General features: G+C 40.4%; 2 protein-coding genes across 2 annotated transcripts; one reads left to right on the forward strand and one right to left on the reverse strand.

Annotated features, from left to right (window-relative positions):
- Positions 1-2317: 2317 nt before the first annotated feature.
- DECR1 (2,4-dienoyl-CoA reductase 1) lies at positions 2318-17046 on the forward strand. The gene is made up of 10 exons (XM_068396296.1): positions 2318-2425; positions 5692-5894; positions 6845-6902; positions 7049-7135; positions 9539-9686; positions 12548-12647; positions 13959-14031; positions 16235-16381; positions 16693-16755; positions 16853-17046. The coding sequence occupies exons 1-10, from the start codon at positions 2351-2353 to the stop codon at positions 16910-16912; spliced, it is 1014 nt and encodes a 337-aa protein (XP_068252397.1). The 5' UTR covers positions 2318-2350; the 3' UTR covers positions 16913-17046.
- Positions 17047-25976: 8930 nt separating this feature from the next.
- On the reverse strand, positions 25977-42439 carry CALB1 (calbindin 1). The gene is made up of 11 exons (XM_068396883.1): positions 42358-42439; positions 41992-42068; positions 37350-37424; positions 32706-32789; positions 32561-32617; positions 29460-29537; positions 26986-27041; positions 26850-26889; positions 26709-26762; positions 26505-26576; positions 25977-26090 (listed from the first exon to the last, which is right to left on the reverse strand). The coding sequence occupies exons 1-11, from the start codon at positions 42437-42439 to the stop codon at positions 25977-25979; spliced, it is 789 nt and encodes a 262-aa protein (XP_068252984.1).
- Between the last annotated feature and the right edge of the window lie 29457 nt (positions 42440-71896).

The raw sequence follows: 71896 nt of genomic DNA on the forward strand, positions 1-71896 counted from the left end.
AATTTTATTTTATTTTCTGGTACTGTGTTTTCCCATCCATTTACCTTCTAGACTTCTTGAGTTCTTGCTGTCTCTGATCGTGATTGACCTAACTGTCTGTCCTCTAATATTTGTTGGGTTTCTATTTGTTCCTTTTTTCAGTTCATAAATAAATGATTCAGCAGAGTCTCAAACTCAGCGACTATCAGAGCAGAAAGAGACATTTCAGATAGTCATATGGACTACAGGCTTAACTTGCATATAACCGGTGAAATAGTACCACAGTTGACTAACCCCTGCGAAACAGTATCTGAATGGAATGTTGAGGTGATCTATCATTAAACTTTTGCCCTTAACGGAAATGTAGGTCTGTGTTACGTCCACGTTGATATTTTATCCCTGACCGAGGATTTTTTTTTCTCTTAGTAGCCTTTTGCATCAAAAGTCTCTTGGACTATTTTTAAACTTTATCATCAGGTGCTATGCCTTGCTTTTGACAAGGTAGTTTGAGTGGCAGAAACAGCACAGGCATGCAAGTTTACAGTGAGGACTCAGGCTTCTGCTGAGCTCTATGTTACGCCACTCGGCCAAACCCTTAAAAGTCTAAGTCATGCCTGACAGCTCTTACATATTCATTACCTCTTAGATATTTCTGCAAGAGATTATTGAGACATAATTATCTTCACAGAAGACTTTCAGATCTTTTTAATTACTTTTTCCCCTACAGATATTAGATTTACAGTCTAATAATTTCTCATGTTACCCTACAAGATTTTTATAAAAACACATTTTCTACACTGTAAACCTTCTGACTTACTTTAAACCAGAGACTGGATGGTTTATTATTTCAGTTAAGCAATTCTTAAACTCTTTCTAAACTTGTAAATAAGCGTCACCCAAACTCAAGTAAGACTTTATAAAGTGGAGTAATAGCCTATTAGGCTAATTTATTTTCCTTGCAAAATGCAGGCAGTCTGCCTTCAATTATATTTTTAGATTGTGAGACATTAAAGTGTTTTTGCAATTAAAAATTTGTCTGCTTCCTAGTCTTGGAGACCACATTCTTCTTATTACCAAAAAATAACAAGTCTGGTATAGGAATTGCAAGTCATCAATGCAAGTTGCTGAAAAACATTTTCTTAAATTTGGTTTGGTCTTTATCTTCTTGCTCGCTTTTATCATGACAATACGGTGATTCTTTTGAACTACATTCAAGAGAGAATCCTTTTTTCCAACTTTCCTTGTTTTGAGAATCAGTGTGTTTTGAATTAACCGATTTGAATGAATTACTATCTAAACCTTACAGTGACTCTTTGACCCAGATATTTGACATATGGCTTTAATGATACTGAGGCAACTACTGCGTAGTGGTGTGGCACTATTGCTTCAGTGGCTGCCAGATGGTATGCAGGACCAGTAATTATCTTACATGTTCTAGAACTTACTGTACCAACAAACAGGAGCATCTACAATATTTCTCTAAAATTTGAACATTGAGCTGTTTGACCATTTTTGTACAGGATGCTGATGACTAAGCCTTAGGATTGTACTTTTGATGCCTCTCAACTCCCGTAACTGTGTGTATTCAGTTTGCCCTAAATTCTTAATTCAAAAGTTGATAGTATTGACCCACTGATAGGTTTGCTGTCTTTCATGTCGAGTTTTGTAAGTGTGTAGATTGGTTGGTGTGGTGTGGTCTCTTCTCAGAATTTGTAGTTTTCTTGAATCCGTAGGTTCTCATAGCTACCGTGCTACCCCCACTCCCTTACCCTCCCATTCCTTATGGCCAGATACAACTCTGCAGGCTTCTCAGCTTTATTACCCAGGCTGTGCAAAAGGGTGGGTATCAGTCAGTCTCGTATTTCCCCCAAAAACACATGCCAAGAACTGGCAAGACCCCTCGAGGGGAGCCGTGCTAAGGGTACAGAGGGCAGGTCAATTCCTGGTGTTAGATCCCACACGACCAAAAAAAAAAAGATACTGTTATTTAGTGTCCTTCAAATAGCACCGAGTAAATAATTTGCAATAAAAAAACCCAACACAGGGAAGCATATGAACTGAACCGAGCACAATCTGCCCCTCGCCGCTGGAACTCCAGGCCCCGGGGCGGGCGAGACGCCCCTGGGGCGGGGGCGGCCGGCGTGGCCCCGATTTCGTGGATGCAGCGACGGCCTCGCTGGTTTTCCGACCTCAGTAGCTCAAGCAGGAGCAGCAGCAGCTTAGGGCGACCGACAGCTCCCCGCTGCCTGCCCGGGACCGCGGGGAGGCCGGGCTGTCGGACCGCCTCCCGCCCCGGGGCGGGCGCTGGCCCCCGGCACGGAGCAGGCGCACAGCTCCGCCGCCCGCCACCCCCGACCCTCGGCAAGGAAAGATGGCGGCGGTGGTGGGGCTGTGGCGGCGCGGTGTCCGCGGCAGTGCCGCGGCCTGCTTCTCTGGCACCGGGCGGGTAAGGCGCTCACTGCTCTGGTGGGGCCGAGGGCAGTCGGCCGGTGCCTCGGGGGTGCTCCGCGACCGTCTCCCCCGGGGCTGCCCGGGTGCCCTTGTCCTCTCAGAGGGCACGGCGGGTCTCTGCGGACGGTGCTGCCCGCCGGACCGACGCCGCCCGGCCGCCTCACGGGCTCCCCTCCGCAGCCGCGGGGAAAACCCCTCTCGCCGTTGCCGAGGTTGTATCGAGGGGTGGCCCACGCGTGAGTGGAGCTCCGGCTGCTGGGGTTTGGGGAAGCAGCCGAGAAATCCCCCGAGGGTTGGGACACGCCCCCGCCCCCCGGTTCTGGTTCTCCTCAGCGCCCGGCGCAACCCGCGCCAGCCCCGTGCGCCATGGAGCCTTCGCAGAGGTGCGCCCGGCGCTGCCCGGGACATGGCCCCTGCCCCACTGCAGGGCAACACCCGTTTCTCTCCCGTTTCAGTACAGGCTGTGGGGGCGTTGGTATCGCCCTGTGATCCCAATAGCAAAGTTACTCATTGCGATTTAGGTAAAGTGGTTTGAATGTTGACGTCAGAGCAGTGACGTAGCTGATCTGTGTGGGTGTCGCTGGAGGCCATTTCTGGTGAGTTCTGCCCAGGCACATGCAGCCTACCAGTGCCTGCCGGTGTGCTTCCAGGAGGGCCTCCTGCAGTCACTGCGTGATTCACTTCCACCCCCCGGATGGGGGCTGGTTTTTAGTCTGTTCATGGTTTGCCCTTTTTTTTTTTTTTCTTAGTGCCGTTTCCTGGCTTCTTTGTATCTCTCTTTACACCTGAGGTTTAATTTAAAACCTTGACCGTAAATAGTGGAATGATTTAAATTGAGTGAATCCTGTCACGGAAGCCTCTTGTGCAAGCTAGTAATGAGACAATAGCAGTCTCAGGAAAAGATTCCTGAGTTATACCAAGTTTACGGGCTGCTTGATATCGTTACAGTAGTTTGTTAGTCTTGGTGCAGTCTTGCTGCCTGCCCCTGCTGTGGCCTGCTTCCTCATCTTCCTCCCCCGAGCAGGAGGAAAGCTGCTTGCATGGTTTCTGTAGTGGTGATCGAGAGGAGGGGGCTGTGTCTGTCACTAGCAGAGCACCTGATGAGGGAGACTCAGTACTGGGTGGGGGCTACCTCCAGTTACCTCCTCATACTGGAGGAAGAGGGAGTCCAAGTGCCGTCTTTATTTGCAGTCTCTGCTGTGAGGTGAGGTTCTCCAGAGGGAGCCCTTCTCTCTCCCTACATACCTGAAGAGAGAAGAGATGAGTAGGGGACTACTAAGAAAGACCCAAAAGAGAATATTCACACACTCCTTTCCTAAAGGCTTAATAGAATTTTGGTACTCTGTAAAAATATGCAAACTTTATTTTCATTGGGAGAATTAAAAAAAAAAAATCAGTATTTTACAGACATTTGGTGGCAGAATTCTGTAGAATTTTGTTATTTCAGAAAAATATTGTGACATGCTTTGGATTTTCCATTTGAGCTGCTTGTATTCCTTAGAACCACCTTTGATTTATTTTTTTCTTTGTGAGAAGCCGTAGCTGAAGAGTCCAAGTTCTACAAAGAATCCCTAAAGTACACATTTAATATAAATGCTGTAGGACTTGCTCCATTGCTTTACTTTTGTGATAATTCTAGCTTTAGTTTGAGCTTTGCTTTCTTAATTTTCTTCTACATAGTGCCCACAACATTTCTTCACTCTTAGTTTTTGTTTTGTCATTTCTTTGGAAGCATGAGCTCTGTTAAATTGGCAGTGTAATCCCATGATTACTCTCTGTTTTCACCAGTGTTACTCATAGGGAAATGTATTACCACACAGAAAGATTCACATACATACTTTCTCAGGCCAACTTTAAGCTCTGTGAAACCCCCATCGCTGTGCGTTATAGCTGTGGCATGTACAGATTATTCAGCTACCACTAAAAATGTTGTCTCTTAATTTTAGTGTTGAAAATGTGAGTTAGTAAATAGAACAATAAGTTGTAATATTTTTACCATTTTGAAATAACCTTTCTTCTTCATGTCAACCTATTGAACAATCGTATTTTTTTTTATTAGCAACACATACAAGAGTAACCATTCGGTCTTCTTTCCTAAAATTACACTAGAATTTTTTGTATTCAAATAAACACATTAAAGGCTCAAGTACAAATTAGTGTTAGAGAAAATAAATATAACTTGTATTCTTCTATTTTTTTTCACATAAAAAATAAAAATAGTCCAGTTTCGTCATACTTTGAAGTGTTTGAAGCTTCAGGTTAAGGTAACTTTTGTATTCTAAATAATTTAGGGAATTCTGAATTGTTACTGTAATGCTGCTGTCCCAAAGCATTTAATTCAGTATTTAGTTTAGGGCTTGAGTTAGTCTAGTGTTTTAGGGTGCTAGAAATATCCTCTTGGCTGTTTTTGCTGTGGCTTTCTTGGTGACATTACAAATTTCTTATTGCATTAATGGGATGTTTTCTTATTAATGTGGATCACTAGATGTAATACTGAATTTTCTTCTCTTTTCCTGTATGTTTTTAAACACGTATCAGCCATGTGTCTTTTTACAAGGACCAGTTCATCGAGGGCTAATTTTCTGTAAATGGTGTTTCTGCTGGGACAGAGTGTAAATGCTGATAACCAAACCTTGCACAGTTTTGTCTGGAAGATGGCACTGATTTCCTTAGCAGCTCCCGTAATGACTGGGACAGGTCTCATGGAGTTTGATTCTGCCCCATCCTCCAGAAAAGAAGAATGTTTCATTGACTACAGTAGCAAAGGATCAAACGCTTGAAGCTACTACTGAAGCTTTTGAGTTTGTAAATATATACACATGCAGTCTCAAAATCATATGGATTTGTTAGGGCTAACCTCCTTATGCATAAAGTACCGTACATATATGAATCTGAAACCCAGATCCTGCTGGGAGTCTGTAATTAGTTGGCAGGGGTTTTCCACACACTTTAGTAAAAGTGACAGACATAAGAATAACTACCATTAAAAATAACAAAAGTCATAATTAAAGTATTTTTTCAGTATTTTTTTAGTGGGAATGGAACGTCAAAAAATAGCTCAGGTGCTTTCCTAGCCTAGTATTAGCATTTATGTGAAGGTCCATGTGTTTTAGTGTAATGCAATCTGACAATTCTTACATTAAGTTTATAATAAGGTAGTTGTGGTTGTTACCTCCACTGTCATAAGAAAATCTAATCTTGCATAACAGTCCTGTAGACAGAAATGAGAGAAAATTAACTTTCCTCTTTTTTTTCTTTCAGTTTTTCAGCCGTGGGCCAAATGTGCTGCGTCAAGATAGCAATGCCCTGCGAGCTGCATTCTTCTCACCTGTTCAAAAAGTGATGTTGCCACCAAATACCTTTCAAGGGAAAGTGGCCTTTATAACTGGTGGAGGTACTGGGATTGGCAAAGGGATGACAACAACTTTGTCCAGTTTAGGTGCCAAGTGTGTTATAGCAAGTCGGTAAATATTAATGAAAACATTTTATAGCTTTCATTTAGTACTGAATGCTGAATGTATCTGTTTTCTTCTTCATAATGTATCTTGCTTTCTCCTTCATAAACTGGATAAATTTATTCTATTTACTCTATTTCAGTACACTTTTAAATTGTAATGTCATATTTTAAGTACCAGAAATTTGCAGATCCATCTACAAATATCTAATGGTGTAACCAGCAGTAGGAAGAAATAAACTAAATGCATTTCCATGAAATGCAGCAGCAAAATAAACAACCTAAATATTAGACATAAATTCAACTAAACCCTAAAAGAGAACAAAAAATTGAAGTGGCCATTGTTGAACATTTTGAATGGATTATTGCAGGTGTTTTGATACAGATATGAATTGTGATAAAGAATTAAAGGCATTTCTCTTAATTCTTATGAGTTTAAAAACAACCCTGATTTTCCCTTAATGACAATGATGTTTCTACAGTTCTTTTAAGTAGCACTAAAGACTAGAAAAACAATCTAATTTTTAATCACAGTAAACAAGTGTTGTGACATTAGTCCAAACAGTGGTTTAGATATTTAGTCTCAATATGCATGTCCCTTCTAAAATATTAGTAGAGTAGCTAAAACCGTTTGCTATGATTATGTACTCAGAATGAAAATATTTTTTCTAGCTTATCACATTTGATTAGCTTAAAATAATCTCTTACTGTAGTCAGTTCTGTGTTGCTTTGAATTAGCACTAACCAGAAGTTACTTAGATTTAAAGTTTTCTTTCAGAAAGTTAGTGACTACACATAGTTTTTATTTTAAACCTCAGTTTTAACGGAAATCAGCAACACATACGTGTGCATACACATATTTTAAGTTTTAGTTCATATTTGCTCAGAAAAATAGATTTTATTGATCTGAATTGTAATTGCATTTAGTTGAAATATAGTGATGTTGTATACTTATTTCAGGAAGCTTGATGTTTTGAAAGGAGCAGCAGAAGAAATTTCTTCTAAAACAGGGAATAAGGTAAATTTTTACAGAATTGTGAATATGTTTATTATTATACTTTAAATGGTTATAGGATTTTTATGCATTTATATGCTTCTGTGGGGTTGTTTAATTTGAGTGATACAGTTTTGAAGTCTTACAGCCGCCTTTTCATTACTACATAGGTTCATGCCATCCAGTGTGATGTGAGAGATCCAGTTTCAGTTAAGAATGCTGTTGCCGAAGTAATCCAAGTGGAAGGGCATCCTGATGTAAGTGTTCTAGTGAAGCAAAGAACTTCAGTCTTCGTTACTGAAAATACTCTGCATAGTAGGTATGAAGAAAATGACTATGATGGAAAGTTAATGGAATATAGAGAGACGCTAGACAAAAAGTGGCAGTACTTCAAGATAAAGCTAACATTCACAGTTGGACTGGTTACTCTGTTCCTGTGGTTCTTAAAATACTTAGTGTCCAAATAGACAAAATGTTGTTGTCCTTACTCTAAGGGCTGACATTTTCTTTGTAAACAGTGGGACAGTTATGATGGGATTCTTTGAATTAATTAAGTGAACAGAATATTGCCCCAAAATCCTCCTGAAAAGGTGACTTACCTGTCTTGATACTGAATTATACCTGTTGCTTATTAACAGAATGTCTCACAAATTAGAAATGGAAGTAACCATAAATGTTGTCTTTGGTCCTTGCGTAGCTTATTAAAGTAGACAAAGAAGGTTCCAACTTAAAACTAAGTTCTCATAAAATCAAAAAAGAAATCTTCAGTCAAGCTAAGCATCTATTTTTTAATAGTTTGGCACAAAGCACAGAGCCCTTAACATCAGACTGTTGCTTTGAGAAGGGTGGTCTGGTGGAATCTGAGCAATGATAGGCACCCAACCCTGGTTTGATTATAAGAGAAACAGCTCAGGTTCTGCTAGCTGATTGTGAGGAGGATGTGAACATTGATATAAAAGGATAGCCAGTGAGATTTAAAACTGTCACCTGTGTGTATTGTAGACACTTTGCATTCACCAATAGCTTCCTATAGACATGAAAGAGAACGTACTGAGTTCTAAATGTGGTAAGAAGTGGAGAAACTATTTCTCACAGCTGTATGCTATAGCAGTGCTATAAAATAAGGCAGCTCACTGTCCTGATTTGTAGACAAGATACTCTCATACTATTTTGACTACTAGTTACTGCAGTTTTTGGCCAAAGCACATCACGATCTCCAGGTTTTACGTGTGTGCAGAGAGGGAAGAGACTTCTTCCTACACATTACATTTTTAGTACACCAGTAATTTTCTGAATAAATATTTCCTGTGACTTGTTCTTTACAAGCATTTATTTTCTCTTAACTTTACATATTCTGTGTGTTTAAGAAAGACTGCAGAGTAAATTGAATATTCAGTTCTTTTTGGCTAGTTTTTATCTTAGTGACAGACGTGACACATATGTTTATGAACACTGCAAGCCTGGGTGTTGCTGCCACTGTGCCTGTGAGGTGAAATCTGAAAGACAGAAGTTAATGGCAGTATGATATTCCTTCTAGCTTTATTTTGTTCATTCCATCCCCAAGACTGTTAATTCCTATTAGAAAGCAATCATTCTTTTGTCATATGGATTGTTTTGGCAGTCATATATATCTACATACCTCAAAGATCTTATGCAGTCCTTAGTTCACTAGTTTTATTATTGGGTCTTTGCTATATTTATTCAGTGATTCAAGTGACTTCCTCAGTATCTTGAGGTGTTTGGATTTTTTTTTTTTTCCAGGCTGTAGAGAGGCCTTTAAATTGTATTTTCCATCTGTATATATAATTTATGGCTGTTGTATTTTATTTGTTCTACATTCATGCAGTATGTGCTGTGCTCTGTTTTGTTATTGAAAATTCTAATGTCTTAATTTAGCCCAGAAGTTCTTCAGGACAAAGACTTTGTTTTATGTGCAAACTGACATGAATCTAGGTGCCATTCCATAAGTAATACACCATTTTATTGCTTCAGCACATTAGATTATTATTAAATATACAAGATCTGGCCACATAAGTTTTGATTTTAAAACTGCTTATGTGATGCTTAGTCCCCTAAAAAATATGTCTAACTTGCTAGCTTGAAGGGTTAAGCAGATGATACATTGAAAGTATCCTCTGCCTAATTATTGTTTGTAGAAGGGCAACAAGTGACAGATACATGTCTGTTAGAAAAAATTTTTGTAGCAGTTGCTTGCAGTTCACTAAATCGTAATATTCTCTTTGTCACGACTGATTAAACTTCCTGTTATGCAACAGTCAGCTAACCCAGACTTCAGTCATCAGGTTACCTGAACTTCTGGTTTTATTCTTGTGCATCCATTACATTAAATACAACATGTGACTTTGGAACGTGGTGGAGACAAACTTTTCTGTTAGAATGCACTTGAGACACTATGGAAAACAGCAGCTTAAGTTGCCCTCTACATTTTACAGTTCCTCAGTATTAGACTAGTAACTGCAGCAGTTTGGAAATACAGCTCATTTTCTATTACTGATACATATCTATACTGCAGGTGTTAAAATTTCTGCTGGATTTCTCCTCCCTCCCTTCCCCCATTCGATGAGGATACTTCTACTTTTCTACCTGGAAACACTAAGAAGTTCCTTGTACATTCTTAGGTTTTTCTTCATGTGTTTCAGGTTGTGATAAATAACGCAGCTGGAAACTTTATTGCCCCTTCTGAACGACTTTCTGCTAATGCATGGAAAACGATAACTGATATTGTGCTTAATGGTACTGCTTTTGTAACTCTGGAAATAGGAAAGGAGCTCATTAAAGTACAAAAAGGTATCTAAGTTTAAGATAAATGGTAACTAAGCATTGTGACATAATACTATTATTTGCTTTCCTTGCCTTACTATTATAGCCAGTTTTGAGACTTTGAAAAGAAACACAATTTTTAACATTCTACATCTTTTCTAGAAGAAAGAAACTTCGAGTAAAGCCATACTTAAATATTACTTTTGAGATAATTTGAAAAGGAAATTCAAAATTGAAATCAGTATTAGGTTTTATTTTCCCAGGTGTAATTTTTCATTACAGACTACATAGGATTTTAATCCAGTATTTTGGCTTTACCTTGAAAATACAATAGTTCTTTGATATACTATTTAGCCAAAGATTTATTTAGCCAGTTTATTGTGTTTAAAGGAAAGATAATGTATGCCCTTCTATGTTATATCATAGATTGTATACAAAGAACTGCTTTCACTTTATATTATCTTCTAGTTATGAATTGAAAAACATTGAGTTTATTTTTGATCAGAATGATATAATATCAAATAGTATTTAAAAGCAGTGAGGTATATAATGTTTTCCACGTGCCCTCACTTCTGAATCTTATTTTCTAGGTACAGCCACTGTGTTGAAATAATCCTTTTGTATTTGCACTGTATTTCTCTTAACTCCTGAATTACTTGAATTTCCTCAAAACTTCTCTCCAAAAAGTACTCAGTGGCTTTGTACTATTTAATGATAACAATATAAAGTTAATGTTGTTTCACAAAGTCTGTAACAGTTTTGGTCAGTTGACAAAGTCTTTCCTATGTATATTTTAGCAGCACATGAAAAAATCATTTCCACCATTCTAGTGCTAATATTCCCACATAAAAAGCCCATCCTCAACTCTGACTTACTATGTCATTATAGTAAACTATTGTAATAGTTTGCTTTATGGCCTTCCAGATGCGTGTGGTGTCTCCCTATAGTAATGTGAAATATGGCTTTAAAAATGCCTTTGTCTCTGCTGATGTTGAATGGAAAACTACTTTGCTTGCTTCCACTTTCAAATTTGGCAAAATCCAGAAGTCATTCACCTTCATGTTGTCTCTCTTCCTTTCACTTCTAAGCTTCCAAGACACACGAACTTCTTTTGCTATTACTTGCATGCCTTCTTTCTAGGCAATTCTGTATGTAACACTTGTTATTTAAGGCTTTCTTTAAGACATGTTTTTGCAAGTAAATCGAGTGTATCTGTTTGTCCTCTCATTCTCCACGTTTGTTTTCTTTTTAACTTGATGTTTTTTTAAGTTTGAGCAGAGACCTTAGTTTCTGAAGTGATGGACTTGCGACGCAAAGGAAATATTTTAGAATAGTCTGTGAGGTTGTTATACATCTGGCAGTTACTAGAACACTGGCACATCCTTTAGGTCTGCAACGTGACCTATGTTAAACCTAATTTAGTAAATAATAAAAGTGCTCTGCTTTTCAAGTTTGTACTGGTATTTAAAAGGTATCTGTAATCTGCTAGTGTGTTATTTATTATGCACTAAAGTTTTACAAAATGAGAGGAGTTAATTGGTTAGATATTGTCCATTTTATGAATATAGGCTTTAGAAATAAAAATTGTGTATGAACTGAAGTGTATTTTAAACTTCAGAGCTGTAAATTTATCAGTCATTCTTGCTTCTGTGTTAGGTTCACCCAACTCACCTCTATTTAACCTGTATTTTAAAAGTTCTATGGCTTAATTTGGCAAAATGTATAATTAACAATCAACTCTACGTAACTTCAAAGTTGTTCTGTATTTTTTGTCTGTGTAAATTCTTCTTTTCAAAGTCCGTCAATGTAGAATACTTCTTTATAAATAGGGTTCATGGTTTCTGGATATCTGCTGGCATTTCTGTCAGTGCTCGTTCATGCTTCTCTTTAGTTTCTCTTGTGTAATATTACCGTAATTTTTTAACTGAGTGTCTACCTCATCATCACTTCCATTCTATCAGTAACATCTGTTGTTTTAGAAGCATCCCTTGGGTAGCTATTCTAATTAAATTATTTTTAAAATACAGTAAGTAGAACAGTTATTTTAGTTACTGTGGCGTAAGTAGTGAACTGTTATCCCTTGTCCTCCATTTCCCAGTTGCAGTAAGTTCATGCTAGTCATTGATCAGACAATGAGAATTTGCAGGCTTCTATAAAAGAAAGATTAAATAAACAGTTACGGTTTCCATTATTTTCCATAATGTTTTTGCTAAATCTGTTATAAAGTATAACACATAAAAGAAAGTGGTCTTTTTATAATACAGATTGTTGTGATAATAATGGGAAAAAGTTATGCAGGTTAACTTTGTCATAAGCTCTACTGCAGAAAAGCTTCTGAAAATTTCTTTAAAACTTTTTTTTTTTGTGCATAAAGTTTAACTCACGCCCTAAACTGTATCATTTTAAGATTGTGCCAAACCTAATTGTTAATGCTGATTTTTTTAAATTTTTTTTTTTTCAGCCAGGAATTGATGAAATTAGGGCAAGTCACCTGTTTAGTAACTACTAGGCTAGGGCAGCTTCTAAGACGACACTAAGATCGTAGGCCTTCACTCCAGTTAGACTGATTTGCACATGTAGATTCATTATCAGTAGAAGTCTGAGGGTTTAGACCTTGGAGCCTGATCAATACCTATTTACACTTACATGGAACATTCATGGAAAAGAAGGAACTGAAATAAAAAGTATTGAAAGCAAAGCTTCCGAGATTAGATTTTTAAAATATCTTTTTACAACCCAGAGTGAAATGGCATCCCTAACACTTGGGCTGCAAACTTCTGTACCATTGAGGTTGCTTTTTACCTTAAGTTCAGAGTTTGATCTTTATGCATGTCTTGTTTATTTGTTGTGTTTTTTTTTTTAAAAAAAAACGTTTTTGTAACTTCCAGGAGCAGCGTTCCTGGCTGTTACAACAGTTTACGCAGAGAGTGGTTCAGGATTTGTGTTGCCGAGCGCCTCTGCCAAAGCTGGTGTAGAAGCAATGAGCAAGTGAGTAATATAGTAAAATGTGTGTTCTGCATTTCACATCCTTGAGATAGGGTAATTGGTCTATAAAAATGGAGCTAGTTGGTATAGTCCTCCTATTCCATTGTATCATAAGAGAACCTTCCAGCCTCCAGTATCCTAGCAAGAAAATAGCATGCTGACAGCTTCTTACAAAGGAAGTATTAACTGCTCTTATTGTGATGATTTTTATCACAAGGACAAGTGGATGATTTTTATTACAAGGACAAGATAAGGACAAGTGGAACTGCTTCTTTTGGCAACAGCAAGTTCTAAGTTTCAATTACAGAGTTTCGATAATCAGATCCTATTGCATTCTCGTAGGCGAACCAGCACTTAAAGACAGTTATTAGGGGAACTCTTTGAGGTCTATAGTGCCTTCCATGGTCTTTTGTCTCGGGAAAAGATGTGCTTGCATTTGGGTGGAGTATACTGTTACTTCACCTATCTAATTTCATAAAGAAATGTATTTCTATCACTATTTTAAATTAAGGTCTGCAGTTACACTTAATTCAGAACAGTATAATGTGACATATCCATGTTACTCAGAAAACAAAAGGATTTCTATTGTTATTAACTATAGGGCAGTCGTTCATAGCAAATAGATCCTCCTCTGCACTTCAGCAGAAGGAATTGAATAGCTTGGTAGGCTTTTAGTAACTAGAATTCTTTATCCAGAAAAAAATGAGGGAACGAGCGATGGTCTTGATTTCTGTTCTGTAGAGCTGTAACTGAAGCGTGTACTTTTCAGAGACTTTATGACCCAGCTAATTCATTCACCGTAGCAGATCATCTGTCTGAAGTACTGCTTATGCAGAGAAAATGTTGCCATAAAGCAAAATGATTCTGCTGGTGCCATTTTAGAATGTAACCTCTGTTTTGTGTTATTTAAAAACATCTAATGGGAGGGCTATGTTGAAAATGTTAGAAATTTATACCTGTGGCATAGTCTAAATTACCAAAGAAAGATGGTACCCTAACAGTTGTTTATCAAGGAGTTTAGGTGCCAAAATCATCTGTATGATTTGTGAAGGAGAAGAAAATACTCCTTAATGTTGCTTTATCTATTATGCATCTATTAAATCAGTATTCCTGTTTGTGAATGTGATTTTTTTTTTCTTCTCTGAAAAGTTTTTGTTAAGAACAAAAAAAACCATTAAGCAGAAATGCCTGTTTTAGGAAAATTCTAGTATTTATACACATTTGCTTCAGTTTTAAATATTTTTTTTTTTTCTGAATAGCATTATTAAAATATTGTGTTTAAAGTATTGATGCATTCTGTTAATGAATTTTTAGGTCTCTTGCGGCTGAATGGGGTAAATATGGCATGAGATTCAATGTGATTCAACCAGGTCCAATAAAAACAAAGGTACATAGCATGAAGTGAAACACAGCCTTGAATATGCTTTGTAGTACAGACTTAACTTTAAGATAGTCTAACCTTTTCTGTAACTGTTAAAGTAAAGTATGATTTCCTTGGTAGTCAGTACTGTGCTGGAATATTGAACATGCTACCTCTCAGTAATTCTTTTGTAAAATAGAATTTCTTGAACTTCTGAAACCTGCCACTGCCCCTTTTGCTGCACTAATATAAATGAAACCTTTTTGTAGTGTTTCAAAGGAATGATATATCAAAATATTTAGTCTTGATTTTTATCAACTCTACATACCTAGTTTGTCAAGTGAAGTGAATTCTTACACTTGGTGGAGTAAAAGTGCCTAGTTGTGCCTGAACTCCTAATTTTTAAACAAAACATCTCATCAGTTCCAAAATTTCAGAATCTCCTTTAGGTATATGAAAACAGAATCTCACTAGTTTTGTTGAAAAATCACAAAACGAGAAAGAGAAAAACTAAGTCAGCAAGGAAATGTGAAGCTTTGATATGAGTGAAAAGGAGGACTGGAGGGTTTGAAGGAAGTAATCCAGACCAGCTGGAACAGGAAGAAAAAAAAAAGCAGTCCTGCAAGAGGAGAGAGAAGGATCCATTTCACACTGAATCAGAATATTAGAGTTATGAGCCGTAACAGATAATAATGGTATTACTACTACCTGTAAAAAGTTTCACAGCTGGTTTTGCTGTTGTTTTAGGGGTAGGGGTGCAGGATTGCTTCTTTTTTTCTTTTAGTTTTTTTTTTTTCCCCCCTTTTTCCTATGGTCAGTATTAGATGCTATATTGGGCAACTCAGTTTTACCTTTTTTGATTGTAAAGAAAGATAAGTGGCAGTGTCAACAGGGTTATAAGAATATTGAAATGACATTACAGGATCAGACCAAAAATCCTCCAGGCCTTGTATCTGGTGGATTTTTGGGCAAGAGTAGCAGAAAAACATTTAATGGCATTTCTTCTTTATGTCTCCAGCCTCTGGCAGTCTATGGCCCAGGGAGTTTGATACAATTGATCTCTCTTCATATTGCAATTGTCTTGATGGATTTTTTTCTTTCATTAGTTTGTCCTGTTCCTTTTTGAATCCGTATAAACTCTTGGCATCCACTGTATCATGTAGCCATAACACTTTGATTTATAGATTCTCATAATTTTTGGCAATTTAACTGCTTTAAAATGTCAGTATTGCTACCTCACGTTAATGTTTCTGATTTCAGCTAATAGCACATATCCCACTTGAGATACTGTGTGTTCCTAATATGAGTACTACGTTAGTCATACTAGTCCCAAGTTAAAATTTCCCTGAAAGCATAAAAAGGCAGACTAGCTTTACTTAAAACATCACATTGCAAAATCGTGGCTTTCTGTCCTAGGGGCTACATCCATGCCTTTAAGAAACACTGTTGCAAGTCATTATAGGAAGAGGAAAAAGCGTACAAGCACAATACTGTTAAGCTTATAAACTGGTATTTAAAAACATTCCAATAGAAGACTTAAATGGCGTGAGTACAGCCATGATTAAATAAATTACAGTGTGTTTTAAGTCACATAACTTCAGTAACTTAACATAAATGTTACAAATACATTTCTGATTTTGCCTGAGGAGGTTGTTTCCTTGTGGAGGAGCCAGGAAGAACAAAAAACCTTCTGTTTCCCATGCCGTTTTAAGCTATTCAAATACTAAAACTTCCAGTGACTTAGTTGAGTTCTAGCCATTGGTGTAATTTAACTGAACTTGATTTTTTTTGTTTTTCCTTTTCTTTTCAGGTTTACTTGCTCTGTGTCATGTATAATTTTTCTGTCACTTTCCTGCTTATCTTCTCTGCTTGTTCCTCTCCTGAGTCCCTGCAGCAATTTTGAGTCTTGCTTATTTCCTCAAATGTTTATCAAGGGTGTTTGGGAAACAAACATTATTAATCCCTTTTGTTTTTCATAGATAGGGGGTGGGTGACTATCCCAAACATGTTAAATTCTAGCATATCAGCAGATGCATATCAGTACAACAGGAATAAATTCTGTTTTCTGTTCCCTACTTCTTTTTCATCCTACTGACAAAGATGGTGTAGACAGTTTACTCACAAATGTTAACTTCTGCATTGTTTATGCGGAGTCAAATCTCTGTTGGATTTTAATTTCTGATGTAGTTATAACATTTTTTTCCCCCCAAATGTTTCTCTTACTTCTCAGGGTGCTTTTAGCCGCCTTGACCCAACAGGCACATTTGAGAAGAAAATGATTGAGAGGATTCCCTGTGGCCGTCTGGGAACTGTAGAAGAAATCGCAAATCTTGCTGCGTATTTCTGCAGTGACTATGCGAGCTGGGTTAATGGAGCAGTGAGTTTTGATTGATCATGTTTATACAATTAACTCGATGATGGTCTGAGTTTTGCTGATATTTCTAAAGCCCTGGTTTCAGAAATGAAAAAAAAACTGTTACTTTGAAATTTCTTTACACGCATTATTACCCTTTTAATTGTAATGCATGGTAGCTATTACCTTTAAAAAGAACTCCTAAAAATAATTGAATTACATTATTTTGAACATGGTTTTTTTGGATCCAAATCAATAATTATTTGCACAGTTCATAACAAGGGAATGCTATAGAAAACCCACTATTATTAATTACACTCCTTATGCTTTTCTAGGTTATTAGAATGGATGGTGGAGAATACGTTTCTATGGCAGGAGAATTCAATAATTTGAAGGAGGTATTAAATTCCTTGCTTGCTATTTTACATTCAAACAGATATTTAGATGTGTAATTATTATATGGAATTCCAATAAAACACTCTCTTCTTTTATTAGGTTACCAAAGAGCAGTGGGATGTAATGGAAGCAATGATTAGAAAAACAAAAGGCTCTTGAAGTACGTAACTGTATGGTGGAGATTTTTGGAAATGAACTGCTACTTTTTCATGAATATGTAGAAATAACCAATTGAGAAACAGCCTTCAAAATCTTTTGTATGCTGATTTCAATAAAATCTTTTGAAATTGTCATATTTTGCATATAGCATGTTGTCCTGGTTTCATTGGGCTTTGGTTTCAGTTTGTGGCCAGCCATGGTGATCAAGGCCCTTAGCAGTAAAATCCAGGGCATCACAGAATCAATCAGATTGGAAGAGACCTCTGGGATCATTGAGTCCAACCATTGCCCTGACACCACCATGTCAACTAGACCATGGCACTAAGTGCCATGTCGAGTCTTTTCTTAACACATCCAGAGATGGTGACTCCACCACCTCTGACCCTGGCTGACCCGCAGGTGTATTCTATATCATTAACATCAAATTCACTATAAAAGAGAGGGTTTGCTGGGAAGAGATGGGGCTCTTCCTGCTTTCCTTGCCTCTCCTCCCTTCTCCCTTTTTTTCTGATGATTGTGATTCCTGGAGCAACTTGCCGGTGCTCTGTAGATAAGTATAGTTTTGTCTCTTTTGTGTTGTCATTTATATTGATTTCTTTATTTCATTAAATCTGTTTAACTTCAACCTACAAGTCTCTCTCCTTTTCCCAATTCCCTTCCTCATTTGGGGAAGGGACATTGGGTGATAGAAAAACTGTTTATTGTTTAGCCCTGGGTGCAGGCTAAACGTGGACACATGTATATTTTTCCCATCTACAATCTAATCCGTTGCCAGTAGTGAACAACAGTTGTTCACTGAAATTTTATTGTTCTTTAGATTGTCTTATATAGCCATGCCATGGTCTATAGTTAGTTTTTTTTTTTTAAATATTTCAGAGGGTTTTTTTGTTTCTCAGGTATGTCTCTTAATATTGTAATTCCAATAGGATTTCAGGACTGTAGTAACTGAATATAATTGTTTATCTGAGGAAAAACTAAGAAATGAAGTCCTAATCTTCACACTTCAGTAATAAGTCCTAAACTTGCAAATAACAAAGTTTCAAGTTATCAGCAGGACTACATACACTGAGATAGGTTGTAACTCTTGTGGTTGCTTACAAAATCATGAAATACATAACCATCTTGGTCTCATCTTTTGCTGACATTTTCAGTCTGTTACTTATCTTATGCTGAACTTTAAAAATGTCATTTAAGGACTAGCAATGCCTTTCTAAGGAGCTTGCTCTTTGTCATAAATAAGTTAATGTTCTTGAAAATGAGAAACTAAAAATCATTTGCTATTAATGCGTGTGTGACTAGGGGAGTTGTTCCATAAAAAATGGTTTACTTAAGACTAGTAAAGGACGTCAGTAAATTGGGATTGAAAGCCTTGAAACCTCATTGGTTGAGATTTACAGAAATCCCTAGGTTTCATTTGCATTCACAGACTGGTACTGAAGAGGCTTTAAGATGACATTACCTCTGGATCTAGTCGGTTCATTTATCCCAAATAAGCAGATGATGAAAAAAAAAAAAAAAAACCACGAACAAAACCAGCCAACCAATGTTTATGGCTGTCCTTTTAGTGTTATTACTTTTCCCAGTTTAGGGGGTTACTAGTTGTTTGTCCCCCCTGCTTCAAACAATGGATGGAATTCTTCAAAGAAATTAACAGGCTCTGGCCTTTACAGCCTGAAATCCGTGCCTTTTTTTTTTTTTTTTTTTTTTTTTTTATTGTTTAACCTGAGCTCCAGACTGTCCACACGTACAAGCATGGACTTAGTTGTATGTGCTTGGAAATTGATAGTGATTTAAGAGTGAGGAATATAGAAGCAATTCAAGGATGTTTTCTTTCAACTGCTGACAGCAGTCTTGTCACTTTAGTTACATTTCAGGCCATACTTACATATGCCAGCATCTGACATTGAAATTTGATTGCCTTAATACAAAGCTGAAGCAAGCTAATACACATTCTGCTGAAAGAGTGGGCTATATTAGTGCAGGCTTCCACATGCTAGCTTTCTTCTGAGAGTGGTGGTCCAATGGGAGATCGAATAGCATCTGTGCCACTGATAATAAAACAAAGCGAATGTGTTTATCATAGCGGCCTTCAAGGTGTCTATTGAACTTAATGTAAAGCTTTTTAATAGCATCTTGGGTTTTGGTAGGTCTACTGTCAAGATCAAAATCAGACATGATATCCATGTCTTTTCCCCAACAAGTGATTTAATTGAGAAGTTAGGCCCATATATATAGTTCTTTGCTCGTTGTCTTTTGCATATACTTGTATTTTCTCTTTGTATGGGGCACAGTTGCATATAAGGCTTTGACACTTGAAAAAATAAAGTGTTTCAGGAAAAAAAATTCAAAAGGATGTTTGTCAGTTATGTTCCCACTTGTCTCTTGCATCCATGGGTATGTACAACTTTTGTTTGTCATGTGGTTGAAGTCCTGGACCGAGATTGAAGATAATCATGTTCAGTCTCCAACATTGTCGCAGACTTTGTGTGACCTTCATTTATTTCTGTTGCATCTGAAGAGCAGGGCAGGTACGCTTTGCAGCATTCCCTCAGGAGGGAGACTGGCGCATTCCTTTTAGCTCAGAATAGGTCATGGTGGGGTACAGGCAGAAAAGATCAAGAAAAGAGGCACATTCCCAGTCTCAACATTAAGTTAGGATCAAGTTTATACTTGTCTGTGGGGGCTAGGAAGTATTGCTGGCTGCTGCATATTCTTAATTCATCTCTCTTCCCTGCATGTAAAATAATAATAACTGTATTTTTTTAATCTTGCATACTTTTTTAGTAATTCTACGTACTATTTAATGGATTTTTTTGACATTGAAAGCAGAGGCATTTTTTTGGTGAGGGTAGGCTGAGATGGAAAAGGAAGGGCAGAGGAGAAAAGGGGATTAAGCCTTACCCAGCTACATTTATTTTTTTCCATATATCTCAGCAATAGGTACCACAGTGCTTAGATGTAATGCCTACTGACATTGTAAATGCCAGAAATCCATTACGTGGCTTTAAACGCACAGACCCGCTATTCCTTGGCTCAGCCACCACTATAATACTGCTTAGCCTGCGTATGTCCTTTGTTTAGAAAGTAAACTTTTCGGAGCTCAGTTCAAAAATGCTTCTCTTCTACAGCAAAAGGCAGTGGGTTCCTGTGCATAAGTACTTAAAGATTTTTCAAGTGCTTTCATAGTTTAAAATGAATACTGCTTCTTGACCTAAAATTAAAAAATGAAAAGGTCTTTGTCTTTCCTTCATTGCTTTACTCATTGGAGAGATTCAGGCCAAATTTGCGTCTAGGAGAAACTCACTTTAACTCGTAGTGAACCTTTCAGGGACTGAAGCTTTTTTCTGAACCATCTGAGTTACTGGAATATGTCCTTTAAGGGTGGGGTTTTTTGCTTTATTGGATAAGGTCAGAATATTGAAGGGAGGCCTCTTAAAGACTGTCTTGTAAATAGATACTGGGTATTTATTCAATAACAGAACGTATTATTGCTAGCAGAAACAGGTATTTCCTCAGAAGTATCTAAACAGTATTCTACCTGTTTACTCTCCATAGTTAAATGAATTATTAATTGTAAGGTGACAACAAAACATTTTTAAAGGATATGCTATTCAGTGATAGAACCAGAAAGCACATTTTAAATTTTAATGAGCATCTATAATAAGAACAGAGTCTACTTTATCTTACCTATACCAATGATATCCATTTCAAACTATGCAAGTTAGTTGCTTTTAGACTCTGAACATTGTCTTGACAAGATGTGTACAATGTGTTGATGTAGGTTTTAGAAATGGCATATGTTTTAGAGAGTTATATGTTACTGGATAGTTTATAAAATATTTCCTAATATATAGACTTAGTTAAGTGAAAAAACATAACTGATCTAGCCATCCACTTCTGTAGGAGAATGGAATAGCCTGGCTTGGATTCATTCCCTTTGTTAAAAGAGTTGTTAGACTTGTTAGGGACAGGAGAGGAACATCACTATGAAGAGATGAATCTTGAACATCTCAAGTTTATGTTTTATCTAAATACAATTTAATTTTTTGTTACTAAAGTGGCAACACATGACATCTGAACTCAGAAAAAGGACAAGAGAAAGTAGCTTTGTAGTGACTACCTAACCCCGGTGGTGTCTGGCTTGGCTTGGAAATTCCAAAAGAACCTGTTCCTAAATGCCCACGAGGATGAGGCTGTCCTGAAAGAGGCACAAAATATCCATAAATCCTAAGAGGTGCCCAATCCGTCGGCATGCTCTGCTGTGTATTGCACACAGTTATCACAGACTGACATAAAGCATATTTGTCACAGCTGCTTTATTCCAAACATAGCAAAAATGGTCGGAGAGAGTACCCACATTAAGCACACTGTCTTATGCTGACACATTTGCCCTGAGATTGTTACATTCCTGACTCTACCTCAGATTGCCAGTGAGCCACAACGTAAAGGGGAATATGAAAAAGGTATTGCTTTGCGGCATGATAATTTTATGGTGATGAAGTTGGAGGAACAAGAAAGCAGAGGAATGAGTTCGAAAAGGAGATGGTATACATTGAAGATCGTGAAAGGAGTCAGTAGGGTTGCAGAGGCAGTTTTATTTTCATGGGTCACAAGGAAAACTTTCATGGAATCCAAATACCTGTTTTGACTTTTTTGACTTTTCCATGACCCATCAGTCAAAGGTGTTATCATTTCCATGAACTCAAAGACACTCAGAAAGGAGAATTCATTGTCTGTTTTCAACTGAAAAGTATATCTTGTCTGCTTGATTAAATCTTGAAATTACTTTTTGTTTCAGTTGATGATTTACTGCCTTTGAACCTGTCTATTACAAACCTGTCTATTACAATTTCTTTTATTAATTCTGTGCTGTAAAAGTGATATTGTATGATAGTAGAAGCTTATAAACAAGTTATGAAAATTCTGGGAATTTCCTCCTCTTGAATATTTCAATTGCTGTTGAGAATATTGCTATTATTTACCAATTCCAGAATCTACTTTACAAGCAGAAGATGACACTATCTGAGGGAACTATGGGTTCCTACCTATCCACGCTGGCTTCCAGGTTCATTGGCACGTGAACTGCTCATTTATCTTCACTTTTTTTTCACATGCTGATAAAAGTAAAGACACTGAATTGCAAGGAAATTTGTACCTTGATCTAACTCCATGGAGCATCTTCCGTTGTAGCTGCTAAACAAGTAACTCTGCTTGAACCGAGGTAAAACCCCCCATCTTTCGTGTGATAATTTAATATGCAGTAAAATAAAATGATCTTTGGGATTCCAGTGCATTGTCCTGCTTTTAATTGGTGCAGAACAACTTCAGTTGATTTCAGAGGGATTTAGAGGTCTGCAGCACTTCAGAAAATCAGGCCACATATATTGGGGTGCCTAAATTGGATTCTGAGCCTCCTCGTAGACACAGCAAGTAGGTGTGGATTTCTCTACAACCAGTGATTATAACCATGATTATGATGAGGGCTTAGTATAAATGCACAAGGTGCCAAATGGAAATTAATCGGAAAAAGCAAACATCTAATGAAGCAAAGACTTAATTCTAGTTTAAGTCGAGTTTAGCAGCAGCATGTGTGTATTTTGTGAGACGAGGTTCATTTTATGTAAAAGCCCTGCTGGCCATCAGCATCCTGATCTGTATTTGATGTTTGCACAGGGAATATGCTGTTTAGAAATTTCATATACTTGTGCGAGTAATCTTTTCAAAGATGTGTAACTTAAGTTGTAAACAGGGGGATTAGACCGGTGCTATGATAACTGTGTGTGGATAGAACAGTGCAGCAGTGAATGAAAGCCAAATCGCTTGCTTCAAGGCCTGTGCTCAATCCTGATTAAATCGTTGGTGAAAATTAGCATGATATGCTCCATAATGAGCAGTGGTTTGTATCACAGCTGCCAGCTGGGCGGTGTTAGTGACTTGGGATCAGTACAGCCCTGAGGTGTACTGATGGCACAGCTGGAAGCAGGCACTCACTCTGCATGACCTGGTGCTGTGACAGTTTATGTCTGTCAGCAAACACTGCTTTTATAATGCAAAAGGGTTTTGAAGGGCCTAATAGTTACTGTTCTTTTTTTTCTTTCAGTATTGGTAAAAGTTTGCTGTTACGTGCTTTAAAATTAATAGCAAATCACCTTCTTTGATTTGAATACCAAGCACTGTGTTAACTTTTAATCTGTACACATCTAAACTAGAATGGGCTAAAATTTTTTACACCATACTTGTTTGTAATTTGTAGGACAGTGTTTTTGAGTATTTCTTAGCTTGAGTGCTTATTTCAATATTTATTTTAATACAATATCTATTTTTAGACAGTAAAATGGTTAATAGCTTCAGGAAAGGGTTCACCAAAAGGGTTGTCAAGCATTGGAATGGGCTGCCCAGGGAAGTGGTGGAGTCACCATCCCTGGAGGTTTTTAAAAGACATGTAGATGTGGTGCTTAGGGACGTGGTTTAGTGGTGGACTTGGCAGTGCTAGGTTAACAGTTGGACTTGATGATCTTAAAGGTCCTTTCCAACCAAAACGATTCTATGATTCTATAATTCTATGAAAGTGGATCCCAGGTAGTAAAATCCACGATTTTACTTTCAATCTTTTTTTTGGTCACCAGATGTCTATCAGAAGAAAGAAGGTTGCAATCTTCCCTGTCATCACCTCTTCTTATTCCAAGCCTTGTTTTGCCCCAACCCTGACATTTTTAAGAGCTCTGCCCAGGAGTGTTTCAGAGATTTTAAAACCTCAAGTTTTTACAGCAGTTTTGACTTACCCGTATTTGCTACACTTTGCTTTGCACTGACATAGTAGGCACCTTTGCTAGAACTGGGTTTTTAAATTGCTGACTTTTAATCCAAGTTTTATTTATGAGAAACAACTGCAGGAAACATTCTGCCTGTGGGTGACTGAGACCTGCTTTCTGTGTGGTGCTCCACAGCAGCAGCAGTAGAAGGGTGGCTTCAGAACAGCTCTGTGACAGGTAACTTTACTTATGTTCAGGAAGACAGATTTCAGTTTCACTGGTGAATTTTTGTCAAAACACTTTAAACGCTTTATCTTCTGCTGTAATGATTTTAGCAAACAGTTACATCATGCAAGTTTTGGGTTTTTTTTCTTGACTTTTACACTTTTAAAATGTTAAAATAAGGCAAAATCCAGGGTTTCAAGTGCACAGTATGAGCAATATCAATCATTTATTGTACTGATAGGCAGGTTCACTGTTCCTTCACTTAACATACACAATTGTATTTCACATTGCATAGAGAAAAGAGAACAAGCAGGTGAGAATTGAAATCACTGTGCGTGGAGTGAGACTAAAGCAGTGAGAAAGAGCTAGCTTAATCTTTTACTTTAATTTTTTGGGTTTTTTTTCAGCAAGACTTCATCCAGCACCACCTATTCCTTAACTTTCCAGGCTCAGACTGGAGAGAGCCCAAGGCCATTAGGCCATTCCTGAAATGGTATTTAGTTGCCTGTGTTCACCTGAGGAATTCAAGGATTAATTTCAGTGGGACTTCAGTGACTGTAATCTTGAAGGATCTGAGCCTCATTGTTTGAGACACGTTTAAAATAAAATGCATTTGCTTCTGCTTGTTCAGTAAGACACAGAGATGCATCTAAAAAGTTGTGTATATCTTATCTGCTAACCTGGAATTGCTTCTGAAACAGTTACAACACGGAGACAACATAGGTTTATTGGCTTTAAGACACAGCCCAATTTCCTTCATACACCAGTACATACTGGGAGCAATGGCCTGGACATTCATGGAGTTGTCTGTCATAACACCTGTGTAAAGGAAAAAGGGAGCCAGGCCAAAAAAATAAAGATGCAGGAAGACAGGGCTGTTTCCACAATATAGTTCCCATTTAAAAAATACCTCTCTAGCATAATATAAAGCAGAACCCACCATGTAAACTAAATTACTAAATTGGTATAAAGTCTGTAGTAGATCTTTTGCTTCATTTAGTGTTAAATTTTAATACTATTATCATAGATTAGTAATTCAGTGTAAGATCCAAGGAGGCACATTTTTTTTCAATAGTCGTTTTGTCCTTTGCATGATACAGAAAAAAGAATCCAGGAGATAGACAAACTAGACACCAACAATCTTAGGATATTAAATTTAATTATAGATTACACAGAATATGATGTAAAAACAGCAATTTACTAGAATAATTATAACCTGCAAAATGTGAAAATAGTTTAGAAAATGGATTGTCATATTCTCTGACACAGCGATAGTCATGAAAGGAACACTTACAATATCATATGTTAATCTGTGTATTAACTATACTACCTGTCATTTAGCCAGGATTCCAAGACAGATTAAAGGCATTTATTTCTGAAGTGCCTATATTTAAATTCAGTAAGGTTAAACAGCTAGACTGAAAACACTATATTTTTGTCAACTACTGCATGGAGATCTATCCTGGATAAATGCTTTGTCTATATACTATGAGTTTGTAAAGAGAAGAGTAGTTGAAAAACTGCAGAGAGCACAGCCCTGTAAGTGAGTGGTTTGACAACTGAAAATATTTCTTAGTGCCTTGTTAAATTTTGGAAATCAGACATGCCAACATCTCTTTCCTATTTCAGACCTAGATCATATTTAATCTGAATTCATGTTTTACATTTTAAAAAACCAATTTAGTTATAATGGGGAAAGATATCTGTAGACCTTTTTCTTACGTAGTTCAACAAGAAATGTTGCAAGTGTCAAAGTATATGATGACCACAGCAATGTCAGCAGGTTTAATTTTTTTCCAGCCATGTTTATGAAAGCAAAAAAAACCCACAAAAAAAAAAAACACCCAACATATTTTAGTTTCTTTTTGAATATACAGACTGGCCCAAACATAGACATTCTCTTTATCAGTCTTATTGTTACAAAAACTGTACATTACAAACGGTATAGAAACAAACTGAAAGGAATGTGCCACACATCCTGGCTAATTTTCTATATGCAGTTTAAAAATACAGCCTACTCCCTTATAGTGCACAGTTATTGTGTAGATAGGGTACATCACTAGTTAAGTGGACATGATAGAAGAGTTCTAGTTTTCCTCAGCACAAAGAATAAGAGCCAGTTCTGCTCGGTAAAGCTTTCCTCCGTCAGACAAGGCCATGATGTTTTTCTTGTATGTCGCAAGGTTGTTAATGTCTAATTCCTATTTAAAGAACAGATAATGCTTTACAATCCTGTTTAGTTACCAACATGAACAAGTTTGCTTCCAATGGCAGAAAATGAGGGGAAAAAAAAAGGGTATTCTCAGCCTGTCCATCAGTAACACACTGCAAATGTTGTTTATGTATTTGTATGTTATCCATGTTATAGCCATATGTTAGATTGCTGATAGCTGATTTCCCAGAGGCAAACTTTTGACTGCATCACTATATAATCACAACTCCCTGACTTCAGGATTTACATTGTTATGACTTCTGCCAAGATTTTTAGTTGTACTTTGACTTCAGGAATTACAATTTAGAAGCTCTATATTTATCTTAATTGGGTGGACTAAAGTGTCCTTAAAATCCAAATTAAATCTAATCTCTAAGGGGGGAAAAAAGCCCTCTAGGATTACCTTTTTGTTCTTTTCACAGAGGTCCTTCAGTAGTGCATCAAGTTCATTTTCATCTATATAGCCATTGCCATCCTGAAAAATAACAGTAAAGATAATTTTAAACATTTATTTTTAATTTCAGAGGTTATGGCTAGTTTTGCACAAATTCAGAAAGGAAGTGCCATCAGACTACACGATTAATAAAAAGTTTTTTTGAAAACTTACTTGATCATACATCTCAAAGGCTTTATTGAATTCTTTTGCACACATCTTGACACCCTAAATGCCAAAAGGAAAAAAAATCCATTAATGACACCAGTTATGTGTCATGGTAACAGGTTACCTTAAGAATGTAAATGTTCATACCTGAAATTTAATAAGAAAATTTTCCTGTACAGGGAGTAGTCTTTGGAGAGAAGAAACAAAGGTCAAAATATTTAACTGTTTCCATTACAGCAATTGGTACATGATATTTGTTGTGAAAAGAGACAGAAGAACATACCTGGCCAATTCAGTAAGCTCCAACTTTCCATCGTTGTTTGCATCAAACATCCTGAGCTGAAAGTATATATAATTTTACATTACCAATAAAAATTAATCAACATAATGAAGAAAACACTTCTTTGGAAAACTTAAATTCAATGAAATTTAGCCTTTATTTCATGCTGAAATGATGCCCCGGGTTTTAATCTGTCACAATTGCTGTATAATACATTTATTTAAAGTAATTTATAGTAATTAATTCTACTACAAAAGCCTGATAAGAAACCAGATGAACAATTCTGATTAACCTACTGTAAGGTAGGTCTTAACCTGCCTACAGTGATTGTCCCATATGAGAAATGCACATGTAATTATTTATAAATGAGAGGTGTTTTGACATAACATTTTACTTTTGATTTCATGTCATGATCTGATAATAGCATCATCATTCTCTATTCATAATGGTGAAACAACAGTTGGGTAAAGTTCAATAGAATCCAAGGCATTCAATTCCTTAGAAAATAATAGACTTTCCATTCAATTGGCTGCTAGGTCTAAATAAGTAAAGATCACGTTCTGTTTCTGTGATATATTTCAAGAAAAGAGTAAACAGACGCTGTAGATGATAACATTTTGTTGATGGTATGAAAATGGGAAATTAAATGTCTCCAAATAATTATAATTAAATTATAAAAATAAATACATTAATGCAATTTGATAAAATATGTGAATACTATTTATAATAATTTTTAATCATCCTATTGTATTAAAGTGTTTTCCTTTGAGCCCTTGAAAGCATGAGCTTGAGTGGCACAAACAGCTTATGTTCATTATTAGAAGTAGATGGAGATATTGCACCTGCGTGGGACTTCCTCTCCCAGTTTTTATGTTGGTATAGTTCCGTTTTTCTACTTGCAAGTATTACTTTGCCTTTGCTGTATGAAAGAGTCACAAAAGCAGCAAACTGTACAAAACATTGTTAGACATTGTACTGAAAACACCACCACCCACAGTCCATCCCATCACTTTCAATCACAGTAATTTGAGAGGTAATTTTTAGATAAGAGGAAAAGTGGCATCCTGTACTGAGAAGTGTATATCCTTTTAGAGATACAATTAATGCCATGAAAAAAGACCTAATTTCACTTGGTTAATAGACAATAAATGGCAAAGGAGACCAGAAAAGAGACCAATTCTATAAATGTTTATTTCTATATAACACCCTGGTTCCTTTTAACACTTCCTTTCCTTGTATAAAAGCATCTGCTTTGCATGCATTTCCCATGCGAGGAGATTTGCATTTGGGGGTGGTAAGCAGTGGCAGCTGTGAAGTCAACATATTTTGTATTTTGATGGGTTGTTAGTGCCTGCCTGTTGTTAGTGGCAGCCTGCAGCTGCTCAGGGCCGTATGTTTTCTATTAGTTGTCTTTTCTAGTTTCTGGGGAGATTATGGGAGAGCTGGCCTTTTTCTTATGCTGTTAATTCTTTGTCATTGTGTCTGTCTGCAGAGGCCAGAACTTAGAGCACATTTTAAGATGAAGGTCAAAAAGCTCCCTGAATGAAAAGGATACGTGTTATCTTCACAGGTGAATAAACAGTGACAATTCCAGGTAAATGGTTTATACTGGTACAACAAACCAGCAGACTGTTTCCAGGAGAAACACAAGTTTTGATCAGTCATTCTCAGGCCAGTTTGAGGGCTAGTGTGTTTACTTAGCACGTTTTTGATCGCTAAAAATATTTTAGGATGAAACCAACCTTATAAAACAAAAAATGAAGTGTTATGCATTTCCTGAGGATGAGAATTCTGAGTCTTTTTTTTCTTGAAATGTTCACTCAGAAGCCAATACTGGTCCCTACCATGGAGTACCATAGCTGTGGGAGGGAAGGAGTACCACAAGGATGGGCTGATTTAAGGCCAGGAAGTGACAGTTTTTTTCTAGTGTTTATCTAAAACATCATTTTCTTCTTCTTGAAGGGGGAAAGAAGGAAAGAGTGAGATGTTTGTAAATCTAACAGGAAGCCACATGCAGTGATGCTTTTAAGACAAGAGACAGACACTACAGCACTGTAAGAAGGCAGAACATAGAAAGTAACCCCAAATTAATTTGATCTAAAAGTAATAATGTAATTAGGGCAGGTACAATTTTTCTCCTACAAACCATGAAGACTTCAGTTCTACAACTAATGGCACAGTGAAGCGTAAGAGGAGAAAACAGTCTGGTCTGGTATTATACAAATACCAAGAAGACTCAAAATTCTTTTTTTTTTTTTTTTTTTTTTTTTAAGCGGCACTGAAAACTTCCCACCAAAGCTTTGTAGCTGCAGAAGTACTTGCAGTGCTAGACGCCACAGTCGTCTCTGCTGCAATGACATAGTTAGCCTGATTAGGACCTGGTGAGGTTCCAATGACTTGGAGCCTTCCAGTGGCTAAAGATAAACAGAGTTTGGATTAATCCAGTCTTGATGAAATATGCCTGTAAATAATCTTACCATTATTTCTGTGTATTCTGTTAGCTTTGAGTCTTCAATCTGCTTATTTGCTTTCTGTAATAAATCTTTCAAGAAGCTCTGTTAAAATAAATAGAAGGTGAATAAATAGGTGAATTTTTATCTACAGTATAAAATGCTTGACTTGCTAACTTCAGATTAAAGTAATGGGAAATACTATTTTACTCCCACTTTAGTATTTACTGCTGAAGTTCCAAATAAGTATGAAAAGAAGTAGTAATTAACAGCTAAGAATATAACAGTTTCTTTTGATCAATTCAAGTTTACTGCACAGTTTTATTTGGAAAAAGTGACTCATAAAACTTTCTGCATTGTATGCCGTTTGTTGTATTGTGAATTGGAAAAAATAGTTTGGCTTTCAAGCATACTGCTTCCTAATCTGCTTTATCAGTAAACTACACTAATTAACCTTGAGTCTCCTTGAAAACTTGGATGCCTAATCACTTCTTTCAACATAGGAAGAATTTTACAGAAAAGATCAATGATTAATCAAGTTTTCTCCTTGCCTATGGCAGTACCCAGTGCTAGAAGTGAATGTTAACCTATGTTGCTCCTTCCTACCTTGTATTTTAAATGTGTGCAGCCAGTTTTGTTGGGTTTTTTTGAAAGAGAATTTGATATAGCATCACATGACTTTAAACACCAGCCATTTTTACTTTAGAAAATAAGATTGTTTCCACCCATTTAGTGGTTTAAATTTCTGTACTAGATCTGTGACATTAAAAAAGAAAGATACCAATTTAACAAGGGCATTACAAGACCTGAGATGTCTGTATGCCTGTCAATGCTCAATGAAGTATCTAATTACTATCATTAGTTGGAGTGTCATTATCTTGTGAAATTTTGGGCCACATTTCAAGACAAAAAAATGGGGTAGCTCATAAGAAAATCTATTTGTACATAGATGACATTCTTGAACTTGAACGCAACTACGTCAATAGTTATATGACTGATACCTGCTATAGTTCTTCCAGTCTGCCCCTCTCCGTGTTGGAAGGCCTTCTGGTAGCTTATATACAAAGAACAGGACTGCAATATTGTAAATGGACATTACGGAGACATGTTTAATCTTGTGTGCTTTGATGGAAGATAGAAATGGAAAGGGCATTCAAAGGCTGTCCAGTCTATCTCCATGTCTCAAGACAGGATCATCTATATCTAAACTTCCTGAGTTACTGTCTGATCTGAGCTATTGCCAAACCTTTCCTAAATACAGGCAGTGATGGAAAGTCTGCCTCCCCCTTAGACAATGTATTCCACTGCCGTTACTATTATTAGAAAGTTTTCCTGATTTCCAGCTTAAATTTCTCTTACAAAGTTGTAAGTGGGTGTACTCCTCACATAGCAAACACTTAAAATGATTGGGCTTGTCAAGAAATACTGATCTAAAAATAAAATTGGACATTTATGTCTTGTTTTCAACATGTTAAAATGGCCTGTTTCTCTGAAGCAGACAAAATCTCACAGCAGAAGAGAGATGGGACCATTAGGGATCCAGTTAAAATGTCTTCATTCTTCAGCTGGTCCTCAATCAGCCCTGCCTTTTTAAGTGTATTTTAAATTATAGCAACCAGCAACAGTCTTTAAGGCATTGTCTAACAGCTGGAGAGTTCTCAATTGCTACATGCGTGGCCTCCTCCTGATCCTACCAACTTTAGATACACCAACCTGGCTGAAGAATGGGCTCATCTGCCTGAGGGTTACCTTGAGATAGGATCCTCAGCAAACATCACACAGATATCAAAATCAAAGAGGAAGGGAAAAGGAAAAAAGATGTGAATTGTCTGATGTGGATTCCTGTTCGGAACAGAAGAGCTGTAAGGATTTCAGATAGTTTCATCTCCTGGAGCTTTAGTGAATAAAGCTTATGCAGCTCTTGTTTAGAATACCACGTATGGGCAAAATAGTCCAAATTAGATGGATAAGCACTACTAGGTCTTTCTCTTGCTATGAACTGTTTTGACTCCTCTGAATTTAAAGGTACAGTAATGTATCAAGTGCAATTGAATTGTGGAAAATGGCACCTTTCTACTCAGAGTCTGCTGTATGTGAGCATCTCTCCTATGAGGAAGGGCTGAGAGAGCTGGGACTGTTCAGCCTGGAGAAGAGAAGGCTTGGGGGGACCTCATCAATATATATAAATACTTCAGGGGAGGGTGCAAAGAGGATGAAGCCAGGCTGGTGCTCAGTGACAAGAGGTAATGGGCACAAACTGAAACACAGGAGGTTCCCTCTGAACATCAGGAAACACTTTTTCACTGTGAGAGTGACTGAGCGCTGGCACAGGTAGCCCAGAAAGCTTGTGGAGTCTTCCTCCTTGGAGACATTCAAAAGCTGTCTGGACATGGTCCTGGGCAACTGGCTCTAGGTGGCCCTGCTTGAGCGGGGGCGTTGAACCAGATGACCTCCAGAGGTCCCTCCAACCACTCCGTGATTCTGTGACACTGTGATTCAGCATCTACAAATTTCTGTTAAGTTTTATGATGTAGTTTTAAGGTTTGTTAACTCTGCAAGGTTGAGATGGCTAATGGAATAATCTCAATTCTGCTTTTATTTGTGCATACTAAAGGTGGTACCAAAATCCCACTAAGTTAACCAAGCAGGGGCAACACAATTCCAGTTGTGTTAGCCTAACAGTATTACAGTGGAAACTGTAGGGTTACATGACACTTGAGAGACCATGATCTGTCCAGCAGCATAGTGATTAATGGTAGTGATGCCCTTAGGAAAAAAGAACAACAAAACAGCCCTCCCACCTAATATACCAAAAAAAGAACAACATAGCTTTCAGAGGCCTATCTTGCTTTCTTCACTTTTCTTACTTCTAAGCCAGAGTACCCACTACCTTGAGTCACTTGAGACAAACACTGATCTGAATTAAAACACACTTTAAAAAACATTGATCATATTAGAGTTTCACTTTAAATAATTTACTGGTGATAAAATCATCAGCTAATTGTATTGCTTTTGGGTCATATTTGAAATGCAAAAGCATGCATGGGTGGGTATCTGAAGAAACAGCAGCACAGGCTGTAATCCAACGCTTGTTCTCTTGTCGTGCATACTCATAGGTATTGGTTTACCTTAAGTTCCTCAGAATCAATGAAGCCACTGTGGTCGCTGTCATATTTTCTCCATGTCTGCAACCAGAACGTGAATGCTTTAATGATATATTTATGGCAAGTGGGTCTTGGATGATTTTACAAAAGGCAACTTTTCATACTGTACCTGCATGAAGTCTTCACTTGACTTTAGCTGCTGGCACCTGAAGAACAACAGGAAATTCTCTTCAGTCGGTAGTACCTGAGCAAGCTGTAACAGAATTTAAGAAAGATTAAATTTTGATTCTTCATTAGACCAGCTGAGCCTGTAACAGAGCATGAAACTTTTTAGAAGAGTACGAAATTCTTTGTGCTCATACTGCCCTATTGTGGCCCCATAGGAAGCTTCATCCTGTTAGCTGCAATGTTTGGAAGATGCTTCTGAAAGGCTTCTGGCTTGCAGCTTTGCCATATTCATCAAGGTCAAACAGAACTGAGCTCTGAGAGAAGGGAGTGAGACAGCACTTTAGCGAAGGGGTAGCTGGGGAAAGAGGGGAAAAAATTCACCCATGCAGAATTAGGATCTGTGGTGAAAACCTTGGAATCGGCACAAAGGGAAAGCAAAACGCGAGGATGTTTAGGGGATAAGTGTGAAGGACCATTAATTAAGAAAGTGAGCAAAATAGAGTACTCACAGATACTGAGGAAGATGAGAGAGGAACACTGACATGAAGAACACATGAAAGGTAAACAGAAAAATATATGGAAAAGCAAGGAGAAAAAAAGAAAGTGTGGAGGGTAAGGGGATGGCAACCAGTGATCCATTTGTCAGGGAAGAGATGTGTGCAAGAGCTATAAATACGAAAAAGAAATCAAAAGGGCTTTTAGCCCTGCAAAATCAGGGGTGGTTCTTCCAATGCCTCTGCTCTACAAAAGGCTTTTTTAAAATCAGACATTATTGTACTGATTATTGAAAATGTTAATTTACTATAACTCAATTTTGGCAAGTGACAAATGTAGAAGATGGAGAGTATGCTGTATAATTTAATGTAAAATCATGATTTGTTTTTAACAAAAGCCCAATATTTTTTTCTGTCCTCAAAATGTATGAAATGTGTTTTGATTAAAGAAAACTTTTTACTTGAAGAACAGACCAGCTGTGCTTACTAGGAAGAGAAAATGGAGAAAGACAGATTTCTTAGCTGCATTCTTTTATGAAAAATGACATCTGCAGACTTCCTGGAGCCCCATCTTAAAATTTTGTTTCAAATTTTTTTTTCTGCATTCATTTCACACCCTCACATCCCTTGTTCTGTCTATTTCAGTGCTATTGCCTAATTGCTCAGGCTTTTTTATTGGGTTCCAGCGGTGCCATAGGTGACTTCAGCTCTCCCTCTCACCCTACAGGCACAACAAGGGTATGGAGACAGATCTCTTGTTTCTCTAAAATGATTTGTGGAAGGAATCAGTTACAGTGTTTAAGTGTTGGTACAACTGAAAAGACACATCAGAGCACTCTCCTTACAGAAACGGAGATGCTGATGCCAGACTGTCGGGCCCATCAGAGTGTTCTGAGCGCTTTTGCTAAATGGCTGAACACCAAACCCAATGAACTTAAACAATGTTTTTTTGTCAGCAGCTTTTGAAACCTACTCCATTATAAATAGCATATACACGTGTGGGTAAGTATATGTTCATATGTAGGCAATAGCTAAACGTGTCTAACTTAGTACCGATTTATGGAAAAATTTCTTTATTTCTCCCATGACAGGGGAACTTTGATTTTGAGAGGAAATCAACATTCCTACTCAAAAACAAACATTGAATGGAAGAACTGATTATAATAATAAGCAGAGCTTGGGGGAAGGGACAGATTATGACAATGAGGAAGGGTTTACATGTGTGGAAATTATAAATAAGAAGTCATTCATGGGACCTCTATAGCTAACTGTGGTGAATTTTGCAAGGGCACTGTAAAATAGCACAAGGTGCAAGGGTAAACGTAAAATAGTAACTTTCCAAAGAATCATTAACAGCTCACTAGCAGTACCAAACTGTATTTGAGGTACACAATGTATTACCTCTGGAAGAAAATTACCTTATTTTAAGCCATACCTCTCACTCTTTGTAAGTCTCAGAGGAAAGCACATGCTTTTACATTACAAAGATATAGTAGCTCAATATGCAGCACTAGCTCAGGCTTCTGCCAAAAGAAGAAGTCTTTCGTGTTTTTGTAATAGAAACAATATAGCTAAAAGGAAGTCCAGTTTCTGTGAGCTCTGCTGCTTTTATGGAGAATGTTGGTTATTTCTGCATCATAAGTAATAGAGGACAACCACAAATTCTGAGACTGGCTTCACTCCTCTCTGCTCAGCTGCAGGCTGAGGTACATCTTCATAGGTTACCTAGCAGAAAAAATACTCTCAGTACTTAAAACAATATCAGAACTATTTCTAGAAATCTAATTTGGTTGATATTTAATGCTATTTAAAATTCCTTTCACCTAATACAGTGAATTTGTTTTTTAAAATCCTATAATAGAGAACAGGAGTACAAAAAATATTGTAGATTAATAAGTAGTTATTTTTACGGCAGCAGTAAGCTTCAAATAACTTGAATGTGGAATTACTGCAGTCCCGACTTTTGAAACCGTGGGTTTCACATCCACATTTTAGTGAAAGCCTTGGTCTGAATGAGTACTAAAGGTCAAATATAGGTCCCTTACACAAGACAAGCAAGTGGACAGGTCAGACTCTGCCTTTAGCTGGAGGGCACTGGATAAAAGCTAGTGAACTAAGTGCAGTGTGCTTGCAAAGACAGAATCGACACTTAATCTGAGCAGAAAAGCCACCCAGGCCTCCTCTTTATGCCAGTCAACAAACCTTTCCTGAAAACTGTTATTTGCTAGGACATTTTCCATCAGATGCTGGGGTATTCGTTATCATGGCTGGGATTCTGAATGGCTTTACATAATTTCTTTATAAACAACATTCATACACTTTTTCAGAAAAACTTTTTGATATACTATGCAAATAGGAGAAATCTGGAATTACTGGACATTTTTATTTATAAGGAAGGAAAATCAAGTCCAAATACCAACTTTAATATCATACTGCTCTGCATGTGCAACACATTTCATCTGAATTCCATCAGCACTTTCCAAATCAAGCTTCATGCTGATGTAAGTGAAATAAAATATAGCTGATGGGCTAGGAAACTACTATATTAAGGGAGAAAGTCCCTTCAGTCACTAAACTGAGTACTGTCACTATTCTATGGCTTTCATGGGTGCTGGGCATGCTTGGCACTTCATTGGGGGTGGTGAGCATCGCACCAGATCAGGCCCTGTCAGATTTGCTCACCTTTACCAATTAAGTCAATAGCAGAATCAGAAATAGAATTTGAAAAGTAAAATTTTCAATCGTCTTTCCTAAGTGAAGAAACACAGTTTTTTTCAGGCACTGTCTTCTCATTCTTCTTGCATCCAATGGTTGCTATTACACATATTCAAAAATACTAAACTAAATAGGATTCTTCAATACCAAATGAATAAGCATTTGTTAGTCCAAAACCAAACAATTTGTTAGTCCAAATAAACACCAGTTCTGTTTAGATGCAGAACTATTTGATCAATGCTAAGTATTGTCAAAAGATGCATTTTTAAAAATCAATTATAGCTGCAAGTGAAACAAACTGTTCATATTTCCATGGTAGTTTAGTCATAATTACATACACATTTAAACAAGTATATGCAATTCAGACACATGACAGAGGAGAAAAGATACCCTGAAATGATCTATTATATCAGCAGTGATACTTCCTATTGACTTTTACAGATTCTATTCAGTCCTCTATTTTAAAATTAGCTACTGACCCAAAGTTGGTCACTGTAGAAATTTTGCAGACCTGACTTGTTTCCAGCTGCTTCTTAATTATCTCTCTAGGTCAGATTTCTTATTAGCAGAAAAAAAAATATATAATAGCACTTAATAAAACTGCAGTCTCACTGCACTCGGAGTGACAGAAATGAGTCATAGATCTAGGCTTGAAAAAGTGACTTCTCGAGCTGTAACCCAGCGAACTCTCCTTTTTGACTTACAGCACTGAACAGTGAAAGCGAGAGAAAGCACAATGGTTCCCCCCTTCCTCGCAAGTGTCTGCATTATACAGCGGTTGAGCGGCTGTGTGTGTAGAAGGGGGTTGGTTATCTTTGCCCTCTTTAGAAATTGGGAGTAAGGAATAGGGGAATTTTCTGCCTGAAGTTCTGTTAAAGTTCAAGAAAGGAATTCGTAAGAAATCCTGATCTTTCACAAGCTGGATCACAACTACTATTAAAATTCTGATTAAATTTAACATTATTAACCTGCTCTCTTACTATATATGTGTTTTTTTAGAATAGACTACATACAGTGATGGCACAATTGTGTTCTCATGTGTTATCCTCACTATAGGAGTGGTGACAGAGCATTAGTTCAAAGTCATAGGTAGAAATGAATCACATTTACCTTTCACAATTTAAATTTATAAAATAGAGCTTTTATCTACTTTTCAGGAAAACTAAATTGCTGTCGATGGTTATTTGTACTGAATAAAGCATGCTAAGTAAATGAAGTGTAGTGAAATGTCTGGAGAGGGTTAAGGAATTCCTTACTTTTTGTTACTGAAAAAAATTCATTCGTGAAAAAAATACTAAAGATCTTAAGACAGAGGAAGAAATTTTCTGTGTAATTAAAATCCAAAATATTTACATACTATGCTCACATTGTTCTGTGCTAAATGCATTTTCTACAAGTAAACTTATAAAACTCTTGTTATAAAATAACAGTCTTACCTCAACTATTCCTATTTTTCCATCAGCAGTCTTCCCATATTGGTCCACAAACGCTTTCATTTCAGGTGTTAAATCCTACAAAGTTACAATGGGAGAATCATTACTTTAAGATACAAAGAAACATCTGCAAATGTCTTTGAATGTTCTATTAGTTGCCAAATAATATACTACATTTAATGAAGTACACTTACTGCAGCTAGGTTCCTCAAGTTTAAATGAAATTGAGTATTTTTTTAATCATTATTAATGTCATTGTGATAAATTTTACTTCCTAAGGAATTGCATTATAGTCAGTGTGAATGATTGGCATCTAAATACTTAGAATTCCTATTTTAGTTTACAGAATGAAAAAATTCTAAAGACAGATGTGTTGGAAGATGTGTATAACAGCTCCTTCGTTTAAGAGGATGACAGTGAAGTTCATAGGCAATTATTAGTCAATTTTCTCAGTTTTCATTTTTAAATTAGTAACTTGAAGGCAGCACAAAATCTTCCAAAATAACAAACATTTCAGTATAATACATCTGAACACCAAAATAGCCTTTCCACATCTTTGAGTGTTTTTTTCCTGAACAATGGATGCTATTTTAGCCCTAAAGGAACTCATCACGATATCATATTTTTCACTGCTTAGTATTTGGTTATCATAGAAACAGAGTCAAAATGTCACTGTTGAAATGTAGAGAGGCAGATTTAGGAGGGAGAAAAGTCTGAGCAGCACCTTAAATCTGACAGAGTAAAGCCAGCATAATTGTTCCTTATATAAATTATGGTCCCTGCTAGACATCTGTTGTCTAAAGGCTATAATTGTTCCTTATATAAATTATGGTCCCTGCTAGACATCTGTTGTCTAAAGGCTATATTTGTTCTAGGCTACGGCAAAGGTGGATATCTTAATATTTGATTTCACACTTCAAATTGACTTGCCTTGCTTTGATATGAGCTGCCATCAACTTTCAATATTGATTAAACGTTTAACTTTGTATTTCTTATAGGTGTGAGCTAGTAAAACCATGCAGCAAGAATCAGGACTACAGTTATATTAAAACAATGGACAATTCTATGGTTATAGATGAAGATACAGCAGTCTTTGGAAATTAAAGGTTTAGCTGCTATAATAGATCTGATTATATAGAGCTAAGTGATTCTCTCACTGGAGACACACAGAATCTCAGCTGTACAAAGTCTGTTGCAGTTTGTCCCAAATTTCAACTACCAAAGCTGACTAAAATGTCACTTCCTTGTAGCTGATACTGTCATGGCCCAGTATCCTATTTCTGTCAAAGTCATGCATGGCAGGTTAGTAATTTGCCATGGCTTTAATTAGAGATTTGGTTATTAATACAATGCACTTCAATGTCACCTTTCATCTAATGATCCCAAAGTGGGGACAAGTTTGCTTAGCAGATAGAACGGACAATTTAGACACCTGGATTTCAATTAGTCCTGGTTAAATATTTTACTAATGTTTCTAGTAGCAGCTGCACAGTGCCAGACACTGTCCAGCCGTTGAAGGAGCTACAGCTGATTACAGATTAAACAAAGCAGGATGCTTGTCCTTTAGTATGTTATTCAGAAAGGGTTTTTTTTTTTGGTGTTCACCTCTGCTGCTCTTGAGCTGCTTGATGAGTTATTTGAGTTATGTTATTCAAATAAATGTTTTCAGTCAAAAAAACTTGCCTAAATTTAAACAAGTCTAGTCCTAAACTTGATACAGATGCAGTGCTTAATGTTTGAAATTAAGAAACTAGCCCTTCACACCTCAGTCTGCCCTTTTAAAACTTGAGACACTTGTCCAACCAAGTGGAGCTGTAGAAAAAAATAGCTTTTTTTTCGATACGATTTGAAAATGTAAGGATAGATGGCACTACAGAAACACATGACTGTATTCATAAACAGCTATTAAGTCACATATTTCTGTGGAGAAATATTGTCATCGTCTATATATGTGGAGAAAGTGAGAAACAGATGTGGAATAGCTTGGCCGAGATCCACCTATTGACCCTTAATCAACCTCTGTGTTAGTCACTTATACCCCACAGTTTCTTCTGGCAATTGGCATACCTAAATAGAGAAGGTATTGCATAAATGTGGGGCACAATAAATTATATACTTATATAGCTTTTGTCTTTAAAAAAGAGGCAGTTCTTTCAGCACCTCTGACAGTATATCGGATCAATTCATTATCTACCATAATGCATGAAGCAAAAAGACGTAGTGTTACCAAAGAAAAGCCCAAGCCCTAAAATCTCCAAGCACACACCCACCCTTTGGGGCTTGCATGAATCAGGCTGCATGCTACTGCTCTGTCTGAGAAAAAGCAACTGTGAAAATACGGGCTTACTGAGTGGATTAATAAAAGGGTTAGAATTAGAACATAATTAGAACAGTTCTGTAGTTGGGAAGAATATTGGGAAATGTTAAACCATCCTATTCAATGACAGAATCAATGTGATTCTTTAATGCATATGGCATGACTGATGTAAAATCCAGCTATGAAGAATGCATAATTGAGTATTTCAAAAATAGTGAGCAGGAGAGTGACCTGAAATGCAGAAGTTAATGATGACAAAGAAGCTTTGGGGTGTTAAAAGAAGGACAGATGAGGAAACGACATATAACCTACACTAGTTTCTCAATGTGTCCCTTCTGGCAAAAGAATAGAAATTCAAAGCTACTGAATTAGTATCCCATGAGACAAGACACGAACTAATGAGATGCTTGTTTGGCAAATGAGCCTTCAAATCCAAGAATCAGCTTAGATTTGAAACCGAAGATGACATACATCCATACTCCAGAAAAAGACTTCAGGGATGAAGGAAACATCTAGCAAAGGCAGAGCCAATGGATCAAGTACTGAATTTGATGTTTCTACTGTAGGTTGCTCTTTTCATCAGAACGCTCCAAAGATAGGTTTGAACCAAAGAAATGGGAAAGGAAAACTTAATTAAACACCTGAGCATTTTTAAAATATAGTGTGAGATACAGGCAGAGGTTATTTTTTTTTAAGGCATAAATGATTAAATTTGTGGTAGATAAGAATAAGGCTTTTCTGTGTTACTTTGAGCAGGGTCTGTTTTTAAGAAGAGATGCCACTTCACTGAGAGAGAAAAGAATCTGATCATAAAATGATGCATTTTTTTCCTTGAGCTTCTAATTAATTTTTTAACTACTGAGTAATATATCAGCATTTTAACTAAGAATGCCATTCATACTAAATATACACAGACTTAATATCTTTTTTCTAATGGACATACTGAAGTTTCCTGCACTTCAATATAGAAGAGAGATTTGTTCTGTTGCAATACTTGAAAGGTATTGAAGTTATGTTTAATCTTTTCTGTGAAAAAAAATATATTTTTTTCCTTCCAAAAACCACATTTCTTTCCCAATTTTCTGGGTTTTTTTGAGTTAGTTTGGTTTTTAATTTTAGTTTAAGCTTACCGACATTCATGAAAAAGAGTGCCTACACCAACAGCTGTGAGAAGAATTGACCACTACCAAGACTGCAGTAACATTGGAGGGATTGCTGGGAGACAAATTTTCAGATGCATGAAGTTTACATTCATAAAATTAATAAGAAGATACAATTTCCCACAAAATAAATTAATATGCATTTTTTTGCATTTACTTCTAAAATACACAGCAACTTTCAAAGCAAAGTTAATTATTGAAAAGTATTGCTCAATTTGGAGGTATTCTTATATGAAGTAGCAATTTATTTTCTCCATGCACATATGCCATCCAGTTAAATTATAATTTTCTGTTACTTCACAAGTCTTTTAGCATAGATTGATTTAAATTGATTTCATTAGGTTACATATTTGAGTTTGATGCTAAGTGGCCTGTTTTAGAAACCAATTATTTTAAAGGCAAAATATTTCTTAGAAAGGTTCGCTTCTATTTTAATTCTAATCTTTACATGGAATCTTTCATTTCTTTCTTTCTTTTTTTCCTTCCTTTCTCTCTCTCTCTGTTTTTTTCCCACGGGTATTTAGTTTAGAGGAAATTTATAATTAGTGCTTTAATAACTCATGCACAGAATTGTTTTGACAGCCTTGTCAAAAACTTTAATGTCCCTCTGAACAATGTAAACAACTAGGATTTGATACTCATACTCCTGGTGTGTAACAGTGGTGAAGGGCAAAAAGTGGTTAGCAATCATCTGCAGATCTATTTACTGACCACCAAGGGGCAGAAATGCATTTCAGCCCATGCTGCCCATTAGGTACAAAATACAGTCAAACTGACTTGAAGTGCTGTTTTCTTATTTTTTTTTTCTTTTTAGTGCCAGTATATATCTGGATCAGGTAGATTAACTGCAACGGGATAAGATCCCATCCAAGACAAAAAGATAACGTCCATGCATTTCTTGATTTTTCTTTTTAAGCACTGTAAGGAGTGCCAGCTCCTAGCCTGGCAAAATGTGAGCGGGACCTGCCCTCCGGGGAGGTGGACCCTGGCCTCACCTTTCCAAAGCAGACCATCTATTTCATTTGCAACCTGCTGATTTCTAACCGAGCTACTTCCCTTTGCCTGGTGAGGCAAGTGCACGAACCGTGTGACAGCAACAGAGAACAGGATGAACCGGGGCACTTCTTTCCCGGAGAAGGTGGAAAAGTGGGGTGAAACGTTAACCTACCAAGCCTGCCTTCTTCCGCGCCTGCTGCAGCTCTTGGATGAAGTTTTGTAGCTCCTTCCCGTCCATGTACCCATTGCCTACAACAGAAAGAGTTACGGTTGCCGTCACCGCTCCCTCCAAACTCTCTCCGCGCTTCAGCGCTGGCGGGGACGTCTCCGACCCGTTCGCTCCCTCCCGGCGGAGCGGCTCCCTGCGCGTCCCGCCCGGCACCGACCCCAGCCCCAGCTCCGGGGCGGTGGGCGCGGAGCGGGGCCGCGGCCGGGGCTGCTTTCGGGAGGGGAGCGGTGGGATCCCCCCCTCAGCCTCCCGCGAGCTTGCCCCCCGCCGCCCCCCGCGCCCCCGCCGCCCCGGGGGGAAAAGAGTCACCGTCGGAGTCGTAGTGGTGCCAGATCTCGAAGAACTGGGAGGCCGAGATCTCCACGCCCTGCAGGTGGGTCTGCGCCGTCATGGTGGGGGCGCGGAGGGGCGCGGAGGGACGCAGCGGGCGCGGGGGCGCGGCGGGGCGCTGTCCGCGGTGCTGACTCTACCCGCGGCCGGCGCGGCGGCGGCGAACGCTGCGACTGCTCCGACGGCTCCTCCCGCCGCCGCCCCGCCGAGGGCTATTTATGGGGCCGCCCCGGCCGGGCCACTCCCCCCGGAGCTGCCCTCCCTCTCCGCGGGCCCCGGCGCGGCCCCCCCGCCCTGCGCGGGGGGGGCCGGGGTCTCCCGCCGGTGGCACCAGGGCTGGGGTCAGCCCGGCGGCGCCCTGCCTGGCCCCCGGAGCAGAGCCCTCCGGGAACAGTGAGCCCTAAGCGGGAGTCGGAGTGACGGGTCTGCTGGTGCCGGGTGGAGGACCGCAAGCAGAAGAAGCAGCGCTAGGTGACCCAGAAGTTATTGCAGGTCCCTCGCTGTGGGAGAGTGTGCCGATGAGAGGTGGGGGACAGAGGGCGAGCACAGTCTCCCAGTTTAGCCATTGGATTTGCATCTGGGAAAGGGTCCTGGGTGTCAGGCCAAGGCTAATAGCACTGCAGGGTGTCCTGGTACAAAAAAAGCCATATGGGACACCATGTGGGTTGCAAGGAATCAGCTTTAGTTACACCGTTTTTCACTGCTCTGTCCCCCAACCAGACCTGTAGATAGCTCCACACAGAGTTAATCTTTGAAGTGCTGCAACCGTTTAAACCAATATTCCCACTAAGATATCATGGGATATTGAGATACCCATACTGACATATGTATGGGAACAGGCATGGTAAATTTAAATATACTGCTCTAGCAGGTAATTTCATCCCAACAGGTAAGTATGGAAGACTTCATTAGTAAGCTCTTTCTTTCCCAGTGCAGAGGTGCGAGGGACACTACCACAGTCACTTCTGACTGGGCAAAAATGTTTTTTGGTAGACCAGCTTTGGAGACTTGCCCTCCTACAGCACTGGGTTGGTGGGAGGGGACAGAACATCTTAGCGAAGATCTTCCTTTTGTCACGGAGTAACATGGTATTGTACTACTAATAATGATTAAGTCCCTTTGGGGGTGGCTCATTTTAGTCATTAGGGTTACCTGGGTACTCTGAAGCACTGAAACTGCTTTTCTCCTTCCGGCAATATCCCTCAGAGGCTACAATGAGGTGGCATGGTTTGATTGCTGAGATGATCGGCTGACAGGACATTGCCAAATATGGTAGGTAGTATAGTAAGGATGGGAGATGAGAACAGCTGGGAAACCTGGGAATCTCCATGTGTTAAATGATTGACATGAGCAACAACAGGACAATAGTATGTTAAGACTCACATACAGCATGAGGACAAAAAAATGATGGGATAATGCAGAACAGAAGACAGCAAAATGACAAGGGGGATGGATAACCCACCAGGATGAGAGGCAGATGCTCAGTTAAAGGCTGACATGTCCTGAGAGGGATTTCAGTAGATTGGGTGGCTGAAATCTTGTATGCATTATGGAACAAGATGTGGGCATAGCGATTAAGTAATCATGAGACCTTATACTTGATTCCCTCCATCTTTCCATTCTCCTGTTTCTCCACCTGTTATGCGCAGCTTTCTCTCATTCTGTTGCTGCTGTTTGGCTGTGCGTTCTTTAAGAGATACATCGTGTTGGTCTGTGTTTTGTGAGCTGCTGAACAAAGCAGCAGCTAAGATGAAATGCACAAGAATCTGATCATTAATCCTTTTAGTTCAAAGTATTTGTAAGTATTAGTGAAAAATGTTCAGAATAGTTTTACAGCCACAAATACCATTATACACTTGCAAAAGGACTGAAGAAATTGTAAATATTTCCTTACAATCAGGCTTTGTGTTTTGCCATGTAAAAAAAGAAATAAAAAAATCATGACTGGGTCAATTTCCCATCTAGGAACTGTTTATTGGGCATGGCTTTCTGAAGAGTAGTACACTTCAGTGGTAGCCAGATCCTGAGACTTCTGTAATCTGTCTACATCTTGGTCTTGAAAATAAAAATCTGAAACTAATGCATTTCCATAAAGTAGTGATGACGACAAGAAAAGAGAGGATTCATGAGGGTTTTTTTACCAGGAGCAAGGACATGGCAGAGTTCTAGCCTTAACAAGCGAAAGCACAGTGACTCAAGCCTGTGATTAACCTTTGTACTTGGAAAAGACAAAGGGGTGGCAGGGATGCAAGTACACTGGAAGGAGACAAAGGTGGAACTGGCATTTCCATCATTTTTAGGTAGAACAGGTCTGTGCCAGTGAGGCAACTTCTTATATTTGCCAAGCATATTGAATTTCTTCGTTCAGTGCAGAATTTCAGCTTCCAGCAAGCCTGCATGAATGGAAACTGAGCACTGAACCTGTTTCAACAGTCCTCTGACTTGCATCTTATGTTGATTTGCTCCTTGCTGTGTACCACTTTCCAATGGCACATCAAATCTTGTGCTTGTTACTTTTCCCTGACCCAGAAGTCGGTAGCTGAATGGGAGAGAAGAATTCAGCATTGTTTGGGACCAGCCCAACCTTGCTCATCTGGCTGCTCAGGCTTTTAAGTGAACAGGAGCTGCAATGTTTACATTTTCAAAAGTTCTCATAATAAAATATTTTACATAGGTCATACGTGGCCAGGAGAGTTTGAAGAAAGTCTCACAGGAACTTTCAAAATATGCTGCTTCTCCCCACCAGGAACATGTATAATTGTATGCAGGTAGGATACTTAGACATGCTGATCTCTCATTATGCTAATATCTACAAAATCAGTACTGTCTACAGAGCATTTATGTATCTTTGTGCATTCTTTGTAAAACAGTATATCGAGGTGAATGGTTTTGTATGTTCTCACTGCTGCACTTGAAGTGATCCTGCACAGGCATAAAAGTAGCAGATATTTCCATGCAAAAATAATCACTTACATAACTAACTGCACACCATATTTTCATGATTAATGAATTACCAAGCCACCATTCATATTTAATCCCACTGGACTCTGCTTCTTATGCAAAACTGAATCAGAAACTGGTCATTTCAATTCCAAGAAGCTATTAATTTCCATTGAAAGAGGAAGCACTGGAAAAGATTTTAAAATGCAGATATATACAGGATGTGATCCATAACCCAATGAAGTCCATGTAAATTTTTCCAGTGACTCTAGAGGGCTTTATACAAGGACAAAGTTCTTCATATTTTCAGAAATTATATGTATGGTGATGTGCATATATACACATTGATTAATGAATTACTTCACTGAGAAGCCTAAGCGTTGTCATTCATTTTAGCTAGAGCTACTTGAAGTTCTCCTTACAAAAAATGAGCCAGATCCGTATCTGGCAGAAGTCAGAAAAGCTGCACTGAAGCCAGCTGGGAACTTGACCCAGAATCTAAGTGACTATGATTTTCTTTGAAAATTTTTTTTGTTCATAGCTGTTCTTCAAGTGCTTCTCATTAATAATTTTTTGTATGTGGGTTTTCTGAGATTTCGTAGCTCTGACTATGAGGCTTCTATCTTCACTCTCTGAAGAGTGTCTAGCTGTAATATCTCAAGGGTTTCTCAAGATGTGGGGAAATCAAATATGCCAATTATAATAGCAATCCAACTTGAAATATCCCCCATATAAAAGCAAAAAATAACAAGATAAGTAGTTCTCATCCAGAAAGTGTCAGTATTTCAGCATCATGTGAAGCATCACAAACTTAGATTTTGATGAGCAGAGACCAGAAGAGACGCAAATGTAAGAACTTTCAAATGAGAAACATGAACAACATAAATGCTCCACAGGGACGACAGAAGTTATTTGCTTAGTTATTCTCAGTCCACCACCAGAAGATACGTCAAAGGCACAACCACTGTGACACCTTTCTTTTGAAAGGTCAAATTCATGTGTGATCTTGAGGTGTGGCTGGGCTTCCCTTATCAACTTCTTTCCCATTTGATGCTTAGTGGTGAATAGCAGCACAGTCATTCTTGAAAGATATAGAAGGAAATTTGGATCCTCGGCTGTTATTCCTCACTACAGTCCTGCCTTCCTGTAGAGAACTATCACAGTAAGAAGCATTTTGAAGGAAGCAATTCCCTAGATTTTGATTATAACCTTTTCATGATTATATGATATGGAAAAGGTCTCTCTTACACTTTTATACACTCCCACATTAAAATATGTATCTGAGAAACATCATAACTGGAAGAGGAACAAGGTTTTAAAAACTGGATCAATATTGGTACTTGGTTTGGGCTGTGGCAGAATTTGCAGAAGTAGCACTGGGCTCTAGAATGCAGCTTCAAGTTTTGTGCCAATGCCAGCAGGTATGGCTGGCCATGGTGGAGGACCAAGTCTTTTCAAAATATTTGGATAATACTACAGAATAATTTATTGCTTGCTTTTTCTTTATCTACATTTCAATCAGCATTTGTACTCTAAAAATGAAAAAGAAAATGCAGCATTAGAGTGCACACTCTATCTTAAGCTGGTTTAGGCTTATATAGTCATTATGGTAAACCACTATTTGCACAGGAAATACATTATGTAAATAGTGATTTACATGAGCCTTCACTGTTTTTCAAAGGCAGCGTTATATAGAAATACATTTTTCATGCACCAGACAGAATTGTCCAAAAGAATTTTAAGGGCATGAAATGTATTTTAATATAAACTGCAAATTGGTGAGCCACTCGTAAATTCAGATTACAGCACATACCAAGCCTTAACCTTCTGACAGGTGAAGCCAGGGCCTAATTTATCCCCTTTTTATGTACTTTATACACTTATGGTCTCATCCATAGCTTTCCAAGGAGCAGCGTGCTGATGACAAAGCAATGCTCAACAACAGATTCCTTGGTATTAGAAGGCCCAAAGTCCATGCAACCATGCTTTGCCGTGTCTTCCCACTCTGTAAGATCCTTGGAGCCATCAGAGCATTTCATTATTCGCATTGCAGCTCCCTTCCTTCAAGGACCACAGGGATGCCCAGCACAGGCATTACAGAATCAACCAGGTTGGAAGAGACCTCAGGGATCATTGAGTCCAACCGTTGCCCTGACACCACCCTGTCAACTAGACCATGGCACTAAGTGCCATGTCCAGTCTTTTCTTAAACACATCCAGAGATGGTGACTCCACCACCTCCCTGGGCAGCCCATTCCAATGTCTAATAACCCTTTCTGTAAAGAAATTCTTCCTAATGTCCAACCTGACCCTCCCCTGGTGAAGCTTGAGGCTGTGTCCTCTTGTCCTATTGCTAGCTGCCCGGGAGAAGAGGCCAACTCCCACTTCACTGCAACCTCCCTTCAGGTAGTTGTAGACTGCAATAAGGTCACCTCTGAGCCTCCTCTTCTCCAGGCTAAACAACCCCAGCTCCCTCAGCCGTTCCTCGTAGGTCAGACCCTCCAGACCCTTCACCAGCTTGGTCGCCCTCCTCTGGACTCGCTCCAACACCTCAACATCTCTCTTGAAGTGCGGGACCCAGAACTGGACACAGTACTCAAGATGCGGCCTCACCAGTGCTGAGTACAGAGGGACGATCGCTTCCCTAGACCGGCTGGCTACACTATTCCTAATAGAGGCCAGGATGCCATTGGCCTTCTTGGCCACCTGGGCACACTGCTGGCTCATGTTTAGCCGGCCGTCGATCAGCCCAGGTGTCTTTCCTCCGGGCCGCTTTCTAACCACTCTTCCCCCAGCCTGTAGCGCTGCATGGGGTTGTTGTGGCCGAAGTGTAAGACCTGGCACTTGTTCTTGTTGAACCTCATGCCGTTGGTCTCGGCCCACCTATCTAACCTGTCCATTGTGGATGGCAGTGTCCTGGTACATTCCTCTAGCTCAGCAGTTCCCAGGGGCGGAGAGCTTTAGAGCCTGTGCCTCCAGGCATGGGAGAATAGCTTTTTTGTTTGAAGGAATCCAACATGTTAGTGCTACAGATGCATAAAAGGCTGTACTGGGGTATCGATGTATCAGTGCCACCAGGAAAAGAGCCTGAGGTTGATGGGATCTGTTTGATGCTCTACAATGCTATAGAGCAACTAGGAAATGGAGAAATAAAGAAAATGAAACCATGCAGCACTCTTGTACTTAACTCCATTTTTTCCATGATGATGCTTAACTGTGTTTTTTCTTATATTTTGCAGGCAAATACCTGCCTAACTATGAGATTTAGAAAAGCCTCAGGGATGACCTAACTCATACCAGGAGAAAGCAGCTTGGGGATGACCTAACTCGTGCCAGGAAAAGCAGGTCCTCTCGCCCACCTGCCACAGTCCTGTAATACCTTCACGTTGGTGGGGTGTGAGGCGCTGTGAAGTTATGGCTACAGACGAAGCTGCCCCTGGCATGAGCAAATCTTCAGATGTTGCCTTGAGCTCTCTGCATGGCACAGACTGAGCGGGAATGGGCTGCAGGTCACTGGACACAGTGCTTTCTCCGAGAGTCTGATCCAATATTTATTAAAATCAGTGTTTGTCCTTTTCTTGATTTTCAGTGAGTTTCAGTGGGATTTTTTAGTGGCTTATGTTGCTATATGCCAGGCCGGATTTTTATTATCTTTCTACTGTTTGAATAATGTGTGTTTGGATGCAATTCCAAGCAAATTCAGCGCAGTTTAGTAGTCTAGCACGTAGTTAACTGGAATGTTAGTGCTACTAATAGTGTAGGTGGTTGGTTACTGAAGCTTCCAGAGACTCATCTTGTGAGACACCTTACTGGGAGACTGCTGGAAATTTAGAATCCTAATTTAGGAGGATTGCCTGTCTCTTTGGAGGATTTTAGAGCTCCTTTTGAGTACTTAGGACACTTTCATTTTACCCACCCTGGAGAACTCAGACTGTGTCTGGCTTACAGAGCAGTACGCATGCTTTGGCTGAGCATTAGCTCCACAACGGGAAGAGAGCTGGGTGTGTGTCAGTGGTCCCTGTTCCTGGAGTCCTCGCTTCCTGACCACTGACTTTTTTTTGGAAAGAAACTTGAGCTGACAGCTGAAAGGAAACTCCAGAGTATGCCCAGAGCTACTGCAGTCCGGGTGAGTGGGGGACCAGGGCTGCGGAGTGCACCCTGTAGCATGCCTCTCTGCAACCCAGGACCATCCATGGGGTATCATGCTACTTGGACAAAAAGCTGACTGTGTGAACAACACTTGAGGGTGCAGTTTAGTGGTATGTTAGATGTGATGGGATCCAGGTGAAATGGTGTTGTGGGTCAATCCTCTGTGGACAGAAGGGAGCAAAATGTTCCCCTCTGTTCTCCACACATCCTCTTAACTGAACTCAATGCTCTTTAAGAAGAGCATGAATCACAAGAAACACAACTTGTGTCCTAGAGTAGTCATGCAGGATGAAAATGTACTGTTAATTCGTAACTAGGAAATGCAATGTTCTTCAGAAAGGTTGAATTAAAAATTTAAACTGCAGGTTTTTCTTGTTTGAGCTCACAGCACAGCCCTATCCTGTCCAATCCGTGTGCTGCAAGGGTCTACCACAACATAATAGTTGCTTGAAAAAGTATTCATTTTAGCAAAGTTATGGAATATGAAGGTGTTTAATAAGTAGCCTCAACCTTTTGTAAATAATGGAAAAACTTGTGTTATCTCATTCCAAATTCTTTTATTACAGTTACAGGTCAACCCACACAACTTCAAAGCCGTAAAATTACATGGTGAGAGTCTCAAAGTGCAATATGGAAAAAAACAATAAATAAAGCAAACAATATTATAAGGTGAACAGGTTCATCTTTTAACTCTGCTGAACTCAAAACTTGCTCAGCAAAAATGACGTAAGTGCTGCTGTGACAAAGATCTCGGGCACTGCATGCTGCTGCACAGCCACGCGAGTTCTTGGTATGGACAGAAATCTGTGTGATCAATGATCACTGCGACTGGAAGTCTAGAGAAGCAGGCATGTAACTCTATTTACTTTTTCTGTGCAAAATACCAGCAGCTGTAGTTTAGCTGTAAGGTCCATTCTCATGCACAGCTCTCACTAATGTTCAATGGCTGGTAATCTTGAATATCAAAGGCAGAATAACTCTTCCATATGCTATTTATCTCCCAAATGATATGAGGTCTTTTTACATAGACTGATGCATTCTTCTGTTTCTTTTCTTACTTTTTGTATTTCCGCCAACTTCTCTCCTTTGTTATCCACAGATTAAAAAATAGGTGTGATTTTATCAAGAAAATAGAACATTATACTGGGAAGGCAGACTTGCTAACAGTGTTTTCCATACCTCTGATCTATTTAAAAAAAAAAGTTTAATGTTCTTTAAAAATGTAAATAATTTACTTTGTAGATGAGATCAAGATCAGAAAAGAGAAATTTGGTAAGGAATCTCTTTATTAATTCTCCAAGGCATATCACTTCTGAAGAGAATTGACAGCTACTTCTAAGTATCTCCTAGAAATGATTTCAGCATCTGATAAGAACAGTGGCTTCTTGGAAGCTTGTAAATGATACATTAAAAAGCATTTATTTTGTTTTATTTGAAAATTCGATCCATTCTACCTGCCTGCACTAGTGTTCAAGATACACTGTTCACATAACCACTTATAAAAATTATCCAAGATTTGCAGTAAAAATTTGATGAGCAGGTCTGATATAAGACCTGGACCCTTTTCTGAGCAAAGATCAGGGACTGGCCTTGTGATCGTGGAAAGAAGTGACATTTACAACAGCTAGAGAATGGAAAACGTTAGCAAGTTAAAGCAAACAGAAGCTAAACATTAGGCTTTCACAACACAACAGTGCAGTGTGTCCAATCTGTTATCAGTTTACAACTTCAGCCTCGCAGCCCTCTTTCCAAACTCACAAAGGTCTTTGTTACTTCTCGATCACGATTGACCTGGATTGCAAGGCTATTCCCACCGTGCCTCGTGCGATACCAGTGGTGTGGGAGCCAGCAGAAATTTAAAGGTTGTGCAGTCCAACCTGCTGCATTATTTCTCATCAGTGAGTGAGAGTATTTAGTATCTGCCATGAAAAGATTTCGGAGGGCTTGCTTTCTCTTTTCTGTTAAGGACTAGAAGTGACCACCAGCAGAGCTACCAGGTTGACCAGATGGAAGCAATGTAAATCAGGAAAAGTTCATCATATATTTAAATAGCTACAAACTAAGCAAAACAATTAAATGAAAAAGTACATGTTGCAGACATACCAACTGATCAGGTTTTGCACTTAACCATATAGGAAAAATGTGTCATGTACACTTAAAATGACTGCTGTCCAGTCAGGGTACAAACTCACTTGCCCAGGTGTTTTTCTCTCAATCTCACCTAATAGCAACACAAGACTGACCTCAGCTCCAGGTTTCTAGTCCCCCGTCTGTTTGTGAAAGAAGCATAGGGACACTACCAGAAAGCCTCTTGTCTTCCACAGTCCCACCAGCAGGATTTTTTGCACAGGCTTTCCTTGTGATCCGCCATTAGCTGCAGTCGGGCTCTTCACCTGGAGCATGGAAATTCCACATATTCAGGTGCCTGGGCTGGCTCCTGGGTGCCACTTTGTCTGCAGTGAACCTATCCCAGGTTTGGTGGGAATGAGCATAATAGCCAGAGGTTTCCCACAACTTTTCAGCAGTGCCTCTCTGGCTGTATTCAGTCACTCGGCTTCAGAATGACTATTTCAAAATGTCTGTCCTTCTGCTTCTCATCACGTCCCTATTCTTCCCACAACCTGGAGGAGGGTAAGGAAGAACTTGGCTCTGTGGCATGGAAAAGCATGGAAGGCAAAAGTGGCAGATAAAAACTGTCCCCTCAAAATGAGGTCCTCTGCTGCCTGAAACAATACATGAGTCTGTGGCCAGAATGTGCGGAGGAAAATCTCCCAGAAAGCCACAAAAAACTGAATAAACCAACTGAGAAATAGTAAAAAGTGAGCTTAACACCAGCAACACTGCAGTCTGACAGAGCCTGTGTTAGACCTCAGGGAGGCCCCAGGAAGAGATCAACTTTATGTCTCCACGTGTATGGGGTTGAATTTCTCCAGCCATGTATACGAAGATGAACTACTCCCATTTTGGTGCAGCCAGAGGTTCAGTAACTGCTCTTGAAGTCACTCCACAGACTGAAGGACAGACATGCTAGAAAGTAAATCTGTGTGCTGGCACTGAGCTCCATTCATGTTCTGCGGCTGCCCTATGGAGCTTATGCTTGACTAACCAAAAGCTTGCTCTGTGGGTACCCCACATACTTTAGAGCAGTCTCAATCTGATTTTCCGTTCAAAATTGCACTGTTCTCTTCATTTCAGGAATATCCTACATGCCTTTTGTGCTGACTTTTCCCCTCTTCTCTGCGATATTATTTAGGGTACAGATAAGTGGAGAAATTAGGAGTGTTTTGCATGGCTGCTCTTAAGATTTTGAAACACTTGGAGCCTTTACCTTTGAGAAGAGTTTGCTAACTTCAGCAAGCCTTTCCAGTGCTTTTCTAGAGACTTACAACAATCTTCTTCACCATATATTTTCCATTGACAAGTCAAGTTCATAGAGCAGGATTAATATTTAATCTTTGCAATTAATGTTTCAAGTAACCTGAAGATGTATTATTAAATATTGCAAGCCACATTTCTTCCCTGGATGCCAGGGTGTGGCTTCTTTTAATTCAGAGCAGTGATGAACATATGTGTGTCTGGCTTGTTGATGCTTTGCATGTTGGTATAAAAGCCGTAGTACAAAGGACTTCTCTAGTTTCTTACACAGGACTCATATTCTTCCCTCTTGCTACCCATAAATCTTCAAGGTCGTCTGTTCCTAAAACTAATGTACAAAGCGGATACAATTCAAGAAAGTGGGAGGAGGCTTTGATTTCACAGGATGGCAGAGTGGGCAGGCTGGATTCTTTAGGTGACAAAGTTGGCGGAAGCTTTCTTAGTGGTGACTTCTTCAAGGGGAGATCACCGGTAATGACGATTCATGATCTCCTTTCTCCGCATATTTAAAAGACAGTAAGGCACAAGCAAACAGCAACAGCATGCTCCTAAAATGCTGGTAACCATAAAGGATCTGGGAACTTGCATGTGGAAGACATGGCCTAGGAAATCCCACCAGGCATGACCCCCGCAGGATTTTTGCATGTATCCTTAGTGCAGACCATAGGAAAGAGCTGCTTCAGTCTGGGAGGGGTCTGCAGACAGTCTTGAATGTTGCATGAAGGTCTTTAAACCTTGAGAAAAGGCTTTTCATTAGTTTTTCATTAACTAAAATGGTTGTAATGTACCCAGACCTATAGCTCCTGGGGCCTTATTCATCGTTTCCCTGTTACAGCGGTCACAAAGTACATACATGAAAAAGAAAGAACATGCTTTTGGGAGCCAAATGATGGATTCATTTGATCAAACTAGTCTGCTTGCTGGTTTTACACACAGGCAGCCCATACCACTGGTGTGTGCAGTAAGCTGTAAACATGGGCATTTGTGTCCTTTGCTGGTGGCAGGAGCTGAAAGGACCAGGAAAAGGTTCAGTTCTCCCATCCCAGCAAGGAGGGTTGCTGCTGAGTATCTTATGAGAAAACTGAAGAGTGTGGGACTTAATTTTTAAAAGTTTATAAGAAAGGGGCCCAAACATAATTATATAATAAGGAAATATCTTAAGACTGTTTCTGGATGAGCTACATTTTCTGCCTGAATTCCAACAAACTATAAAGCTCATGTCTTCGGTGTTTGTTTTGCCAACTTCTTAGCAGGAAAAAGTTTTGGGTTTCTGAGTCCTGATTTGTGATATAGAAATCTTTGAAGTTCTCTTGAGATTGAGTAAGTTTATTAATAGTGTAAGCCGAAGTGTTCACAAACCTGTTGTTTGTGAACAGAGAAGGACTAGTGGGAGATGTGAGGGTCGGTGGTCGTCTTGGGAATAGCGACCACGAAATGTTAGAGTTTTCGATAGTGGGCGAAGTAAGGAGGGGCAAGAGTAGAACTTCTGCCTTAGATTTCCAGCGGGCTGACTTTAGCCTGTTTAAGAGGTTGGTGGACCGAGTCCCTTGGGAATCGGTCCTGAAGGGCAAAGGAGTCCAGGAAGGCTGGACATGCTTCAAAAGGGAATTGCTAAATATTCAGGAGCAGGCTGTCCCAGTCTGTAGGAAGACAAGCCGTCGGGGAAGAAGACCGGCCTGGTTAAACAGAGAACTTAGGCTAGCACTTAAGGAAAAAAGAGAACCTACTTGCTCTGGAAGAAGGGTCGGGTAACTTGGGAGGTCTATAGGGACGTGGCCAGGTCATGTAGGGAGAAGATTAGAAGGGCCAAAGCTCAATTAGAGCTTGATTTGGCTGCTACGGTCAAAGATAACAAAAAAAGCTTTTACAAATACATCAACAGCAAAAGGAGGGTCAAGGAGAGCCTCCACCACTTGCTGAATGAGGAGGGTAGTGTAGTGTCAGAGGATGAGGAAAAGGCAGAGGTGCTCAATGCCTTCTTTGCCTTGGTCTTTAATGTCAAGACCGGTTGTCCTCAGGAGACTCGGCCCCCAGAGCCTGAAGTTAGGGACGGGGGGCTGTGTGAACCCCCCGTAATCCAGGAGGAGACGGTTAGTGACCTGCTGTGCCAGTTGGACACCCACAAGGCTATGGGCCCAGATGGGATTCACCCCAGAGTAATGAAGGAACTGGCAAATGAACTTGCCAAACCACTCTCGATTATCTACCGGCAGTCCTGGTTAACTGGAGAAGTTCCAGCTGACTGGAAATTAGCAAATGTAACGCCCATCTACAAGAAGGGTCGGAAGGACGATCCAGGGAACTATAGGCCTGTCAGCCTGACCTCGGTGCCAGGCAAGGTGATGGAACAGATCATCCTGAGTGCCATTACACGGCACATGCAGGACAATTGGGGCATCGGGGCCAGCCAACACGGATTCATGAAAGGCAGGTCCTGCTCGACCAACCTGGTCTCCTTCTATGACAAAGTGACCCACTTAGTAGATGAGGGCAGGGCTGTGGATGTAGTCTATCTAGACTTCAGTAAGGCATTCAACACTGTCTCCCACAGCATCCTCCTAGACAAACTGGCTGCCCGGGGCTTGGATGGGTGGGCTCTTCCATGGGTTAAAAACTGGCTGTCTGGCCGAGCCCAGAGAGTGGTGGTGAATGGGGCAAAGTCCAACAGGCGGCCAGTCACTAGTGGTGTTCCCCAGGGCTAGTTCTGGGGCCGGCGCTGTTCAATATCTTTATAGATGATCTAGACGTAGGGATTGAGTGCACCCTCAGCAAATTTGCAGATGACACCAAGCTGGGTGGGAGTGTCAATCTGCTGGAGGGTAGGAAGGCCCTTCAGAGGGATTTGGACAGGTTAGATAGATGGGCCGAGACCAACGGCATGAGGTTCAACAAGAACAAGTGCCAGGTCTTACACTTCGGCCACAACAACCCCATGCAGCGCTACAGGCTGGGGGAAGAGTGGTTGGTGCCGGAGGCACCGTGGGCGATTTAAGCGATTTAAATGCACCACCCCCTGTTGATTGGGTGATTGATTGATTGATTGATCGGGTGATAAAGAGCCTCCTGGAGGACAGGGACTAGTCCCTGCCCAGAAGGGAGAGGGAGACTCAGCAGTGCCTGTGTGAGTCAGCAGTGACTGGGTGTGTCCCAGGGCAGGAGAGGCTGCAGTCGTTTGCAGCTCATTGGGGAGGGCACTGACTCCCTCCCAGTGCACAAGGCGAGGAAGGCGCCAAGGAGCTGTGAACCAGGGGTGTCACCAACAGGTATTTCCCAGCTCAGTGAAAGAACAATGGTATCTACCTGGCGGAAGAAAACCAAAATGGATGTGGGAACCCATACAGAGCTCCCACGGAAGGAGGCGATGGTGCAGGTCGCAGGCTGCAGGGAATGCTACAGCGTCTCTGTGGTGACAGGGGGCTGTGTGCGCTGTGAGCAGGTAGATGATCTGCTCGGCCGAGTGGCACAGCTGCAAAGCCAGGTTGAAAGGCTTCAAGCCGAAGTAGAAAGGCTTAGGAGCATTCGGGAGGCTGAAATGGAGATAGACTGGTGGAGCCAGGCTTTGCCCTCCCTGCAACAAAAATGGGAGCACCTGCCGGAGAGCTCCCAGGATCGAGGGACCCCTGTACTCTGCCCCTCTCAGGTGGAAAACAATAACCTAGAGGAGAGGAGTGAGTGGAGGCAAGTCTATGGCCGTGGCAAAAGGCGAGTGCCCTCCTTGCCTACTTTGCCTCCACAGCCGCCTCTGAGCAATAGATATGAAGCCCTAGTGGAATACAGCCGGTCCAATGGGGATGTGGTGGAGAGGCAACCTATATCAGAGGTCCCACCACAGTCAGAAAAACCTGACAGGTGTATAGCTACCTCCTCCACAAGGAAGAAGAGGAGAGTTTTAGTGGTTGGAGACTCCTTCCTAAAGGGATCTGAGGGCCCAATATGCAGAGCTGACCCCCATCACAGGGAGGTCTGCAGCCTGCCTGGAGCCCGAATCAGGGATATCACCAGGCAACTCCCCAGCCTGGTGAAGGCCACAGACTACTACCCCCTGCTGATCTTCCAGACAGGTGAGGAAGAAGCTGCATCCCGTAGTCTGAGGGGGATGAAGAAAGACTACAAGGCCCTAGGACGGTTGGTGAAAGAGTCTGGGGCACAAGTTGTTTTCTCCTCCCTCCTTCCATTTTCAGGTGATGACGTGGGATGGAATAGTAGGATTCTCTCTATTAATGCCTGGCTACGTGACTGGTGCTACAGGAAGGGCTTTGGGTTCTTTGATAATGGCTGGTTTTATAAGACACCAGGCGTGACCGTAATACATGGGAAAGGTTTATGTCATAGGGGCAAAAGGGTTCTGGGACAGGAATTAGCAGGGCTCATTCGGAGAGCTTTAAACTACATTCAAAGGGGGATGGGGTAGTAGCTGGGCTTGCACCACTGGGGCAGCGCTCTAGTGTTAAGGTAGACCAGGAGGCCTCCCATCCCCCTGGGGTGAAATCGGTGTGCTCAGCTTGCTCCCTGAAATGCCTGTACACCAATGCGCGCAGCATGGGGAATAAACAGGAGGAGTTGGAAATCCGTGTTAGGTCGGGGGGCTATGATTTAGTGGCAATTACAGAGACTTGGTGGGACGCTTCGCATGACTGGAATGTGGTCATGGATGGCTATGTCTTGTTCAGGAAAACAGACCGCTAAGGAGAGGTGGTGGAGTTGCTCTTTATGTGAGTGAGCAGCTAGAATGTATTGAGTTCTGTCCAGGGGCGGATCAGGAGCGAGTTGAGAGTTTGTGGGTGCGAATTAAGGGGCAGGCTGGCAGGGGTGATACTGTTGTGGGTGTCTATTACAGGCCACCGGATCAGGATGAGGAGGGTGATGAGGCCTTCTACAGGCAGCTGAGAGCAGTCTCGCAATTACAGGGCCTGGTTGTTGTGGGGGATTTCAACTACCCTGATATTTGCTGGAAGGCCTACTCAGCCAGCCATCCTCAGTCCAGGAGGTTCCTCCAGTGCATTGATGATAACTTTCTGATGAAAATGGTGGATGAGCCAACTAGGAGAGGAGCGCTGCTGGATCTTATCCTCACTAACGAGGAGGGTCTGGTGGAAGAGGTGAAGGTTGAGGGCAGCCTTGGTTGTAGCGACCATGAGATGGTAGAGTTCAGGATCTCATGTGGCAGGACCAGAATAGCTAGCAGAATCACAACCCTGGACTTCAGGAGGGCCAACTTTGGCCTTTTCAAGCAATTGCGAGGGGAAATCCCATGGGACAGGATACTAGAAGGTAAGGGGGCCCAAGATAGTTGGTTAGCATTCAAGGACTGCTTCTTCTGAGCTCAAGATCAGAGCATCCCAACAGGTAGGAAGTCAAGGAAGGGTAGCAGGAGACCTGCATGGTTAAACAGGGAACTGCTGGGCAAACTCAAGTGGAAGAAGAGGGTGTAGAGATCATGGAAGGAGGGGCTGGCCACTTGGGAGGAATATAAGTCTGTTGTCAGAGGATGTAGGGAGGCAACTAGGAAAGCTAAGGCCTTCTTGGAATTAAACCTTGCAAGAGAGGTCAAGGACAACAGAAAGGGCTTCTTCAAATACATTGCAGGTAAAGCCAACGCTAGAGGCAACGTAGGCCCACTGATGAATGAGGTGGGGGCCCTGGAGACAGAGGATAAAAAGAAGGCGGAGTTACTGAATGCCTTCTTTGCCTCTGTCTATACTGCTGGAGGCTGTCCTGAGGAGCCCCGGGCCCCTGCGGCCCCAGAAGAAGTCAGGATAGAGGAGGAATCTGTCTTGGTAGATGAGGGCTGGGTCAGGGACCAATTAAGCAATCTGGACATCCATAAATCCATGGGCCCTGATGGGATGCACCCGTGGGTGCTGAGGGAGCTGGCGGAAGTCATTGCTAGGCCACTCTCCATCATCTTTACTAAGTCGTGGGCAACGGGAGAGGTGCCTGAGGACTGGAGGAAAGCGAATGTCACTCCAGTCTTCAAAAAGGGCAAGAAGGAGGACCCGGGTAACTATAGACCGGTCAGCCTCACCTCCATCCCCGGAAAGGTGAAGGAACAACTTGTTCTTGGTGCTGTCTCTAGGCACATCGAGGATAGGGGGGTCATTAGGGGCGCTCAGCATGGCTTCACCAAGGGGAAGTCATGCTCAACCAACTTGATAGCCTTTTATGAGGACGTAACCCGGTGGATAGATGATGGTAAAGCTGTGGATGTGGTCTATCTTGATTTCAGTAAAGCGTTTGACACGGTCTCCCACAGCATCCTTGCAGCTAAACTGAGGAAGTGTGGTCTGGATGATCGGGTAGTGAGGTGGATTGTGAAGTGGCTGAAGGAAAGAAGCCAGAGAGTGGTGGTCAATGGGACAGAGTCCAGTTGGAGGTCTGTGTCTAGCGGAGTCCCTCAAGGGTCGGTACTGGGACCAGTACTATTCAATATATTCATTAATGACTTGGATGAGGGAATAGAGTGCGCTGTCAGCAAGTTCACTGATGACACAAAACTGGGAGGAGTGGCTGACACAATGGAAGGCTGCGCAGCCATTCAGAGAGACCTGGACAGGCTGGAGAGTTGGGCGCGGAGTAATTTAATGAAATATAATAAGGGCAAGTGTAGAGTCCTGCATCTGGGCAAGAACAACCCCATGTACCAGTACAAGTTGGGGGCAGAGCTGTTGGAGACCAGCGTAGGGGAAAGGGACCTGGGGGTCCTAGTGGACAGCAGGATGACCATGAGCCAGCAGTGTGCCCTTGTGGCCAAGAAGGCCAATGGCATCCTGGGGTGGATTAGAAGGGGTGTGGTCAGCAGGTCGAGAGAGGTTCTCCTCCCCCTCTACTCTGCCCTGGTGAGGCCGCATCTGGAATATTGTGTCCAGTTCTGGGCCCCTCAGTTCAAGAAGGACAGGGAACTGCTAGAGAGAGTCCAGCGCAGAGCCACGAAGATGATTAAGGGAGTGGAACATCTCCCTTATGAGGAGAGGCTGAGGGAGCTGGGTCTCTTTAGCTTGGACAAGAGGAGACTGAGGGGTGACCTCATTAATGTTTATAAATATGTAAAGGGCAAGTGTCATGAGGATGGAGCCAGGCTCTTCTCAGTGACATCCCTTGACAGGACAAGGGGCAATGGGTGCAAGCTGGAACACAGGAGGTTCCACATAAATATGAGGAAAAACTTCTTTACGGTGAGGGTGACCGAACACTGGAACAGGCTGCCCAGAGAGGTTGTGGAGTCTCCTTCTCTGGAGACATTCAAAACCCGCCTGGACGCATTCCTGTGTGATATGATCTAGGGAATCCTGCTCCGGCAGGGGGATTGGATGATCTTTCGAGGTCCCTTCCAATCCCTAACATCCTGTGATTCTGTGATTCTGTGATTCTGTGATTCTGTGATTCTGTGGTTAGAAAGCGTCCCGGCAGAAAGAGACCTGGGGGTGCTGATTGACAGCCGGCTAAACATGAGCCAGCAGTGTGCCCAGGTGGCCAAGAAGGCCAATGGCATCCTGGCCTCTATTAGGAATAGTGTAGCCAGCCGGTCTAGGGAAGTGATCGTCCCTCTCTACTCGGCACTGGTGAGGCCACACCTTGAGTACTGTGTCCAGTTCTGGGCCCCGCACTTCAAGAGAGATGTTGAGGTGTTGGAGCGAGTCCAGAGGAGGGCGACCAAGCTGGTGAAGGGTCTGGAGGGTCTGACCTACGAGGAACGGCTGAGGGAGCTGGGGTTGTTTAGCCTGGAGAAGAGGAGGCTCAGAGGTGACCTTATTGCAGTCTACAACTACCTGAAGGGAGGTTGCAGTGAAGTGGGAGTTGGCCTCTTCTCCCAGGCAGCTAGCGATAGGAGAAGAGGACACAGCCTCAAGCTTCACCAGGGGAGGTTCAGGTTGGACATTAGGAAGAATTTCTTTACAGAAAGGGTTATTAGACATTGGAATGGGCTGCCCAGGGAGGTGGTGGAGTCACCATCTCTGGATGTGTTTAAGAAAAGACTGGACATGGCACTTAGTGCCATGGTCTAGTTGACAGGGTGGTGTCAGGGCATTGGTTGGACTCGATGATCCCTGAGGTCTCTTCCAACCTGGTTGATTCTGTGATTCTGTGAAATGAATGCCCAATGTGATTTCCTGTGCTTTGAACCAAAGTTGTTAACAAATGCTAGAAAACAAGTAAAATTTAACAATTCGCAGCTCAGTTTTTGAAATGCGTCTTTCTTTCACCTAAGAGTCGGAAAGTCTGGCAAAAGAATAATATGTATTGTTTTGTCAGATTGCCTGATACACTCCCATTTAGAGATTTATATCAGGCTCTGAAGTCTATATCTAGGCACCTATGAACACACTGTATGACTTTCCAAAACTCAAGTGCACACAAATCCTATTAAAGCAATGGAAGCTGCAGATATTTGCTATCACTTCATGAAGGCTTTTTGCTACAGGCAGAAAAGATTATCACCATCATCATCAGTTTTAGGGCCTTTTACGGTGTGGATTGTAGCTCAAGCTGGGAGAAGCTGAACATTTTCCTAAACCTCTTAAGTGCAATAAAACAATTTTTTGATCGGGGCCATAGCTAATTTATGATTTCAACTGCAAGGGCCACCAAAACATGCACATAACTGGGCCCGAAGAGTCTTCAAATTTAGATGTCTGATATTTTGTTTAACTCCACTGAGCTCAAGGAATTAGTTTGGAGAGTCTAAAAATTCCCTGTCTCTACAATTCAGTGCAGGCTACATAATCATCAAGACATTCTATCCAATTAGGGCCAAGTCTTCCCAGCACCAAAAGAGAGGAGGTGAAATGAACAATCTAAGATAAAACTAGTTGGATCAGACATAGTTAACTTGAATTACTGGTGAAGATCTATTTTAAACTTAAGATTAAGAAGTTCATATTGCTGCGAGCATCACACTATCAGACTGGTTAACACCAGTTGCTCTCCCGGACGTGCTCTCTAGATTAACCAGGCACAAAGTAGCAGAACCTAAATATAGGTTTCTATTTTTGTTAGCAGGTGTTGGGCTTACCAGGTAAAATTTCTCATTCCTTCTCTTGGTAGCATACAAGGTTTTTATACTGTCAATTGCTTTAAATGAGAAACAAAGTAGTTAGGGGGTGGTCACTTTTAAGTATTTTACACTGGCAAATAAAAGTATTTAGAGCTGTGAAAGTGAATTTGGTGTCATCCTTTTAGTAGCTCTCCTTGACAATGCTGAAGTCTTTCTAATGCCTTTAAGTGCGTGTGAGTTAAAATGTGAGTTAAATCATTGCTCATACTATGCTCTCAGCTGTCAGGGAGTGCTAGTCGAGGAGATGTACTTCTGCTTCAGTCTCCGTTATCAGCTTTTCCATTTTTTTGCATCCCCCTTTGGACCCAGATCCTTTTCTAAGCAAACATTTGTGTATGGTTCAGACTACTCTGGTTTTGGAAGGAGACCCCAAATATTTTTAGTTTATGAAAACAAAAAAGCCAACAAAAAACTTATAATGTGTCAGTTTCTGTGGAAGTTAGAAAATAAGAAAATTAGTTTCTCCTTGCGTTATTTGCTCAAGGTTTTGTTTAGGAGATGGGTAAGGAAAGAGGTCCTTTAAGCTTTTAGCAGAAAATACCGTGGTCTGACCAGCTCTTGCAGCCTTGCCTCAGTAAGGCACCTTGTTGCCAGTACCAGGTCACCATGCCCAAGGAATCTCACACCACTGGAAGGAGTCCCAAATACCGCTGCCCTAACACTCCCCCAGCTTGGCTCTGTATCATCCACATGAAAGCAGCCCTAATGACAGCTTAACTGGCTGCTGGATGATCCCCAGCTTGGGAAGATCCATGGGCTGAGCAAAATCAGCTTGACAACTGCCACGGCACCTCTGTGGACCAAGGTGGCTGGGTTAGGTGAGCAAATGACTCTCAGTAATTAGAGAAATCCTTCAGCAGCTCTAATGCCTGCTAGGAGAAGTAGGGGAGGCTGGGAAAATGGTGAACCCCCAGGTCAGGGGGGCACAAAAGCCAGCTTAGTGCCTTCTCATTATAGTGACGAGCAGTGCCAGGAGGTCTCTGACTTAAAGCTATACATTTGTGTTAATGGCTTGAAACATAAATGTGTTTATTGCATGGTAGTCTGCATTCACTGTTGGATTAGTGACTAACCTGCTTGTAAATGGGTTGACCAGTTTCTTATTCCCACTTGTGCTAAAAAAGTGTGGATCTGGGAGGGAAGCACTGCTTCTGCAGAGCAAAGATAATAATCTAGTAAAGGAAGGGAATTCAGAAATAGAGATAAGTGGGAATCACTTCTATGTTAGTCACTATTATTTGTAATTTCCTGGCATTTACAGATTCAAGACCTGTAGGATCAATATTCAAGATTTTGGCACCTGTGGTAAATATGACTCCAAAATAGGTGTATGTACGCCGCTTCCCACAAACCCCATGTTGCCTCATCTGTATGCAGACAAAGCTTAGAAAGGCACATATTTATTTTACATGTGTCAGTATAGACATTGCCTGCAGAGCAAGAACCTGACTTGGCAGGAAAGAATCCTGTTTTCTCCAGAGGATTTTGAGTTCTGCTTGAAACGCATTTGTATAGAGGGTGGTGGTGTGCAGATTTGTCCCAGTGTTTCCAAAGGTATCTCTTAAAGCCATCCAATACACTATTTCATACTTAGTACATTTGGATAGTATGAAATGGAAGAAAGGATTAGTCAGTCTTCTATGATATGTGACATAAAGTTCATTATTTACATAGTAGATTGAAATAGTTCCAGTATATTTGCTTAATACAGGGTTGAGTTAAATTGTTATTTTATAAGTGAGCTTCTTGCTGATGCTCTGCATCTGGTGAAGGACACTAGAGCTCTTGTCATGCTGGTTCCGCCTGCTCATAATCCCATTGTCAGGGCTTGTGGGGTGATGGCCAGTTATGCCATAGATGTGACAAATTCTCATTATCTACAGGAATCTCTTGTCTTCATTTCTTCTGCATAACCAACGAATCTAGAAGTCATTTGGGTCTATGACTCATGTTTGAAAATAAGATTATAAAGAGCACAGGTAAATTTTTCAAGGAATGTTTTCCCATTTTCATGGATGATTCAGAGCTAAACACACAAGGAAGAAAAACAATGTTTTTACTTATGTCTAGGGTGGACCATAAGGCAACCATCAGGCTGGGGCACATGGGTCCTCTGCTCTGAGCTCCTTTCTCCAGAGGCTTTCAGGCCTCCTGCTGAATGTCCAGTGCTGCTTGTCTCAGGCTCAGGAAACCTGCTAGTGCAGCCTAAATGCCACTGTTCCTTATTTCTGTCTCCCTCAAATCGTCTTTCTTTAGTGAGGGGTACGTTGAGCTGGGGAGAGGAGAATGATTCCCAGAAGAACTCCAGTTGCTCTGGACTCCAGTGAAGTCCAATTCCTGTGGACCCTTACTTCAGGATTTGTACCTCTCCCTGGCTTCTTCCTGCATCACCAGAAGTGTAAAGAGCAGGTTCGCCCATTTCTGCCCGCGTACTCAGTTGCAGGGGTGAGTGCTCTAGCAGCAGGCGGCAGGTTATCGCAGGCTGGGGCTGTCCTCCATCCTCCCCTTGCAGCTGTCTGGCACTGCATTGTGTAACTGCGTATTCCTATGGCTGGAGAGATGGATCATCGTCCCAGCAGCTGGGCACTCACCTGAGCGAGAGGAGAGTGCAGAAGAGATGCCTGCTTTCCTGTCCCCGCTCCACTGCTCTTCAGGTAGTAATCGGGGGCAGGACCAAAATACAGGTGTCCCCTTGCCCAAAGGAGCATCTAGAGAGTAATGCTTACCTTCTAGCCAATTAATATTTAATCACCCTATATAAAATGAGCAGCTCCAACAGGAAAATTGCAAGTGGGCTTTCTTCCTTCCCCACCGCCGAGAATATGTGTTAACCTGAAAGTGAGAGCTTTCCTACCCTGAAAAGTGTGAGGCACTGTGGATTCAGCTCCTCGTGGGCAGAGCAGGATATAATCCCAGCTCCCACACTCCACTGAATACTTCACACAAGCTGATGGATAAAGACTGGGGTGTGGGAGCTTCCCTTTTTCTGGAATCAGGTGTCTGGCTGGCCTTGTGTTGCAACAATTCCTGACAAATTTTGCAGGTTTATTTGAAAAACTCAATTCTGTGACTGCCCCATTCTTAAGTCTTCTTTAAGTTGTAAAAGGAGCCATAGATACTCTGAGGAGAAATACTTTAAAGTGCCCTGCCATCACACCATACAGTCAGTCTTTAGGGGCTATGTTATAAAGCCCTTGGGACCAGGGTTGTCCCCATCAGACAGAGCACTTTGAAAATTTCCACTTGGGTTGTAAGAACGTCATGTCCCTGCCTTTCGGCCAGCTCCCAATTCTGCAAGCGAAGGTCTGAATACACAGCCAGAATATTTACTGAGGCAATGGCTGGGTTTTACAAGGTCTGCACTGAGGACTGTTTTTAAGTAAAGTACTAGCCCATTAAAAATTGTATACTTATATACTGGAAAACGTAGAAATTTACCATCTCAAAGTATTTTACTGCCTAAGTAGTAGAATGATAAGACACATTGTTTACTTTTATGGTCAATAAAGTAAAGCCTGTTCTCAGGTGCAGTGCTCTTAAGTGGCTGCCAATCGCTAACATGAGACTTTAGACTGATTTTATCCTTCTGACGTTCAATGGAACAAATATCCCATAGTTTGCAGATAAGGATCGCTCCAGGATCGGTTTCAGTTTGACACAGTTGTTTCAAAATTCACCTTGGGTATAATTTTTCCCTTCAACTTTATCTGAAAAACTAATCTGCCTGGCTAATGAATTAAAGGGGTCAAAGGAATCAATGGTCCTTATTTGCATTCATTCAAATGAATACACAGCTGTTTTATTGAATAAGGAGTTGGAGCTCTGGTATTCATAAATACCTGATACAGAATGAGCATAAATCAGTAAAAATATTCTGCTTTTCTTTATATGAATCAAGATATACCAAATATAAGTATATTTATGATTAAAAAGAGTTATCATCTGAAAGTGATCTCCAGACAGGTAAAACGGTGCTATTGAAAGGAAGGATGATTGAATAGCTGAGGTCCTGCTGTTAGGCTTAGGAGGTCTGAGCTCAGTGCTCTCTGAACTGACTCCCTGAATGGCCCTGGGAGCTCTCCGGAGCTCTGGTGCTTCAGTTTCCCACTCATGAATTTTCTTTCTTAGAGTAGTTTGGTGAAAATGAATACCTTAGAAGCTAAGGATGTCAGATCATTCAGTTGTGCAATATGGTAAGAATAGAAGACCAATACAAAAAAAAAAAAGGTCAATCTCTTAAAAGGAATAAAGAAATGCATTAGGAAAACTGGAAGAGCTCACAAGGCTTTTTTTGTTAAAGTCCACCTTGCTTTTCCATGACGTGCTGAGCTAGGTCTGGCAGTAATATGGTAGGCTAGAAGAAACCTGATTTGAAAGTGCATTGGGCTATTTTCAAAGCTGTGTAGTCCCTAGTTGTTCTTGAGACTGCTGGAAAACTGCACTACAATCTTCTGGAAATTATTTTATGTATTTAAGGTAATGGAGTTACTTGTCTGACTGTAGGCTGAAGAGTCAAAAGACTCCTGCCTATTCCTGTAATATTTGCTCAGGAGAAAAATACTCTGAATTTAGGTCCCACTCCTGCTGAATTGCACGTGCTTTTAATTGTAAGGGCACGGGATATCAGCTGGCAGGACTTTATTAGTGTCAGTGAGATGGCTCAGGTGGGAAACAGAACAAGTCCCCTTTATACAGAAGTAATGGACGTGTCAGTGCCGCTCAGTTCAGTGCTGTATGGAGAAACCTGAGCTGTTTCTGCTGATGCAGCTGGGACCACAGAAGCCAGGCAAGCTACACCAGCCCATGGAGTACTGCGCTGACGTGGCCCTGCTGAGACAAAATGGTTTCATTTGCAGTAGCTACTAAATGTGAAACCCTTCCGGCAACCCATTTTAATTCCTAAACAGTTATAAAAATATACTCCTCAGATTATCTGTGGAAGTCTTTTATTGAAAATTACTTGATATAAACCACATACATAGTCAGTAGCACTCAGGTGTCTCCTCTCTCAGATGAGCATCCTCAGCCACGAGCCAGAGAAAGTGTTTGTCCCCCTCTTCCATGCAGAAATGAATGGCTTTTACAGCAGGAAGGAGACGGCTTTTTTTTGCAGCCCACAAAGGAACCAATAGATACATAGACAGGGCTCTCTCATGCTCCAAGTTCAACCCCATTAGGACAAAAGCAGGAGCTAAATGCAGATCTCTACATCTCATGTACCTGCAGACACCAACAGGGGAAGCAGATCCCCATCAGAGCTTTGAATGAAAGGGCTGTTTTCATGATCAGTTCAGGAAAGAAACAAACTCGGAGCAAGATTCAGGACTATTGTGGCACCAGCTCAGCATTAATCAGCACCCAGTGTAGCACCTAGAGTCAGAAGAAGATTGCCTGGTACAACACTGATGCCTGAAAGCCACCTCCATTTCCCTGCGGACCTCTGTGCTTACCTGTATGGGAAAAGATTTTGAGCTAAGAGTTGCAAATAGGGAGAATCTTAAGACAACTTTTTCGGAGCTTTTCTGCTTTGCTGACTCAGGTGGCTTTCCCCTGGAGTAGCAGTTTTTGCGTATCCCTTTCAGAAATGCTGCACTATTTCCAGCCTGTGAAAGCCAGGCAGGCTTCCTCCTTGGGGCCGGAGATCAGAGGGCTGGAGGGCAGCTGTCTAAGATCCGTTGTGTATCTAAACCCCTGTTAATATTAATAACAATAGTTCAAAACTGAAAGCATTCAAATCTTGTCTGTTTACAGAGAAAGAACTGAAACAAATATTTTATTTGATTTAAACAGCAACACAGGAAGAAATGTTTTACAGAGCTCCAAGCGTTTCCTATTGGCTTTCTCCGTGCATCATGCCTTTAAAGTTCTTCCTTCTTAATTGGTGAAGATTTAAGGACAAGACTCCTCAAGCTCCTTTTATCTCTGTAACAAGTTGTGGTTTTAACAGAAGTAATTTTGGGGGTACTGGAGAAGGAAGAGGGAACATTGGACTCTGGGGACACATTTCCATAGGGTAATGCTATTGAGCTGCTTGATTTGTGCACATCGTTGTGCCCCAGGATGAAAGCCAGGGAGGTGTTTGGAAAGCTACCTACTCACTCAAGTCATTTAATTGAAGTTTGCCATTACCTGCATGTGCACACAAAGTACTTATTTGTGTTTATAAATGCTCTGTGCAGATTTTTAGCAGATGTTGTGCTGTTACCCTGAAATATGGCTCTTTGTTCTCCTTAATGAGCAAGAGCTGTTAATACCGGGCTGTGTTCCTGATGTCTTTTTGCTGGTCAGTACTCACTGCCCTCTTTGCTCCAGCAGAAGCAGGAATAGAAGCAGTGATAGCAGACCACTGCACCTCCTACTTATCTGATGTTACAGACTGGCAAAGTGAGGAGATCTCTGGGAGGAAGAGCCATTTTCTTTTAATCAATTATTAACTGGTAAGTCAGCCTGGTCAGTCTTTGCTCAGCAGTTGAGTGAAACTTGTGAGCAGGTTTTTGAGCAGACCAGGCTTAGCTGAAACCCAGTGAAAGGAAAATAATATTCTGTGCAAACCTACTGAAAAATTAAGCAGGTGGCAAACTGTGGAGAAAATGAGAATGCACCCACTTATAGTTATAGAATTGCTCTTGTCCTAAGTATCATAAAGCTCTTTAGAAACTAGAAATACATACAGTGCACAGCGACTCATTTTCCTCTTAGAAACAATAAGTGAATGAAAGAGGCCTTCTTATGACAATACGTGGTAGCACTGCAGTGAAGAATACTCTATCTAGTAGCAGATTATGTTAGCCAAATATAAGTACCTAGTACCAGCTTGGCACAGTGTTGTTACTAGTGCAGCTATTTTTACTGTGAGTGATACAGCACCTGTAGCTAGGATATGTAGTCAAAACACTGATTGTGTCTTCACCACCACAATACTCCTTAAAATGGAGGAGCTCACAGATGCAGTACAGAAAGAAATCCCTCATTTAAACTCCTTTTTCCCTGGGAAAAAATGCAAAGCTACTCAATTGCTGCTTCCTTCCTCGCAATAAACCCCATCTGTTAATCTGACAAAAAGAAAGATGTCTCCAGTTTAGTAGTCAGACTGGCTAGGTATTCTGACGAAGGTCACCGAAAGATGTGTGTCATTAAAGGAAGTAGGGTCAAAGTTTTGGGTTTGCAATGACATTGGATGCTAAGCAATCATGATTCAGGTTAAGGTTCATCATAGTAAGCATCCCAGTTGACCTGCTGGAAAAAGTAATTCCTATAAGTTCCCTGTGGAAGACCTGATATATGTTCTCTAGCTCTGATTCATGGGTGACACGACATACAACCCTGGCCACTTTTCAACAGCAAGAAGACTTTTTATGGCTCCGCAGTGATAGCTTTGTTGGAAGAAGCCCTCTGGGACCTCAGATTGCCAGTCCTTCTGCAAGTATGTGCTACAGAGTTTAAATGGGGACTTGATGTAAACAAATACCGAACATTTGTTAGAGGTAATTAAATGTTCTCAGAACACTAGATTCTCAAAAAATACAGCTGTGTATAATTTCTATGGTTGTCTTCAAAAGAGAATTTACTATACAGTCACCAAGGTGTACAGTTAATGAACAGCAAATTAATCAAAACATTCTTCTGATAATGCGCTTGTCTTCATATTACATAAGCATTACTTTCAGCAAAGAATTTGCTAATGAGTTTCCTGCTGCACTAGAGCTTATTCAACAAAGAAAAATGAGAGATGCACAGAGAGAACTGTGTGAGGGTGTGATGCTTCTAATTCATCAGAGCTATTCAAATGCAGTCCTTCTCTGAGCAGTTCCAGTGTGAAACTCTCTTCTATACATAACAAATCTACTTTATATGGTTTTATCTACTTTAATTTTTCGTTTTGGGTCAGAAGTGTGTTTTGAAGCAAATTTCCCTACTCACACTTACTGTGCTTCGGTTCCCATCATGGATCACTTTTTGAAGACATGCACTGGATTCCTTGTGCATGAAACCAAAGTGGAAAATGTTCTCTGGTAGCACAGCTAATGCACTGCAGCCAAAAACAGGTATTCAGTCCATGGTACTGGACTAGAGCTGTTCTGAAGGAAAAAGGCAAAACAAATCCCTGGATGGGTGCTGTGTGGATGTCATGTTCTCAGACTCTTTAACTGTATAGATCTGCTCCTGCTGATCCATGCTATTAGATAAGGCAGACGTAGGCTGCAACATCAGGGCCATATCTATTAGAGGGAATGACAATGTGTTGCTTCTACTCTTGCTGAACCAAGCTAGCAAAGATGCTGCTCATTCTTTTGTGTCACTTTACATGTTTCCTCCTAATCCAGTCATGTTCTAGTCCTTTTCTGTATTTAATCAACAGACTTGCTTAATGAAATGCAGAGGATAACATCTGGCAATCCCACTGAAGTCAAAAATGTTGCAAAGGTGTCACTGCAGACTACTTGAAATGTCGTGGGGTTCTTACACAGCAACCTTGTTTGACCTTGGCTACCTTATTAATGCTGGTGACAAAAGTAGGCATAACATTTTTAGTCCTGATCCCATGCTGAGTTCTCCAGACTGTAAAGCGTGTAACTTATTTGGGTAGATAAAATGGTACAGGTGGATCCTAGCAGTACTACTTTTAGAGAGGAGAAATGGACTTGTCATGGGGAAGAGGCCCAAGCTAAAAGACTGGAGATGGATATTAATGTGCAATTAATGGACCAAGAGACTGCATTCATAATAATAAAAGAATAAGGCTGTTCGGTTACTAGAGTTCTGCAATTATTTTCTGTGTTAGTCCCTAATGTGTGGGTCAAACCTTTTGTCTACTGAAGTTGATAAAAATATCCCGCCTGTCATCAGAAGGACACAGCCAGGGCTCATTAGAAATGATCAGCTCCTCTGACGTGCATGTACTGTCGTGTGCATAAACTCTAATGCACTCACTACTGCCTTTGTGGAAACAATATACATCTCTATATTTGTATATCTCTGTATAACTGTATATAATTGAAAGTGAAATCAATATAGATTTCAGTGGTAGTAGTACCATGATAATTTAGTAGAAAAATCCTAAGAGCATGTATGACTTCGCAAGGAAAATTCTTCAGTCTTCCTGTAGGATGGGCTCTGGCTAATACTCTGCAGTGCACTTATATGACTTAGAAAACAGCCCAGGTATTCAAACTGCAGATGGAGCTGAAACAAGTGTCTCTTTCCAAGTTCATTTTACTTCCAAGCCATCTTGGTAATGCTACTAATGAATTTCTGTCTCTATGTATATGATATTTCTGAATGTCTATCACCAGGGTATCTAAATGTCATTATAAATTTAATGAACAGCTGCTGCCCATTAAAAGTAAGTGTAACTTCTATTGCTTAAATTAAACTAGTTTAAAGTAAAATGAGCATTTAGGTTAGGCAGGTGTTGCTGCTATTTATATCCAAAAGTCAAATTTTTCCTAGACTGAGGGCTAGTTTCAAAATCAACTTTTTCTGCCACTGTTATTTTGCCAGAAAAAGCTCCATAAATTGGTGTCTAAACTGCAGAGATGGTACAAGAGGTGCCTACATCACAGTTCTGGTCATCTCTAAAATGTGGATATTCATGCCAGAGGACTGAATGATCTTACATGAGGAGCTTCTAGCATTTGCCTCCTATATTGCCAATTGATGATACTACGCTGAGGTTAACTGGGCCATTCAATCATGTTCTACCACTCTGTCGTTCCTTAAAGGACTTAGTAAGATCGCCTGCTAAAATTCTTGTTATCTCTGTAACAAATCTTAGTTTTCCTACTGCTAGTCCAAAAGCAGAGGAAAAGGATTGGAGCAGCTCCACAGGAGAATCAATTAGTGTCTTTGATGCTTTTTCGAATACTCAATTACCAGAGCTCACAGGGGTGTCCAGAAACAAACTTGGTCAGGGTAAATATACCAGGACAATTGTAACCTCTCTGCCATGTAATTACTAGCAGCTAAAGGGGTCAGGTTCAGTATATCTAGGACTGCTCTTCA

Source organism: Nyctibius grandis, chromosome 3 (genome assembly GCF_013368605.1).
Source record: "Nyctibius grandis isolate bNycGra1 chromosome 3, bNycGra1.pri, whole genome shotgun sequence".
Lineage (NCBI taxonomy): Eukaryota > Metazoa > Chordata > Aves > Nyctibiiformes > Nyctibiidae > Nyctibius > Nyctibius grandis.

Excerpts from the sequence above, each read along its gene's own strand:
- DECR1 (XM_068396296.1), top strand. The coding sequence starts at position 2,351 with ATGGCGGCGGTGGTGGGGCTGTGGCGGCGCGGTGTCCGCGGCAGTGCC. Across the intron at positions 7,136-9,538 it reads AAGTGGAAGGGCATCCTGAT|GTTGTGATAAATAACGCAGC; the intron begins GTAAGTGTTCTA and ends CATGTGTTTCAG. Across the intron at positions 16,382-16,692 it reads CGAGCTGGGTTAATGGAGCA|GTTATTAGAATGGATGGTGG; the intron begins GTGAGTTTTGAT and ends ATGCTTTTCTAG.
- CALB1 (XM_068396883.1), bottom strand. The coding sequence starts at position 42,439 with ATGACGGCGCAGACCCACCTGCAGGGCGTGGAGATCTCGGCCTCCCAG. Across the intron at positions 26,890-26,985 it reads GAGCTTACTGAATTGGCCAG|ACTACTCCCTGTACAGGAAA; the intron begins GTATGTTCTTCT and ends TTCTCTCCAAAG. Across the intron at positions 26,763-26,849 it reads ATTTTCTTATTAAATTTCAG|GGTGTCAAGATGTGTGCAAA; the intron begins GTATGAACATTT and ends TTTGGCATTTAG.